The following is a 72,089-nucleotide window of genomic DNA, read 5'->3' as shown; positions in this document are numbered from 1 at the left end:
GCGGTCATTTTGTTGTATACATTTTGTGTATAAACAAACTGTATTGATGCTGTGGTCAGAGGCACTTCCGATTTACGATGTATGCTGAAACTGGAAGTGTCAGCAAAGTTTGTTTTACTATTTAACGAGCGGATTCCATAGTGGTGCTATATAGTTAATCAGATTATGTTATATAGCTGAATCCTATTATTTTAAACCAGGAAAGTTAAAAAAATTCTAAAAAATTCTTGATGATGTGAGCCGCAAAAAAGTATATATATATATAAAAATCCTTTTGTAGATAAATATATAAGTTGTAAGACAAGTATTTGGCGCAAATCAAAGATATTTGGTTCCCACTAGAAAAAGAGTCTATAAAATTACATATAGTAGTGAGTGCAGGGAATGCACTACTTTGTCAAGTCCAAAAAAGGAAAAATAAAATGTTCTTTAGTTCGTGAGGAGAGGGGGGGGAGGAAAGAAATGGAGAGGGGGGATGGATCCGCATGGAGGGCTGCCACCTTAAAAGAGCTGAAACTTAAGCTCCTGGATTGCTGCAGATAAAGGAGAAAAAAGAGAGAGAGGGGCGCCTCTGGGTGCAGATTTTTCAAAAGGTTTTATTTTCAGTGTAAAAACATAAAATTTTGCACTCACATTTAGTAGGCAAAAGGTAGGCATTTAAACACAGAGGGTCATCAGGTGTATCTGATTATGGGACGTCAGCCAGTGATCCGGTCCACATCTGTCATCTAGTTGTTCCTGTTCCTCTCACATAAGGTCCACTACAGGTGTTTTTTAAGAAGCAGCCGGCTTATGGTGGACACGAGATGTGCGGTCTTCAGAAGGAGGCTTGGGAAGCAGAGATGACCAGGGTGCGGTGCTGTGACGTCAGAGGGTATGCGACGCTCAAGAAACGCGTCGCATACCCTCTGACGTCACAGCACCGCGCCCTGGTCATCTCTGCTTCCCAAGCCTCCTTCTGAAGACCGCACATCTCGTGTCCACCATAAGCCGGCTGCTTCTTAAAAAACACCTGTAATGGACCTTATGTGAGAGGAACAGGAACAACTAGATGACAGATGTGGACCGGATCACTGGCTGACGTCCCATAATCAGATACACCTGATGACCCTCTGTGTTTAAATGCCTACCTTTTGCCTACTAAATGTGAGTGCAAAATTTTATGTTTTTACACTGAAAATAAAACCTTTTGAAAAATCTGCACCCAGAGGCGCCCCTCTCTCTCTTTTTTCTCCTTTATCTGCAAATATATAAGTTGGCTTAAATATAGCCCATCCATGCATATAGAAAAAACACGCACATACATGGACTAAAAGGGAGATTAAAATAATTATTATATATAAAAAAATAATAAAAATATATATTAGCCCAGCAATTACAATCGAGAGTACAGTTTCAAAATAATCATATCTAAACGTTCAATATATAAAAATATTATTATAAAAAACTGTAAAAGAATTATAAAAAAATTAAAAAATTATTTGAGGATATTTATATTATATTAATGATTATATGGGAAGGGTGATTATAAAAATTAAAAGGATAATTTGGAATATTAACAGACTCCGGAAGAGAGGTTTCGGCAGGAGGAGGCATAAGTACATATGTATACGCAGGTAAAAAGGTATGGAAGGCATTTTTTAGAAAATATACAAAGTATTAAAAATCATTTATAAAACAGTTAAGATCAAATTCTATATTTAACCCTTGAGGGGTGAGTGTGTCGAGGGTGAAGATCCATTTGGACTCCATTTGGCTGAGGGTCCTGACCTTGTGTCCCCCTCGCCAATGTTTTTTATACGGCTCAATGCCCCAAAATTTTAAATGTGTGGGGTCTTTTTTGTGGTGTGTTGCGAAGTGTTTAGAAACACTGTGCTTATCAAAGCCTTTTATAATGTTTTGTATGTGTTCCTTAATCCTTATTCGCAATGTTCTTTTTGTACGTCCGATATATTGCAGGCCGCAGCTGCATTCCAGTGCATATACTGCACCTTCTGTGTTGCAGCAAATGAAATCGCTAATCTCGTATGAATTTCCGGTACTGGTAGATGTGAATTTAAATATTTTTTCAAATGTTTTTTGTCCTGGTTTTTTTGTTTTATTACAAGCAAAGCAGCGTTTACATGGGTAAAAGCCCTTCCCTGTAAAAAACGAGAAACCAATGGTAGGAGGATCAGGTACATTTCTCACTATTTTGTCTCTTAGGGTCGGGGCACGTTTGTAGATAAATTTAGGTACTGGAGGAAGGATAGGTTTCAAATATGTATCATTTAGTAGGATATGCCAATGTTTTTTAATAATGCTCTCTACTTTTTTATATTGGGCATTATATGCACTGGAATGCAGCTGCGGCCTGCAATATATCGGACGTACAAAAAGAACATTGCGAATAAGGATTAAGGAACACATACAAAACATTATAAAAGGCTTTGATAAGCACAGTGTTTCTAAACACTTCGCAACACACCACAAAAAAGACCCCACACATTTAAAATTTTGGGGCATCGAGCCGTATAAAAAACATTGGCGAGGGGGACACAAGGTCAGGACCCTCAGCCAAATGGAGTCCAAATGGATCTTCACCCTCGACACACTCACCCCTCAAGGGTTAAATATAGAATTTGATCTTAACTGTTTTATAAATGATTTTTAATACTTTGTATATTTTCTAAAAAATGCCTTCCATACCTTTTTACCTGCGTATACATATGTACTTATGCCTCCTCCTGCCGAAACCTCTCTTCCGGAGTCTGTTAATATTCCAAATTATCCTTTTAATTTTTATAATCACCCTTCCCATATAATCATTAATATAATATAAATATCCTCAAATAATTTTTAATTTTTTTTATAATTCTTTTTTTTATAATAATATTTTTATATATTGAACGTTTAGATATGATTATTTTGAAACTGTACTCTCGATTGTAATTGCTGGGCTAATATATATTTTTATTATTTTTTTATATATAATAATTCTTTTAATCTCCCTTTTAGTCCATGTATCTGCGTGTTTTTTCTATATGCATGGATGGGCTATATTTAAGCCAACTTATATATTTATCTACAAAAGGATTTTTATATATATATATATACTTTTTTGCGGCTCACATCATCAAAAATTTTTTAGAATTTTTTTAACTTTCCCGGTTTAAAATAATAGGATTCAGCTATATAACATAATCTGATTTACTATATAGCACCACTATGGAATCCGCTCGTTAAATAGTAAAACAAACTTTGCTGACACTTCCAGTTTCAGCATACATCGTAAATCGGAAGTGCCTCTGACCACAGCATCAATACAGTTTGTTTATACACAAAATGTATACAACAAAATGGCCGCCAGTGTAGTCCATGCAATGAACTACAAAGAAATGGCCGCTATATTAGTTCACATATGGTCCACAAAAAAATGGCTTCCCCATTGTTTTAATTATAATCCACAAGAAAATGGCCGCGGAACAATACAATTGCCTGAGCCTATTTAAATAAACTTCATTGCCCAGAAGCCTCATCCCAGTCGAAGTCACGTGGCGTGACGTAACGCGTAGGATACCAGAGGCAATAGAGACACCGGAACAGACGGATAGGTACGAGCGCGGCGCTCGTTTTTACAATGCACTATTGATACCATAAAATGTGAGTTTTTTACCTGTTTTACCTAAATAAACATCAATGCTGTTTGCAACATACTACACTATGGTAGGCTCTTTTATCTTCTTTCTAACACACTGAGTACCTGCCTGAGTGAGTCAAGTTACTGATGTGGAAAGCGGAAAGGCAAAGAAAGGACCCCCCCCTTCCCCCCCATCCTCCTGGCTTCATCCCATAGGAACGCCTAGGAAAAGGGCCCATCCGGAGGGATCCATTCCTTCAAATTTCACTACATGCTGTATACCTTAGAGCAGTAAGGTAACCATTCATTTTAGCCACAGATGTCAGAGACACTGAAGACCTCTAGCATATTACTTAAAGGCACAGCACTACCGAATATTAAGATAGCAGCACAAAGTGTCCTTGTGAAACACTTTCACACTTCCACTACCTGTTGCACTTTGGACCAAGAAATAAACGTCCGACAATTTGCACTAAGAGACTTTATTCTAAGATTGTTTTTTTTTTTTTTTTTTTATATATATATTTTTTCCATTTTTTTATATATATATTTTCTCCGATTTTATTTCTATTTTTATATTTTACCTTGCTTATTGATCTCTTCTTGAAAAGCACTGTATGAATTATTTATATATTTCGCACAATTATCACAGATCACTCAATCGCTGATCTATTTTTTGTATATTTTGCACATATTGGATATATATTCCATACATAATTTTAAGATTCCCTGCACTTTTGATATTTTAATGGTGAATACTTTAATGATGAATATTTATGTCCTTTTTTAATGCATTTACGTATTTATGCAATTCTTTATTTGCACCTTATGCCTGTAATATATGTCTTTCTATCTAGTATCACTAGTTGATAATAGGATTACATGTAACTCTATACAAGGAGCGCAACACCACACTTAATAACTTTGTTTATTTACACATTTGGACACGAGTTTGGTCCCTACGGTGTACGCAGCACCTTTTTTCTATATATTTATATTTTTTTAATATACTGTCATCTATTTCCGTGTAAGCGCAGGAGTACTCACTTTACATTCTATATAACAGTGATTGCTGTATAAATGACAATGGTCCCAAAAATGTGTCAAAAATGTCCGATGTGTCCGCCATAATGTCGCAGTCACAATAAAAATCACTGATCGCCGCCATTACTAGTAAAAAAAAAAAATTATTAATAAAAATGCCATAAAACTATCCCCTATTTTGTAAACGCTATAACTTTTGCGCAAACCAATCAATAATCGCTTATTGCTATTTTTTTACCAAAAATATGTAGAAGAATACGTATCGGCCTAAACTGAGGGAAAAAAATGTTTTTTTTTATATATATTTTTGGGGATATTTATTATAACAAAAAGTAAAAAATAATGCGTTTTTTTCAAAATTGTCGCTCTATTTTTGTTTATAGCGCAAAAAATAAAAACCGCATGGGGTGATCAAATACCACCAAAAGAAAGCTCTATTTGTGGAAAAAAAAAGGACGTCAATTTTGTTTGGGAGCCACTTTGCACGACTGCGCAATTGTCAGTTAAAGTGACGCAGTGTCGAAACGCAAAAAGTGGTCTGGTCTTTGACCAGCAAAATGGTCCGGTCTGTAAGTGGTTAAAAGAAAATTACAATATCTATACCTTAATAGTTAGTTGGTTAGTTAGTTATTCTATCGAATTTCCCGATTTTGGATTTTCTGATTTTTGAATTCAAAAATTTTTACATTTTCGGATTTTCAAATTTAGGAATTCATGAATTTCGGATTTTCAAATCTTCACATATTCGATACAATTTCGATAATAACGACCCGAAAAACCAAAAAAAAAAAAAAACGAATGAAATGAAAAAAACTATTTTTTTTAGCAGTGCACATGTCTAACAACTTTGTTTACAAAAATACTAATTTTCTTTCCTCTGTTTCCAAAAATGTGTGTCAAAAAAAGGAAATCTTCAAAAGACTTACTGTACCTCTTAAAAATACCTTGTGTTTGCTCTCCAGAAATCGAAGAAATTTTGCAGTTGTTTCTGCTTTCTCAGTGCTCCTGGGCCACCAGAAATGTAATAGGTAATTGATAGATTATACTGTAAGCAAAATGTATGCCCCTTGAAAGCATGAAGGGACTATTTGAATTTTGGTCCCTTCAGTGACTAGGCTGCAGAAAATTCTCACATATGTAATATAAGCTTTACTGAAATAATGCAAGCTAATAGTTCAACATAAAATGCAGTCTTTTCCTAACACCCTTAGTTCCTAACTAATATTATTATTATTATATAGGATTTATATATAGCGCAGACAGTTTACGCAGCGCTTTAACTATAGGTTTGTATGCTGCCCCAGCACACCTGCTTAGGAAAGAGTCCATGGCTGGTATCTTCTGGGAGGACTGCAAGTCCCAGAAATCCGCCTACATGTGGAAGGCACCAGGACACATGTTTGTAGCAGCTTTGCTGGTATGAGGAATATAAATGCTCTCCCACATCTTGCTGGCTGTCTGTGTCTTTCCTTTCCATGCAGCAGGCTGTTTGTTGGGGGTCTACAGGGCTCAGCAGTCCCAGCCATGTTAGCAGGATTCTCCAATTAGGACAGTCAGGATGAGAAGGTAGCTGAAGCAGGGATGAGCAGAGCCCCTATAGCAGTGATGGCGAACCTTGGCACCCCAGATGTTTTGGAACTACATTTCCCATGATGCTCCACTACACTGCAGAGTGCCAGAGCATCATGGGAAATGTAGTTCCAAAACATCTGGGGTGCCAAGGTTCGCCATCACTGCCCTATAGGCATGTGGTGTGCTGGTAGATCAGGTTACATAGCAGCTGTCAGCCTGCCCTCACTCCCATGTGGCTGGGACTTGTCCAGGCATCATTCCCTTCTGCTTTTATATGCACAGGAAAAGGGGCAGAGCCCAGCAGAAGCCCACCATTGTAAAAAAAAAAAAAAAAAAAAAAAAAAAAAAGACATAAGTTAACTCTTTCCCTCCCTGCTGGGCAGCAGCTAACTAGCAGTTTCTGCATAAGTAACAATGCAGTGCAGACAGGGCTAAAATAATCACAGGCACCTTGTCAGTACCAACTTACAAACAGTAGAAGAAGGGAAATCTTCATGTATTTATAAAAATATCATTTGTCTCTTAGAATAAATGCCACTTCCTGCTCTTCTAATCGATTGCTCTGTGCTGGCATAGCTAAAAATCAACATTTCTTCCACTGCAGTTTTCAATGCTGGTAAAGCTGAGTGACCACCACGCACCTTATTACTAGTGTCCTCACATAGACTTGTATTGCAAAGGAAGAGGGAGTTGTTCACAGACCAGGTTTTTTCTGAGTACTGAGTACACTGGACAGAACTCTGGTACCTATTGGAGTGTACAGTTATATTTGGACACCCTGTACAACTACTGTATATCAAGAATGTGAAGGTACAGCTGATATAATGTTTTTCTAGCTGAGTCTCTATTCCTATAACTTCAATTGGGATTCATGGCTACTTTTTTACATTTAGACAGCTAACAAAAACGACAGTATCTGCATTTGATCACGTAGTTTAGGATCCTGTAATAAATCTCATTTAAAAAGTCCACTTTTTTTTGTTACTTACTGTATTTCCATTGTTAAATTAGCCTTTGTAGAATGTGTGAAATGTAAGGAACACAACACAATGACTGTACAGTACCCGGCGATTCTTCCTTTGTTTGTGTGCCAGAACAAAAGTCATTAGATTGAGTTAACCTCTGTTCCTGAGGTCTAGGGAGGTGTAAGAAAACAGGATAACAAGTTTTCCACTTGTATAAACTGATAGAAATAAAACAATTTCATCCATAGAACAAGTCTGGACACTGATGTAACAAAAACATCCCTGTCCCTGTCACAATTCTCTGTAGTGATGAAAGGAGTCTTTAAATACATTCAACTATTCAGATCACCTTCAATTGGCTAAATAGACAAAGCTATAACATGTGTTATTTGTCATAATAGATGTTATTTTCAGCCATGTGATTGGCATGTTCAGCTTTGATTATTTCTAACTGCTGAAAATAATGATCAATATACAGTATATTTTAATTAAAGCATGCAGTATATAAAACTTAAAGTGATTGTAAAGGTTGTTTTTTTTGTTAATAACAAACATGTCCTACTCACCTGCTCTGTGCAAGGGCTTTGCACAGAGCAGCCATGATCCTCCTTTTCTGGGGCCCCCCAGCGGCGCTCCTGACCCCTCCCCTTTTATCAAGTGCCGCTTTCCATGGGGGCACTCATGCGGGTGGGCTCCCGAGTCCTTGACACAAACAGCAAGACTCATTTCCACCCCTGGCTCACATGTCACTCCTATCAATCTATCCAATGAGAACCTGAGACAGCCACTGGAGCTGCTGGGCTCGTCCTCGACGCTGGAACGATCGGGCTCAGGTAAGATAAAAGGGGGCTCTGGGGGGGGGGGTGCTGCAGAACAAAAGGTTTTTCACCGTAAAGCATAGAATGCATTAAGGTGAAAAAGCCAGAGACTTTACAACTCCTTTAAATTGTAACTTCACCCAAAAGAGGAAGCTCTGCTTGTTTTCCCCCTTTCTGTTTTCATGCTCTGCCACATTTGGCACTTCGTTTTTATTTGGGGTGTGGTGGGTACCTGGTTTTGACAGGTACCAGTTCCCACATCCACCCGGATCCCCGCAGCAATCTGAACAGACGTTCAACCCCTCCCCTCTTCGCTTGCAGCCTTCTGGGACACATCTCAGGTCCCAGAAGACTGTGGGATAGGTCACAAAGCACAGCATGGTTTGCGCATATGCATTGAGAAATTGGCTGTGAAGTCTCAGACATTTGTCCGTGGAAAATTTTAAAACCTGCTATCCGACATTTGTTCACGGAAAATCCGACAACAATTGCCCGATGGAGCATACAAACGGTCAGATTTTCCACCAACAGCCTGTCATCACACAATTCCCGTCGGAAAATCCGATCGTGTGTATGAGGCCTAAGTGTGTTGAGATCTGAGCACTTCTGGATTCAGAGCTGCAAAATCCTTACCCCTTTCTGATAGAGAGAGGTGAATGGCAATAACAGTGCTAGATTTGTACCACATCCAAAGTTATTTAGAGCAAAAAAACATGGTTATTTCCCCTTTTAAATTGACTTTTTAGGCAACATGTATTTAATGGTATCAAACAAAAAAGTGTATTTTAAAATAGATCAAATTCATTCAAGTTAAAAATAATAGAATCAATACAAACATAAAATAATGACTCGCTGAACACAGTCAGCAAATATCACCATATGAATCATAAATGATAAGACCTCCTTACACCCAGCGCGTTTCAGAGTTCATTCTTCACGGGTGCGACAATAAGGAAGGTTTGATCTGAAGCATAAGATATACAGTCAGTACAGACTTATACATAATATTATATATATATATATATATATATATATATATATATATATATAGACATATAGAGATATATATATATATATATATATATATATACATATATATATATATATATATATATATACATATATATATATATAGATAGATCAATAATTTTACTTACATATTGGTGAAAATAGTTTTTTTTTGTCCCCTCATAAAATGTCATTGATCAAACATTAAAATCAGAAACCAGTATTGCCTAAGATAGGTATGCCGATGGGGCCCTCAGCTCAGGAGGAAAAGATTTGGGCAGGAAAAGCAGCAAGATGTATTGTATTAGTCACCACCATTTAGGGTGATTTTCTTCAAAAGGTTAATGCATTTTATTTTAGAGTTCTCTGGGATGCCTCAGGGACCAGGCCAAGACCCCCGAACACACTGGAGCCCAACGTGGATGTACACTCCCACATCCAGCATACACTGCTGAGTGTGAGAGTGTGCCTGGATCTGCCTTTTAAACCAGCCGCCAGTCAATCAGCTGATGCTCATAAGAGCAAACAGCTGATAGAGAGAACGGGCGGTCGGGACGTCCTAACAGGGCTCCCTGAGCCGAGGATGCGTGGTGTCACACCCCCCCCCCCCCCGCGCGCACATGCTCACGTCGGGGCGACGGCACGCACACTCGACCCACCGACACAGGAACTTCTGGATTCAGAGCTGCAAAATCCTTACCTCTTTCTGATAGTAGCAAACAAAAAAAATGCTAAAGACAAAAATATGGTAAATCATAATAAAATATTTCATATATAAGAAAAATGAACTTAAACCCATGAATAAAAACACAAAAATGGGTGAAACCAATATAGTGAAAATATATGTAAATATCTTTGTATAAAAAATATGTTACGCATAAAAAAAAAAAATAGAACAGCATTTTTGTCCAATTCTCTGCTTATTATAAACCATATATTCAGGGAATTTAAAGAAAATAAATAACTAAATGGTGGACCTATATTTGCTAAAAGAAAACATTTTGTTTTATTGAAACATAAAAATATTATGAAATCACTTGAATTACCATTATTGACACTTGAAAATATGTGACTCTATCTAGTAATATACATTTTTGGAATTATATCTGAAAGACACCACTTTGACTATAACATGGTCATTTTAAAAATACACTAGATTACATCATTATAATTTCTGGGAAAAATGGTATTGTATAAACAGTATACCATTGTCTACCTTGTTCCCTGAACAGGCTTTTTTTAAGGTTCCATTATTACATCTTATGTAAAGAATTCTAATTTTACTAGATACAAAAGGCAAGTAAACATTGTTTACTGGCATGCACATCTTTTTCTTGCAATCTGCCTTAATGTCTCCCTCTGATGGAGTCAATTTTGTTCTCTAATGACTAGGGCAATACCAGGAAGCCCTAAAAGTGGTACATTCTCTGACAAATGCTTTATTTGTTACTATTTTTTACCAGAGGTTGCAAAAGATGGTAGGACAAATCCCCAAAAATCACATAAACGAGTTCTTGCTGGAAAAAATATTTTAAGCAACAGACAGCATGGATTCATGAAAGACAGAAGTTGTTAAACAAACCAGAATTATTTTTATGAGAAGGTAAGTAAAACCTTGGATAGAGGGGTGGCTATGAATGTGGTATATTTGAGCGGACTAATACGGCGTATTAAGTCCGCCGTACTATCTGCCCTACTTTTGAAATGAACGGACTCGCCCACACACGCGGAGGAAAGTCTGCTCATTTCGAGCGCGCCTCCAGGTAGGCGGGGCCCGCGAAAGAGACGTCGCTGGCCCCGCCGCCTGGTATGGACTTAAAGGGGAACCCCAACGCCGAAAAAAATCGGCGTGGGGGTCCCCCCCAAGTCCACAAAAGACCCTTGTCCGAGCACGCTACCCGGCCGGCCAGGAAAGTGGGTGCGAGCGAGCGCCCCCCCTCCTGAGCCGTACCAGGCCGCATGCCCTCAACATGGGGGGTGCCTTGGGGAAGGGGGGGCCGCGCGGCCCCCAACCCCAAAGCACCTTGTCCCCATGTTGATGAGGACAAGGGCCTCTTCCCGACAACCCTGGCCGTTGGTTGTCGGGGTCTGCGGGCAGGGGGCTTATCGGAATCCGGGAGCCCCTTTAATAAGGGGGCCCCCGGATACCGGCCCCCCACCCTATGTGAATGAGTATGGGGTACAATGTACCCCTACCCATTCACCTGTAAAATAAAAGTACAAAAAAAACACAATGCACGAGATAAAATACTTTATTGCACAGCTCCGGGGGTCTTCCGTCTTCGGGGGTCTTCTCGCTGGACTCCTCCGCTATCTTCTTGTAGCTCTTTTGCTAGCGGAGGAGTCCGGCTTTCTTCCTCGCCGCCGGCCTCTTCTTCCGACTTCGGGGGTCTTGTCCCCCTCTTCGGTTCTTCTGCCGGGCCACCGCGCCTTCTTATAGCTCTTTTACAGGGGTGGCCCGGTCTTCTGTCGCCGCTGTCGCCGCCGCCGCTGCCGCCTTCCGTTCTTCTTCTTCTTCTTCTTCTTCTTCTCCAGAAGATGTTGACTCGACGATCTCTCCGGCCGCAATGCCAGGGACGCTGCGCTGCCACTTATATAGGGACAAGGGGCGGTGTCACATGGCTTTATGTCACATGGGTTGGTGTCACATGGTGACCCCGCCTCCTTACGATGTCACAGTCCCCATGTGACATCAACCCATGTGACCAACCCATGTGACATAAAGCCATGTGACACCGCCCCTTGTCCCTATATAAGTGGCAGCGCAGCGCGTCCCTGGCATTGCGGTCAGAGAGATCGTCGAGTCAACATCTCCTGGAGAAGAAGAAGAAGAAGAAGAAGAACGGAAGGCGGCGGCGGCGGCGACAGAAGACCGGGCCACCGCCTGTAAAAGAGCTATAAGAAGGCGTGGTGGCCCGGCAGAAGAACCGAAGAGGGGGACAAGACCCCCAAAGTCAGAAGAAGAGGCCGACGGCGAGGAAGAAAGCCGGACTCCTCCGCTAGCAAAAGAGCTACAAGAAGATAGCGGAGGAGTCCGGCGAGAAGACCCCCGGAGCTGTGCAATAAAGTATTTTATCTTGTGTGTTGTGTTTTTTTTGTACTTTTATTTTACAGGTGAATGGGTAGGGATACATTGTACCCCATACTCATTCACATAGGGTGGGGGGCCGGTATCCGGGGGCCCCCTTATTAAAGGGGGCTCCCGGAATCCGATAAGCCCCCCGCCCGCAGACCCCGAAAACCAACGGCCAGGGTTGTCAGGAAGAGGCCCTTGTCCTCATCAACATGGGGACAAGGTGCTTTGGGGTGGGGGGCCGTGCGGTCCCCCCTTCCCCAAGGCAACCCCCATGTTGAGGGCACGCGGCCTGGTACGGCTCAGGAGGGGGGGCGCTCGCTCGCCCCCCTTTCCTGGCCGGCCGGGTAGCGTGCTCGGACAAGGGTCTGTTGTGGACTTGGGGGGGACCCCCACGCCGATTTTTTGCGGTGTTGGGGTTCCCCTTTAAGTCCATACCAGGTGGCGGGGCCAGCGACGTCTCATTCGCGGGCCCCGCCTACCTGGAGACCCGCTCGAAATTAGCAAACTTTTCTCCGGGCGGGAAAAGTCAGCTCATTTCAAAAGTACTGGCATACACACGGCCGGATTGTCCGCCGAAATGCGAGTCCGGCGGGAAGATTGGTGTGCAACACGGCATTCTAAGTCCGCCGTACTTTCGGGTCAAAAAAGTATGCCGGAGGCTACATACGGGGGGATTGTTTGGCGGACTTGAGTTTGCCGGACTTTTCCACCGGATTGTTTGATCGTGTGTACGCGGCATTACTTTTTAATATCTTTATAAATGATATTGGGTCTGGGATTAAAAGTACCATTTCTGTCTTTGCAGATGACACCAAGCTATGCAGTGGAATAACGTCCTCACAGGATGTCTCCAACTTACAAGATGACCTCAGTGCACTAATTGGGCAACTAAGTGGCAAATGAGGTTTAACCACTTGGCGTCCGTGCTATTGCCGAATGACGGCCACAGCTTGGACCTGAATTTCTGGGAGGCCTTTGCACGCTTTCTGCGCGTGCCCTGTAGGGTGCGCACTGTGATCACCGAGTCTCTGAGACTCAGGTGATCACAGATTTAAGTAAGGGGCCGATCCTGGCCCCTTACCATGTGATCAGCTGTCAGCCAATTAGAAATCAAATGTGCAGCTAACAAAATATGCTTAACTTGGATACATCTATACAAAAGTGTATAATAAGATTTCCATAGAACATTAGGACAAACCAATACTATATCCCATTGTGTTATGATTCCCAGAATGGGAAAGAAAAATATATATATATCAGAAACAACCACAAATGTTACAACAGTAAGACTCAGGTAACATCTCTTTTTAGTAGAACTATGTCAGTTAATCAGGGGTCTATGCCCATATGTCCTTTCACAAATGGTGAAGTTGTTATCATTTCTGTTATTGAATAGTACTTCAGTGATTTCGCATAGCTATCATAGTTGCTTAACCGGTTCCCGACCAGCGCACGCCGATGTACGTCGGCAGAATGGCACGGGCAGGAATATTGGCATACAGGTACGTCCAATCTTTAATGCCACCCTGCCATCGCGAGTGTGCCGCCGCTGGCGCGCTCGCGTGCTGGTCGGGACCCCCGTGAGTCTCGTGGGTCCTGTGGACTCGATCGCTGCGGGCATACCCGCGATCATCTCACGGGGTGGCTGAACGAGGAAATGCCATTGTAAACAGCATTTCCCCGCTCTGCCTAGCAACTAGTGACGCTGATCTCTGCTCCATGTGATTGGAGCAGAGATCAGTGTTCACTAAATTAAAGCCCAGCCCCCAACAGTTAGTAACACACCCCTAGGAACACTTAACCCCTACACTGCCACCCACTGGTTAACCTTCACTGCCAGTGTCATTTACACAGGAATCACTGCATTTATATAGCAGTGATTGCTGTATAAATGACAATGGTCCCAAAAATGTCCGATGTGTCCGCCAAAATGTCACAGTCTCAATAAAAATCGCTGATCGCCGCCATTACTAGTAAAAGAAAAATATTAATAAAAATGCCATAAAACTATCCCCTATTTTATAAACGCTATAACTTTTGCGCAAACCAATCAATAATCGCTTATTGCAATTTTTTTACCAAAAATATGTAGAATACGTATCGGCCTATACTGAGGGAAAAAAAAATTTTTTATAGATTTTTGGGGATATTTATTATAACAAAAAGTAAAAAAAATTTGTTTTTTTTCAAAATTGTCGCTCTATTTTTGTTTATAGCGGAAAAAATAAAAAAACGCAGGGGTGATCAAATACCACCAAAAGAAAGCTCTATTTGTGGGAAAAAAGGACGTCAATTTTGTTTGGGAGCCACGTCGCACGACCGCACAATTGACAGTTAAAGCAACACAGTGCTGAATCGCAGTGGTCTGGTTTTTGACCAGCAAGATGGTCCGGGGCTGAAGTGGTTAAAGAGCAGAGTAGAAACAAAGTAGGAAACTAGTAAAGAGAGAGAGAAAAAGAGTCAGTATTACTCTGTTTAATAGGTACTTCTGGAAGAAAAGTACCATGTCCCTTTTAACTGCTGATCTAGAAGTTCTTCAGATCCTCATATGTTTTGGCGTAGCGAAACACAATCCACGTGGACCAGGTATTATGAAACTTCTTGACTTTCTCGGTAGATTGGGCTAGTGTCTCCTCCATTGCATAGGTTTCAGAAATTCTATCTAGCCACTCATTCACAGTCGGAGTTCGGGAGGAGCGCCAGTGAATCGGTACCAGTGCTTTAGCAGCATTAAGTAAATGTTTAGTCAGTGAATTCTTGTATCTTTTGAATGGGAATCTAGCCTACTCCTGGTATCTGTTATTTGTACAATTAGTTCCTTAACTTTGTCCCAGAAAGGAGTCAGCAAAGGGCAACTCCACCATATATGTGTAAGGTTACCCACGTCCCTCCGGAAACCTCCAGCAAGCTTCGGGCATCTGGGGGCACCACCTATGCAATTTATCAGCTGTGAGATACCATTTTGTTAGCAATTTGTATGCAGTTTCCTGCATTTTTGTACTAATTGAGCACTTATGGGCCAGTACACAAGCGCTCCTCCATTGAGACTCTGTAATGTTCATCTGAAGTTCACACGACCACTTCTTTCTAAAACCATCTTCTTTTATGTGTTCTGAATTTTGTAGCCATTTGTAGGAGACTGAGGTAGCCCTATTGGGACGTTCGCCAGACACACAAACTGATTCTAGGTCTGTTGGCTGCCTATTAAAGTTTGTTTTTGTGTGTTGAGTTATTGGTATAACTTCTGATTTGAAAGTAGGACCACAGTGGAAGGTGTGTAATTCCACAGTCTTTTTTAAGGGTATTAAGGTCTTTCATTTGTCCATTAGAGAAGCAATCTCTTTCTAACAGTTATTGTTATTTTGAAGTAGCACAGTTACAGTTATTTTGAAGTAGCACGTTCCCCAGGCCTGGGATAAAATCAGGATTGTCTCTCAAAGGTGTCAGAGGGCTAAATGGTGTGGTTAATTTGGAACATTTAGCTATTGTGTGGAAGGCGGTCAGAGTTGTCTCTGTCAATAAGTTTAAGTCAGACTTTCCTCTGTAACTATTCCGTGGGATCCATGGGGAAAAGTGCAGCGGAATAGGGTTTAGTTCAGCTTCTAACACTACCCAGTCTTATGATTCCCCGTGGCAATGCCAATCTATCACCCTTGTCAGGTGGGATGCTAGGTGGTAGTTACTAAAATCAGGCAGGCCCATTCCCCCAAGTTCCTTTGGTTTAGACAGAAGAGCAAACTTAATTCTTTTCCTTTTTTACGATTCCAGAGGAATTTCAGCATTATAGAGTGTCGTTTTTATTGACAAAGGCATTGTATGTAGGAACTGGTGATGCCCTGAATAGAGCCGAAAAATATCCTGATTGCCAGGATTTAAGATCCTTTTCTATGGCCTGCAGCAGTGGAGGAAAGTTTTGCTTGAACGTTTCAGTCAATGTGGGTGTCAACCAGATTCCCAGGTATCTGAGCGCCACTGTTTCCCATTTAAATGGGCAGTTCCCTTTAGTTCTTAGGTGGTCATCAAGTTTGAAATATATTCACAATTTGTGAATGTTTTAAGTAAGTTGGGTATAGTGGTATGTGAGTGAGTCAGGAAAAATAGCAGGTTGTCTGCATAGGCTGCGACTTTGAACTTCCTGTCCATGATTTTAAATCCACTGATTTATCCATCTTTATTAATCAGTCTAATAAACGGTTCTAGTGATAAAATGAATTACAGGGGAAATAGAGGGCACCCCTGTCTTGTTCCGTTGGAGATAATTATTTTCTCTGATAAGGATCCGTTGACCTTTAGTTTGGCTGTAGGATTCTGATAGATAGCTGAAATCCATGACATCATTCGAGATCCCAACCCAACATGAGCACATGTCGCTAACATGAAGTCCCATGCCACCCGATCTAAGGCCTTTTCCGCGTCTGTGGACAAGAGAAGGCCTTCGATCTTTCCAGCACAGGCCACCTGTGTCAGTAGGAGGGACTTAAAGATGTTATCCTTGGCCTCTCTCCCTGGCATGAAGCCCACCTGCTCTGGTCTAATCAAGTCAGATAAAAGAGGACTCTTTTTTTCAAAAAAAAATCAAAAATTTTTGTCAGAATTTTTAGATCTAGATTCAGGAGTGAGATTGGCCTGTAACTAGAGCAAATAGTGGGGTCTTTGTTAGGCTTGTGCATGACCATTATGTAGGCCGCTAAGAAGTCGGGCGTGACCTGTCTTTGTTTGGACAGGGAGTTCAGAGCCTTCATGAGTTGATCAGTTCTTCATGAGTGGATCAGTTAGGGTGTTCATAAAAGTCTTGTAGTATATGGCATTATAGCCATCTGGGCCTGGGCTCTTCCCTGGTTTCAGGTCTTTAATGGCCTGCTTAATTTCCAAACCATAATCTGTTCTTCTAGAGGGGTCAGGTCAGAGTCTTTTAGAGTGGGGAGTCCGCTATCTCTTAAGAAGTCTTTAATTATGAGTGTCCTAGCTCCATTTAACCACTTCCCGACCGCCGCACGACGATGTACGTCGACAGAATGGCACGGGCAGGCATATTGGCGTACATGTACGTCCCTGCCTTCCCGCGGGTCGGGGGCCCGATCGGGCCCCCGCCCGGTGCCCGCGGCGGTCGGTATTCGTTCGGGAGCGATCCCGGACGAGGGGACGGCCATTCATTCATGGCCACCCCCTCGCGATCGCTCCCGACGAATGAAAATGCTCCGTGACATCACTTCCTCTCCTGTAATGTAAACACAGGAGAGGAAGTGATGTAATCTCTCCTCCGTGTCGGTATTTTTCGTTCCGACACCGAGGAGAGAGGATCGGTGAGTTGCACCAACACGACACTACACAGTAGAACATGCCAGGCACACTCACACCCCCCCGATCACCCCCCCCAATTACCCCTGCCCCCCAGTCACAGTGACACCAATGTCATTTTTTTTTTTTTTTTGCATTGGTGTCATTTGTGACTGTAATAACTGTTAGGGCAGTTAGGGTTAGCCCCCTTTAGTTCTAATGTACCCCCCTAACCCCCCCAATAAAGGTTTAACCCCGTGATCACCCCCCGTCGCCAGTGTCACTAAGGCTGGGTTCACATTGCAGCGGTTTATGAGAACGAATGTGATTCGCACCGCACTGCAGTGCAAATCACATCCGATCTCTGTGCGATTCAAGTTCAGCCATTCGCCGCACCCGCCGCACCCGCCGCACCCGCCGCAAATTCGCACGGGACCCTTTTTTTGGTCCGCAGCAGAATCGGATCGCATGGGTGTTCACACCATGCGATCCGAGTTTGCAGATCGCACTGCGATATGCGAACTGATCTGGGGGTGTCATTAACATTTCACTGACACTCCCAGCAGTTCGCATAGGGCAGTGTGAACTGCCGCCGGGAGGCATGCGATGCGGGAACCCGCCGCGGATTCGTGGCGTTCCCGCATCACTCCAGTGTGAACCCAGCCTAATAAGCAATCATTTTTCTGATCACTGTATTAGTGTCACAGGTGACGCTAGTTAGGCAGGTAGGTATTTAGGTTCGCCGCAGCTTTTTATAGCGCCAGGGACCCCCATATACTACCGCATAAAGCCCCCTGATTGCCCCCTAGTTAACCCTTTCACCAGTGATCACCATATAACTGTTACAGGTGACGCTGGTTGGTTAGTTATTTTTTTATAGTTTCAGGGCACCCACCATTTATTACCTAATAAAGGTTTAACCCCCTGATCACCCAGCGGGTGTCATTTGTGACTGTAATAACTGTTAGGGCAGTTAGGGTTAGCCCCCTTTAGTTCTAAGGTACCCCCCTAACCCCCCCAATAAAGGTTTAACCCTGTGATCACCCCCCGTCGCCAGTGTCACTAAGGCTGGGTTCACATTGCAGCGGTTTATGAGAACGGATGTGATTCGCACCGCACTGCAGTGCAAATCACATCCGATCTCTGTGCGATTCGAGTTCTATCTGTATGGCTGAATTCGTGTCGCACCCGCCGCAAACTCGCACGGGACCCTTTTTTTGGTCCGCAGCAGAATCGGATCGCATGGGTGTTCACACCATGCGATCCGAGTTTGCAGATCGCACTGCGATATGTGAACTGATCTGGGGGTGTCATTAACATTTCACTGACCCTCCCAGCAGTTCGCATAGGGCAGTGTGAACTGCCGCCGGGAGGCATGCGATGCGGGAACCCGCCGCGCATTCGTGGCGTTCCCACATCGCTCCAGTGTGAACCCAGCCTAATAAGCGATCATTTTTCTGATCGCTGTATTAGTGTCACAGGTGACGCTAGTTAGGCAGGTAGGTATTTAGGTTCGCCGCAGCTTTTTATAGCACCAGGGACCCCCATATACTACCGCATAAAGCCCCCTGATTGCCCCCTAGTTAACCCTTTCACCAGTGATCACCATATAACTGTTACAGGTGACGCTGGTTGGTTAGTTATTTTTTTATAGTTTCAGGGCACCCGCCATTTATTACCTAGTCTCACTAGTGTACCCCTAAATTTAGGGGTGTCTACTTTCCAAAATGGGGTCATTTGGGGGGGGTTTGTGCCATCTTGGCATTTTATGGCCTTCAAAACTGTAACGCCCTTAGAAAGCCTGAAGGTGGTGCTTGGTTTTCGAGGCCCTGTACGCGGCTAGGCTCCCAAAAAGTCCCACATATGTGGTATCCCCGTACTCAGGAGAAGCAGCAGAATTTATTTTGGGGTGTCATTTCACATATGCCCATGGCATGCGTGAGCAATATATCATTTAGTGACAACTTTGTGAAAAAAAAAAAAAAAGTTTGTAATATTCCCGCAACTTGTGGCAAAATATAAAATATTCCATGGACTCAACATGCCTCTCAGCAAATAGCTTGGGGTGTCTACTTTCTAAAATGGGGTCATTTGTGGGGGTTTTGTGCCATCTTGGCATTTTATGGCCTTCAAAACTGTAATAGGTAGTGAGGAGTGAAGTCAAATATTTACGCCCTTAGAAAACCTGAAGGCGGTTCTTGGATTTCGGGGCCCCGTACGCGGCTAGGCTACCAAAAATCCCACACATGTGGTATCCCCGTACTCAGGAGAAGCAGAAGAATTTATTTTGGGGTGTCATTTCACATATGCCCATAGCATGTGTGAGCAATATATCATTTAGTGACAACTTTGTGAAAAAAAAATAAAAAAAAATTAAAGTTTGTAATTTTTCCGCAACTTGTGGCAAAATATAAAATATTCCATGGACTCAACATGCCTCTCAGAAAATAGCTTGGGGTGTCTACTTTCTAAAATGGGGTCATTTGTGGGGGTTTTGTGCCATCTTGGCATTTTATGGCCTTCAAAACTGTAATAGGTAGTGAGAAGTGAAATCAAAAATTTACGCCCTTAGAAAGCCTGAAGGCGGTGCTTGGTTTTCGGGGCCCCGTACGCGGCTAGGCTCCCAAAAAGTCCCACATATGTGGTATCCCCGTACTCAGGAGAAGCAGCAGAATTTATTTTGGGGTGTCATTTCACATATGCCTATAGCATGCGTGAGCAATATATCATTTAGTGACAACTTTGTGTAAAAAAAAAAATAATAATTTTTTTTTGTCATTATTCAATCGCTTGAGGCAAAAAAATAAAATATTCAATGGGCTCAACATGCCACTTATCAATTTCCTTAGGGGGTCTACTTTCCAAAATGGGGTCATTTGGGGGGGGGTTTGTACTGCCCTGCCATTTTAGCACCTCAAGAAATGAGATAGGCAGTCGTAAACTAAAAGCTGCGTAAATTCCAGAAAACGTACCTTAGTTTGTAGATGTGACAACTTTTGCGCAAACCAATAAATATACAATTATTGACTTTTTTTTACCAAAGACATGTGGCTGAATACATTTTGGCCTAAATGTATGACTAAAATTGAGTTTATTGGATTTTTCTAATAACAAAAAGTAGAAAATATCATTTTTTTTCAAAATCTGCGGTCTTTTTACGTTTATATCGCAAAAAATAAAAATCGCAGAGGCAATCAAATACCATCAAAAGAAAGCTCTATTTGTGGGAAGAAAAGGACGCAAATTTTGTTTGGGTACAACATTGCATGACCGCGCAATTACCAGTTAAAGCAGCGCAGTGCCAAATTGTAAAAAGACCTCTGGTCATTTACCAGCAAAATGGTCCGGTCTGAAAGTGGTTAAACCTGGTGGTTTGTGCTGCATTGGGAGATTATATAGTTTAGTATAATACTTGTAGAAATGGGAGGCAATAGCTTCAGTAGGTACATCCAATGTGCCATTCGGGTTTCTTTATGCCCGCAATATGGGGATTCAGATTAGGATCCCTCAGAGCCCTGGCCAGCCATCTGCCTGACTTATCTCCCGCCTCATAATATATTTTCTTTTTGAAAAGTAGAAGCCTTTTAATTTTGGTTGTCAGTAAATGCTGTAGTGCTTTCCTAGCGTCTAATAATAATTTGTCTGACTGCTCGCTTAGAGAGTGTTTGTGTAAGGATTCCAATCTGAATATTTTTTTCTGATAGGTATTTAAAATCATTTTCTTGTTCTTTTTTATGTTGAGGACCCAACTTAATCAGCTTGCCTCTAATGGAGCATTTATGCGCTTCCCAGAGCACCAAGGGGTCCACACCCGGTGTGTCATTAAGTAAGAAAAATTCCGTAAGAGCGCCCTCAATTTTGGGTAGTAGTGAGGGGTCAGTCAGAAGCGATGAGTTCAGTCTCCAAGTATTAAATTTGGGTCTGGGTGTAAGTAAGTCCATGGACAAGGCTATTGGAAATTGATTGACGATTAGAGAAGCCAAAATTGTAATACAATCGGTCCCGTTGGGAAGTGAAAAGGTAATCAATGTGGGAATACTTGTTGTGGGATATTGAATGAAATGTGTATCCCTATCGTCTGGATGAAGGAGTCACCATGAATCTACCATGAATCTTCCAGTTGTAGAGAATGTAGAAGATTTTTGATTCTTTAGAATTTTGTATGTGACACACGATTTGCCCGACAAGGTGTCTGTTAATGGGTTTAGAGGGATATTAAAATCTCCACCCAGGATAAGACAACCTGAGACGAAGTCTTGCAGCTCTCAGACAATTTTTTTACAGAATTGTATATTTTTCTTGTTGGGAAAATATACATTTGCTAATGTAATAAGCGAACCAGCATATGTACCTTTCAAAAAAATAAAATGTCCTTCTGGGTCTGTCATACAGTCTGTGATAGTGAGCGGTGCTTCTTTGCTCAGAACTACCGAGACTCACTTTGTCTTGGCTGTATCGTTTGTGGCATGAAAGGCAGTGGTGATATACAGTGGTGTGAAAAAGGGTTTGCCCCCTTCCTCATTTCCTGTTCCTTTGCATGTTTGTCACACTTAAGTGTTTCGGAACATCAAACCAATTTAAACAATAGTCAAGGACAACACAAGTAAACACAAAATGCAATTTGTAAATGAAGGTGTTTATTATTAAAGGTGAAAAAAAATCCAAACCATCATGGCCCTGTGTGAAAAAGTGATTGCCCCCCTTGTTAAAACATACTATAACTGTGGTTGTCCACACCTGAGTTCAATTTCTCTAGCCACACCCAGGCCTGATTATTGCCTCACCTGTTCACAATCAAGGCATCACTTAAATAGGAGCTGCTTGACACAGTAAGGTCCACCAGAAGATCCTTAAAAGCTACACATCATGCCGAGACCCAAAGAAATTCAAGAACAATTGAGAAAGAAAGTAATTGAGATCTATCAGTCTGGAAAGGGTTATAAAGCCATTTCCAAAGCTTTGGGAATCCAGCGAACCACAGTGAGAGCCATTATCCACAAATGGCAAAGACATGGAACAGTGGTGAACCTTCCCAGGAGTGGCCGGCCGCCCAAAATTACCCCAAGAGCGCAGCTACGACTCATCCAAGAGGTCACAAAAGACCCCACAACAACGTCCAAGGAACTGCAGGCCTCACTTGCCTCAGTTAAGGTCAGCGTTCATGCCTCCACCATCAGGAAAAGACTGGGCAAAAATGGCCTGCATGGCAGAGTTCCAAGGAGAAAACCACTGCTGAGCAAAAAGAACATCAAAGCTCGTCTCAATTTCTCCACAACACATCTTGATGATCCCCAAGACTTTTGGGACAACATTCTGTGGACCGATGAGACAAAAGTGGAACTCTTTGGAAGGTGTGTGTCCAAGTATATCTGGCGTAGAAGGAACACTGCATTTCATAAAAAGAACATTATACCAACAGTAAAATATGGTGGTGGTAGTGTGATGGTCTGGGGCTGTTTTTCTGCTTCAGGACCTGGAAGACTTGCCGTGATAAAAGGAACTATGAATTCTGCTGTCTACCAAGAGATCCTGAAGGAGAATGTCCGACCATCTGTTCGTGTACTCAAGCTGAAACGAACTTGGGTTCTGCAGCAGGACAATGATCCTAAACACACCAGCAAGTCCACCACCGAATGGCTGAAGAAAAACAAAATGAAGACTTTGGAGTGGCCTAGCCAAAGTCCTGACCTGAATCCTATTGAGATGTTGTGGTATGACCTTAAAAAGGCCGTTCATGCTCGAAAACCCTCTAATGTAACTGAATTAGGACAATTCTGCAAAGATGAGTGGGCCAAAATTCCTCCAGGACGCTGTAAAAGCCTCATTGCACGTTATCGCAAACGCTTGGTTGCAGTTGTTGCTGCTAAGGGTGGCCCAACCAGTTATTAGGTTTAGGGGGCAATCACTTTTTCACACAGGGCCATGATGGTTTGGATTTTTTTTAACTTTAATAATAAACACCTTCATTTACAAATTGCATTTTGTGTTTACTTGTGTTGTCCTTGACTATTGTTTAAATTGGTTTGATGTTCCGAAACACTTAAGTGTGACAAACATGCAAAGGAACAGGAAATGAGGAAGGGGGCAAACACTTTTTCACACCACTGTATGCATTTGTCAGTTTGGGTGTTTGACGAGTTTTAAAATGTGTCTCCTGTAAGAAAACAAAATGCGGCTTACCATTCTTTAGTTCCCTCAGTAGGGTGGACCTCTTTTCTGGGATATTCACGTTGTACAAGCTCACCATTGGCAAACACCCCAATGATGAGTATGCCATCTGAGGAGAAGACAATCCCTGCCTAAAGCTGTACGAGAGAATATCGGAGAGCTCTAGAATGATATGAGAACAAAAATAAAAAGTAAAAGTTGTTAGAGGAGTTATATGATGTTGTCTTTATTATGTAATAACTGCCAACAAGTAGAAAGAGATAGAGTAAGTGGATTAGACTAGAAAAGAGAGAAGTAGAGTGAACAGATAACAATCTGTGTAGTATTGTGAAGATACAGTTATTATAACCTTGGTAACTGAGCCCAGCTACCAAAGAAACAGTGCAGCTTTGCTTGAGGCCAAGTAATTCACCTAAACTCAAGAGCACTTTGTGAGGACGTAGGTTGGTTATCACAGCAATGGACACATTTCCAGAACTAGGTCATGGACTACACTAAGGAGTAATTATAAAATAACCAAGTTCAGCTGGGCTAGATAGGGGGAGAGAAACAAATAGACATGTGCATTCGTTTTCGTCCGAATGCATTTTCGTTTGAAATTCGGGTATTTTCTTTGTGGAGCACAATTTTATTTATCGTTAAACAAACGATAACAAACATGCAGAATCCGAAAATCGAAAGATCCAACATAAACAAATGCTTTATTTTTGTTTTCGTTGTGACAACAGTTCGCTATAGATAGGAGATTCGACATGCCGCTGACAATAGCAATCTGTGTCCATCGAACCTGTGGTCGAATGTGCCTAACCTTAGTTCTATTAGTCCAAGATTATTCTACTTAGAGAGAAAAGATTCAACATAGAGAGAAAAGATTCGACATTATAGAGACAATAGCAAAAAAGGTTGAATGTGCCTAACCTAACTCTATTAGTCCAAGATTATTCGTCATAGAGAGAAAAGATTTGTCATGAAGATTCGACGAAGCAGTCACTGGGAGTGGATATTTATGGTCAAATGCTCCGCCCATAGGCTATAGAAAAATTCTAATGTTGGTTGGCTAGTAATAATAATTAATAAACATACTTATTACTAGTGTCATACAACAGTCGAATTCTACTATAGCTTATAGGCGAAACATTAGACCGGAAATGTACGATTGTGGCGTCGTACAGTTAAGCTGCTCCGTCGAATCTTCTTAGAACATTCGACAGACACTATAATCCTTCAAAGACAGATTTGACCTTAATTATTTCGGATTTTTGGACAAATGCATTTTTTAATGAAACAAAATAAATAAAAATGAATTTGGGGAGCAATTAAATCAATTTATTTTTGGAACGAAAACAAAATTCCAAAACAAAATATTTCAGTGTGCACATGTCTAGAAACAAACAGCCTATAGCTATATATAATAAAAAATAAATTGTCATGTGAACTAAATCAACCCTGTGGTAGAGTCATAGTAATTATTTATATAAACTTTAAGTTCACGGTCCTTCCTTTATGAAAGTACAGTTCGCCTTTATAGAGGCATCACTCCCGACTTCAATATCAGACTGGTGTCTTTAGCAGTATTTGGCCGTATACCAAAACTATTTTCTTGTCCCCATTGTCCCTACATGTAGATGGTCCCATATCAGGGAGGTGTCATGACTGCTAAGGGTTAAATAGTCTGTATCAGCTATATTGCTCCATGCTAATGCAGCTGGATCAGCCCATAATAGTATTTAAAAAATATTCAGGAGACTATAAATCATGCTGCTTCATCTAAGTGTATGAACAACCATGGTGAAAAATAGAACAATAATAAAAAAGAGGAACTTTCAATATGTCCGCAGGAGGACAAACAAACTATGTGATGGTTGAATAAGCTTAAGGGAAATGAATTGCTGCATCTTTAACCCTCATCTTGTACTCCAGAAGGCACCAGTCTTGGTTTGGGTGTTCCCATATTTGAATGTCCCCCTCTGTTGTTTTTCATTCGCTTAGAGAAGTGCATCTCTGGCATGGAAAGTGGCAATCTCGGTGGGCTTCTGCCACCCATTGGGAATGCAAACTCTTGGTACCATTCTGGAAGTGCAATCAGATCTATATGAAGAGCTTTGCAGAAATCTGGGAGATCCATTGGGGTGCACAGAATGTGTTGCTTTCCCCCCTGGGTAACAACCAGAGCAAAGGGGAAGCACCATGTATATCCTATTTCTTTTTCTCTTAGCACATCCGGCAAAGGGCTCTATGATTATAATCGTGTAATCTGTGATAAATTCTGAAAGAGCATGATGGATTCCCCATTGAAAATGATACGCTCATTCCTTTTGGCCCTATGCATTATGTCTTCTTTGAGGGGGAAGCTGTGGAGACATCAGATGATGTCTCGGGGGGGGGGGGGGGCAGTGTCTGGGCCTCTGGCCCTGAGAGCTCTGTGGGCTCACACAAAGTCTATTTCTGTGTCTTCCTGTCTCTCCAGCAGACTATTAAACAGCCTCTATAATGCTGGGATGATTTGTTAATCCTCCACAGACTCAAGGATTCCCCTCACCCTGATAATATTCCGCCTCCCCCTATTGTCCAAATCTTCTAAGTGCCTTTTCATCTCTATGAAGTGAGATTAATGTGCCACTGCAACTTTCTCCAGCTTTTGAATTCTCTGTCTCTATGCTTCCCTGATGTCTCCACCGCTGCAAGCTTCTCTGTGAGAAGCCAGACATATCGTCATAGTTATGGGGCTATGATGAGTGTGAGTGACCCCTACCTGTATCTTCAGCTGTAGACTGGGATCTCGAGTGTGGTGTCTGTTGTAGTCTTCTGCCCATTTCAGACTCCATCTGATCAGCGTATCAGGCTGTAGGCCACTTTTCTCCACAGGGCTGTGCTGCCATCTCCGCTTCTCACCAGGCCACACCCCCATTTTCACCTTTTTTATGTTTTGTTGCATCTCAGTGCTGTTGATCTTATTTGCAGCCACTTCCTGTCTACATGCATTTACTACAATGATGGCCACTTGACATTTCTCAGAGTAGGTTCCATGGTGGCTATAACAGGGCAGTATGCTTGAAATAAGCAGGATGTGTCTGAATAAAGACCTTCACGACAGAATCCTCAATTATCGTAAGGAGTGGCATTTTTATTACTTATATGCAGATTGACTGCATTACAATAATACACACAGATTGGTCGTTTGGCCTAAATACAAACAGTACCTCCTAACTTTTTGAAATGGTATCAATGGACACCTATTAGCAAAAGTATTTAGGCACAGGACACACACCGTCTGCCATGCCCTCTTAAAGGAGAATTATACAAAAAAAAGATTAAAGGGGTTGTAAACCCTCAAGGTTTTTCACCTTAAGGGTTTCTATCCCTTAAGGTGAAAAACCTCCTGTGATGCAATAGCCCCCCAGATCCCCCCTTTACTTACCTTAACCCAATCTTTCCAGTGATCGGAAGGAGCAGAGCCGCTTCAGCCGCTGTCTCAGGTCCTAATTGGATAGATTGATAGCAGTGCAGCCATTGGCTCCAGCTTCTGTCAATCAAATTCAAGGGGGAGGGCCAAGTCCTGCTGTCTGTGTCAATGGAAACGAGAAAAGGAGGCGCCAGGAGCACCGCTGAGGGACCCCAGAAGAGGGTGATCGGTGCCACTCTGCGCAAAACCAACTGCACAGAGAAGGTAAGTATGCCATGTTTGTTTTCTTTGTTTTGTTTTGTTTTTTAAAGGAACCTTTACATATCCTTTAAACCCACAAGTACTTTTTTTTACCACTACTATTCCTTTATATTGGCATTTGACATTTACAAATGCAGCAATTTAGAAATTGGATGAAAGGTTTAGCACTGGGAAACACTTTCTGAAAGATAAATAGTGCATTTTTATACAACTATATAGATCAGACCAAAATGAGGGACACATGAGCAGGAAAGAGGGACATTGTTCCAAATCAGGGACAGTCCCTCTAAATCAGGGACAGTTGGGAGCTATGCTAAACATATAACAACGTTATATCTTTTTAATATCTGGACCAAAGTTCAAAATAATAGATTCAAACCCACAACGCTTTGCACTCATGAATATCAGTAATTATGGAGAATAAAAGTATCTAAACTAAAAATGGCCAAGTTCAATTTCAAGGCATACATCCTAGAAGAAAGTAGTGAATTACTTACAAAGGCAAATAAGCAGAAAATATAAACGACTGAAACTAGGACAGCCATCTATAGTCACTGAGAATGAGACCTTTTTGCATACAGCAGTCATTGTGCATTGCTGCCTTTATACTGACAGCATTTCTTTCAATACATACATATATTAACTCTGCACCCAGCACAAAATGCAGACAAGCTGGGAAGTATGAAATGTTTCTGTCCTTTCCAATACAGCAAGGTCAACAAACACCAACTTTCTGCTAGACATGAGAAATGAGCAGTTAAATAACAGAAAAAGGTTAATCACTGGACTTAGCAAGCTGTTCTCAAAAACACCTAAATGTATTCTGCTTAGGTGAAGAGCAGATTTAAAATGCAACTCTGGTATAAAGAACTTTGCACTGCTGTTGGAAGATTTATATATGGAAGCGTGTTTCCATAGTTTTCCCATATATCACGGACTTGATTGACACTTTCTGCCCTGTAAATCTGTAGATTTGTGCTCCATTTTTGTAATGTGCGCCTAACCAGGGCTAATTGATATTTAAAAAAAAAAAAAAGTGTCATTCCATTCTCATCTAATCAGCTTATTCTTCAATAATATAAGTCCAACATAGACTTGAGTTTTTGCTAGTAAATTAAATCATCCACCAGATTCGTATATACTATTTTACCAAAAGTATTGGTACACCTGCCTTTACACACACATAAACGTTAATGACATCCCAGTCTTGATTCATTGAGTTTAATATTGAGCTGACCCCCCCTTTGCACCTATAACAGTTTTAACTCTTCTGGGAAGGCTGTCCACAAGGTGTGTCTATGGGAATGTTTGACCATTCTTCCAGAAGCACATTTGTGAGGTCGGGCACTGATGTGGAGGAGAAGGCCTGGCTCGCAGTCTCCGCTATAATACATCCCAAAGGTGTTCTATCGGGTTGAGGTCAGGATGCGGTGCAGGCTAGTCAAGTTCCTCCACCCCAAACTCACTCATCCAAATTATATAATCTGCTATCATACGAGAAACATTTTTGTCCCTTCACATAATTTTGCATGAGTCATGATTGGCTCGGAAGCTGTGCACTAGTGATGAGATTATGGTACGATCATTTCAAAAGCGGTATTTATCATCCAATTTTCTGATCATGTGTACTAGGCTTGAAGGTTAAGTTCACCTTTTAAGAAAAAAAAAATAAATGTCTTTTTTTTGGAAGGTAAGATAATGTGCATTTATTATTTTTTTGTTTCTGGAGTCTCTTAAGCATTGCATCAGCGATCAGCAGATCTCTGGTGCCATGCAGGTCTCCTGCAGACCTGTCAGTGTATCTGTGTGCCCGTACATTGTTCAGGCAAGCAGATACATTCTGACAGAAAGACTCAATGAACTACCACAGCGCTCCCCAGCACCGTAGTAGTTCATTGAAAACTGCAAGCTGACACCTGTAAAGGCTGTCGAGACTTGTAATTTTCCATTCACAGAAGACTGTGAATGAGTGACGTGGCCGGCTGGGCAGGGCTTGACTGCATTTTTTTAATTGTGATGGCTAATTGGGAGAGAAAATCCCCCACTAGCTGTCACATTGGGGGATCAAGGGGGTGTGGGGGCATGTTAAACCCAGTGATGATGGCATTTTGTAATATTTGTGAATGGACTGATGCAACGTTGAAATACAAGCACGTGTGATCACAGTTTGTGGCATTTTACTTAGCACTGTGTTGATTTATGGGCACAAGGAGAGCACCCATTTTGCATGGAGCACTTTATTTGTACTTAGGCTATTTGTATATGTTTTAAACATTTTATATAGAGCTGTTTCCTTTTTATACAGTATATAGTGTGACAAATTTCAAATAATTATGGATGAAGTCATGTATTTTAAAGAATTTTTAAAGATTCCAGTTGGGCGAACGGTTTAACGGGAGCATGAGTTCAGGCCGAGCACTGGCTGGTTACCCGTTCGATGAACACACCAATTATCGGGGAATTCAACAGTTTGTACAGCCCGCTGAACCACCACAATGCACTGCGCCGCCGCATAGTGCATTGGAAGCTCTGATTGGCTGAAGCAATGAAAGCTTTCCCAATCAGCGCACATAGCACTGTCAGAGCCATAATGAGACATTATGATGATGACTCTATCTAATCATGGCTCATTGCTTAGCCCCACCCCATGCTATAAAAAATATTCTTCCCATAGCGACCATTCGCAGTGTGATATGGGCGTGGAGAGAGATAGAACAGGGCTCTATTGAGAACTACTAGTGAGTTAGTGTGCTACAGTGGGGATCGAACGTTTGGGCACCCCAGATAAAAATGTGTATTAATGTACATAACAAAGCCAAGGAAAGATGGAAAAATCTACAAATGGCATCAAATTACAGATTAGACATTCTTATAATATGTCAAAAAAAGTTAGATTTTATTTCCATCATTTAAACTTTCAAAATTACTGAAAAAAAATGGCGTCTGCAAAAGTTTGGGCACCCTGCAGAATTTATAGCATGCACTGCCCCCTTTGCAAAGCTGAGACCTGGCAGTGTCATGGATTGTTTTCAATCACCATCTGGGAAGACCAGGTGATGTCAATCTCAAAGGTTTTAAATGGCCAGACTCATCTGACCTTGCCCCAACAATCAGCACCATGGGTTCTTCTAAGCAGTTGTCTAGAAAACTGAAACTGAAAATAGTTGACGCTCACAAAGCTGGAGAAGGCTATAAGAAGATAGCAAAGCGTTTTCAGATGTCAATATCCTCTGTTCAGAATGTAATTAAGAAATGGCAGCCATCAGAAACAGTGGAAGTTAAAGCAAGATCTGGAAGACCAAGAAAAATATCAGACAGAACAGCTTGCAGGATTGTGAGAAAAGCAATTCAAAACCCATGTTTGACTGCACGATCCCTCCAGAAAGACACTGGAGTTGTGGTACACTATTCCACTATAAAGAGATACTTGTACAAATATGATCTTCATGGAAGAGTCATCAGAAGAAATCCTCTTCTATGTCCTCTCCACAAAAATCAGTGTTTGAACTTTGCAAATGAACATATTGACAAGCCTGAGGCATTTTGGAAACAAGTTCTGTGGACCGATGAGGTTAAAATAGAACTTTTTGTCTGGAATGAGCAAAGGTACGTTTGGAGAAGAAAGGGCACAGAATTGAATGAAAAGAACCTCTGTCCAACTGTTAAGCATGGGGGTGGATCAATCATGCTTTGGGGTTGTATTGCAGCCAGTGGCACAGGGAACATTTCACGAGTAGAAGGAAAAATTGATTCAATAAAATTATTGGATGGTAACTTGATGCCATCTGTGAAAAAGCTGAAGTTAAAGAGAGGATGGCTTCTACAAATGGATAATGATCCTAAACACACCTCAAAATCCATGGGGGATTACATCAAGAGGCGTAAACTGAAGGTTTTGCCATGACCTTCACAATCTCATGACCTCAACATTATTGAAAATCTATGGATAGACCTTAAAAGAGCAGTGTGAGACAGACAGCCCAGAAATCTCAAAGAACTGGAACACTTTTTTAAGGAAGAATGGGCAAAGATACCTAAAACAAGAATTGAAAGACTCTTGGCTGGCTACAAAAAGCGTTTACAAGCTATGATACTTGCCAAAGGGGGCAGTACAAGATATTAACTCTGCAGGGTGCCCAAACTTTTGCAGACGCCATTTTTTTATTTTCTGTCATTTTGAAAGTGTAAATGATGGAAATAAAATCTACATTTTTTTGACATATTATAAGAATGTCTAATTTGTAATTTGATGCCATTTGGAGATTTTTCCATCTTTCCTTGGCTACGTTATGCACATTAATACATATTTTTACCTGGGGTGCCCAAACTTTCGATCCCCACTGTATAGTGTACTATTGTTATACTATTGTCAGTGTAGAGTGTCAGTTTAGTGTGAAACTAGTGATAATGCAGTGTGAGTGTAGTGGGATCGCTCATCTTTACTTTAGTGTCACATTAGTGTGAATCTGGTGAAAGTACAGTGTGAGAGAATTGAGATTGTTCCTTTTTACTTTAGTGTCATTTTATTTTGTCTGGGCAGGTTTCATGCAGTACATTTCAGTGTGCTACTTCACGTTTACTGCAGTATATTGCAGTGCATTACTGCACATTTAACGCAGTATATTGCAGTGTGTTACTGCATGTTTAACGCAGTATATTGCAGTGAGTTACTGCATGTTTAATGCAGTGTTTTGCTGCAAATTTAAAGCAGTACATTTCAGTGCATTACTGAACGTTTAACGCAGTATATTGCAGCGTATTGGTGCATGTTTAAGGCAGTATATCCCAGTGCATTCGTGCACATTTACCACAATACATTTCAGTGTGTTACTGCAGTTTAATGCAGTATATTTCAGTGCGGTATTGTATGTTTAACACCGTATATTTCAGTGCATTATGTTTTAGTGCATTAGTGTATGTTTACCGCATTAAATTGCAGTGCATTACTGCACGTTTAACGCAGTACATTTCAGTGCATTGTTGCACATTTAAAGAAGTATATTTAGATAAGTTATTACAGGTTTACCACAGTATATTGCAGTGTGTTAGTGCACGTTTAATACAGTATATTTCAGTGCGTTTTTGCATCGGTGTCCACAGGCAAAGATGGACGTGGTCTGTCCTCAGGCAGGGCATCATTTCCTCTGTTTAATGATGTTTCCCATGGTTTCCAGCCACAATATGCAGAGGAGGAGGTGGTGGACTGGCTTACTAAACCATCCTCATCCTCCATCACCCAAGCAGAGACTAGTGTGCAGTCCACCACAGCTGCCAGAGTGGCTTATTCTGCCTCCTTGTTAACAGCTACTCATGCCATAGCCCCAACATCAGTCATGGAGGAGTCAACTGAAATAATTAACACAGCGTCAACCACTTGCTCATTGACAATGCACAACCATTACTTGATTCAGATCCTGGTTCTGAAGTTGAGGAAAGTAGGAACATGAGCCTACAAAGAGGGGAGAACACTGGTAAACAACAAAATTGTCAGTCATGTTCTCCCATCCATAGTGTATTGCCGGGTTGGCTCCAGCGATGATGAGGATGGAGGGGATAATGATGATGAGGTCACTGAAGTGACTTAGGTGTCAGATAGAGCAGAGGAGGAAAGTAAGGGTGAGGCACAACCCCAATGAGGCAGCCATCATGGAAGAGTAAAGAGAAGCCACCCTATTCCACCAGATTGTGGAGCTGTTATCTCCCTGCCCACTTCCCACAGCTCAGTTGTCTGGGCCTTTTTTAGCACATGTGCAGCCACTGTTTCAATTTGCAAACTTTGCCTCAAGCAGATCAAGCATGGCAAAAACCCCAGCCATTTGGGTACCACATGCTTGACAAGGCATTTAACCTCCCACCACTCAGCTATTTGGCAAGAGCACCTGAAAGCCACACAAGGGATGCAATTTTGCTCCTCCTCAACTTTGCAGTCTACCCCCGATATACCTCATGCCCTCTCAGCAGCCTCCACTGAAAGGGATGCTGGTATAGCAAAGGGTGTCACAGGTCCTTGCATCAAGTCTGCCAGTAGTACACCACCAGCTGTAGAGTTTAGCAGACACATTTCTCTGCCCCATCTGCTGCAGAAAAAAAAAAATAATACATTTACTGCCACCCACATGCCCAGCATCTAAATTCAAGCTTGTCAAAGCTGCTAGCTTTACAACTCCTATCTTTTCATCTGGTGGAGTCTGCCCCCTTCCATGATTTTGCAGAATGTGCTGTACCACAACGGCAGGTTCCCAGTCGCTATTTCATTTCGAGTCAAGCCATTCCAGCTTTGTATCAACACGTGGAGTGAAGTCACATGACGATACGCGTGGGAAGGAAGTGCTTGTGGATACAGGAAGCCACGTCTGAGAGACGAAAAGGAACATTTTAAACTGCTATCTGGCGTTTTTAAACTGATTTGTTTGTGAGTACCTTTCCATTTGTTTGAGTTTTGTAATAAAAGTGTATACATACTTCACCATTTGGAGCCCTCCTGTTTCCTTCTCTGTGAGATCCTGCCTTAATGTGGGGAGAAGTCCTCCTAGCTTGGAACTAAGGGTACACCGCTGTCACCATCTGAGACCTTGGTCTCTTTATGCTGTTTGCCTTACAGCAGTAAGGTAAGGGGCCACCCTATATGTTAACTGCAGGACACTGAAGAGACACCACAGTGTGCACAGTTTACGTTGTATTGCACCTGCTACTACGAGAAGCACTTTACGGATTTTTTTGCCACTTTTTTATTTTTGTTTGCAGTTTGAGAGACTTCTACATTTGTTTGCACTGAATGTTTCACTATTTCATTTTGCTTTATACACACTTTGTGTAATACTTTATTTATTTGCATTCATCACTTTATGGGTATATGCGATTTCTTTTCTATTTATGCGATTTTATGTGTTTCTATTTACACCGAGTAAGAAAATCTATTTATTGGTATTCATCACTATCACTGTGTGATTTTATACTTTATTTATTTGCATTTATCACTTTATGGGTTTATGCGATTTCTTTTCTATTTATGCAATTTTATGTGTTTCTATTTACACCGAGTAAGAAAATCTATTTATTGGTATTCATCACTATCACTGGGTGATTTTATGCGATTTTTACTTTGGTCTATGCGATTTTATATATGTGGTTTCTATTTCTTTACATATATATATATATATATATATATATATATATATATATATATATATATATATATATATATATATATATATATATATTCGTTTGGAATGCTTTGTTGCACTAGTCACTTTGATCACTGATCACGATTTATCACGGGAATCAGAATTTATGCACAGATAATTTATGTTTTTATTGGTTAGCATTTCATGGATTAATATTATTTAGTTTAAGGGAGCGCAACACCATTTATTTGATTTGTTGCTATATGTTTCAGTGGTAGGGCTTATACCTCTGTCGGTGTTTGGCTACAACCCTAATTGAGGCTTAATAGATTTTTGATAGCGCAGGGATACTTTTGTCTATTACTTTAGCTTATATAATACACACTACCGCCCTCACACTTGTGTATCACCACTGTGCTTACACTAAAAAACAAAACAGAAAAAAACAAAAAACTTGCTGCTACTCTCAATAAATAATAATGTGCAAAAATCCTACCAAGCAGTGTAGAATGAGAGGTGCCAAATACTCAGTGAATATGCTAATAATACTCAATCTCAACTCAAATGTATCCAATAAAGTATACACATAACATAAATAACATTGATTGTTACCACTTTAAACTATAATAGTAACACCCTGTAAAGTGAATAGTTGCAATAAATTCTATGAATGAATGAATAAATAAATAAATAAAGTGTCCAGTTTTTAAACACAAAAAGTCCAACGTTCATTAGATAGTAACCAGTGAATCAATTATAATTATAATTCATAAAGACTTCCAGGAACACTCCTCCACAACACCGTCGTGACTGCGACTTCAATCCCCTCACATACACTCACCAGCTGACTATGCCTCACACTGCCGTGTTTGGCTATAGACGCTTAAAACCTCTTTTCACAGGGATAAAGAGTGACAGATCTTCAGGTGTCAGTCAGAAACAAATACACAGCTCCTGATCAATCCTCTTTACACACAGCTGTTTATGCCTCACACTACCATGTTTGGCTATAAATGCTTAAACCCTCTTTTTTCACAGGGATGAAGAGTGACAGATCTTCAGGTGTCAGTCAGAGGCAAATGCACAGCTCCCGATTAATCCACTTTACACACTCCATATGTAAATGAAAAAAAAACACAGCCTCAGATAGTGTAAAACCTTCACACACTTTAATCTCATAAAATTTCACTGCATTGCACTCATATGTGGAATATCAAAGGCACACCATAAACAAATTGCACAGCACTCCAAGACCAAAGTAGCTTGATAATGGATGGCCACGTCAGACTTAGGTCTTAGGAGAGAGCAAGATAGCAGCTGTAAGGCTCACTACTCCTTGTCCCAGCCCCCCATCAGTAGATACTCGGTGTATGTTGGTCAGCGTTCCGTGTCTACCTCAATGATCGCTTTGTAGCCACGCCTGACATGTTTTGTTATAGAATTTACGTAATCATGGGATTGGCTACCCACCAGAGCGATCCCTCTTTATCCCATAACCTCACCCCCAGGGCGGAGAGAACACATCCCACACAAGTGCATTTCCTGTGTCCCTGTCCCATCAATACACCAGCCCTTCAGATGCAGATCCAGTGTTATTAAGTGCATAAGCAATGTAGCAATACTTAATATAGGAACATACTAAAGCTATAAACTCCCAGGCTGTGTTTTTTTAATTTACATGTGGAGTGTGTAAAGAGGATTAATCGGGAGCTGTGCATTTGCCTCTGACTGACACCTGAAGATCTGTCACTCTTCATCCCTGTGAAAAGAGGGCTTAAGCATTTATAGCAAACACGGCAGTGTGAGACATAATCAGCTGGTGAGTGTGTGTGAGGGGATTGAAGTCACAGTCACAACGGTGTGGTGGAGTGGAGGAGTGTTCCTGGAAGTCTTTATAAATTATAATTGATTCACTGGTCACTATCTAATGAACGTTGGATTTTTTGTGTTTAAAAACTGGACACTTTATTTATTTATTCATTCATTCATAGAATTTATTGCAAACTATTCACTTCACAGGGTGTTGCTATTATAGTTTAAAGTGGTAACAATCAATGTTATTTATATTATGTGTATACTTTATTGGATACATTTGAGTTGAGATTGTGTATTATTAGCATATTCAGTATTTAGTGCCACTCATTCTACACTGCTTGGTAGGATTTTTGCAAAAGAAAGGCAATGTTGTGGCATTATTGGGCAAGGCAGTGAGCTGCAAGGTCCACGTTACTGCTGCCACATTGGCACAAACACCCTGTCCACCATTAAACAGGTGCAGCATTTCTTAAGCAGGTACCCAGGGTTGGAATATCTGCTAACGCAGGCCAGAAAAGTCTGTACCCATTTCAGGCGGTCATACACAGCCAGTGCTCTGTTGGCTGAAATTCGTCAGCTGCCCGTAAACGACCTGATTTGTGACATGCCCACCAGGTGAAACAGCGGCTGCACATGCAGCAGAGGGCCATCAATGAGTATCTGTGTGAGTATGGCAAAAAGACAGGCTCAGGCCAATGGCTGCCGATAAAGCTCAAAGCCCATTTTTTCTGCACCTGTTACTTCTATCCAAAGTCTACAAAAGAGACACCAGAATTTATCCAAAAAACCTCATCATACAGACTGGCCATTGTTAACAAAATAAAGAAAGTTTGCAGGGAAAATGTCTTTGCTTTTGGCTTTATACAGTACATGTCATCATTGCTGCAGCAGGTTCTATACACAGAAGAGCTGCACGATTAATCATCAAGAATCGTTACCGCGATTCTTTCCCCATTGCTATGCAAAGAATTCTCTCTGCTCTTCTGAAGCCACAACCATCAAAAGAAAGGAAGAAAAAATCTGGGCAGTCTGCCAAGAAACACAACATTATTTATCAGTTGAACTAAGTCTAAACATTGTAACAATTTGTCAATGGAATACACTTTGTGTGTAAGTGAGGAAAGTTTAACCACTTAAACACTAAACCTTTTTCTGACATTTGTTGGTTTCAAGTTAAAATATTTTTTTTTGCTAGAAAATGACTTAGAACCCCCAAACATTATATATATATATATATATATTTTTTTAGAGAATAAAATGGTGGTTGTTGCAATATTTTATGTCACATTGTATTTGCGCAGCGGTCTTTCAAGTGCAATTTTTGGGGGAAAAAATTACTTTAATAAATTTAACCACTTAAGCCCCAGACCAATTTGCAGCCAAAGGACCAGGCCCCTTTTTGCAATTCGGCACTGCGTCGCATGGAACTGACAATTGCACGGTCGTGCGACGTGGCTCCCAAACAAAATTGGCATCCTTTTTTTCCCACAAATAGAGCTTTCTTTTGGTGGTATTTGATCACCTGAGCGGTTTTTATTTTTTGTGCTATAAACAAAAATAGAGCGACAATTTTGAAAAAAAATGCAATATTTTTAACTTTTTGCTATAATAAATATCCCCCAAAAAAATATAAAAAAAGTTTTTTTCCTCAGTTTAGGCCAATACATATTCTTCTACATATTTTTGGTAAAAAAAAATCACAATTAGCGATTATTGATTGGTTTGCACGAAAATTTATAGCGTTTACAAAATAGGGGATAGTTTTATAACATTTTTATTAATATTTTTTTTTTTTAACTAGTAATGTCAGCGATCAGCAATTTTTATTGTGACTGCGACATTATGGCGGACACATCGGACATTTTTGACACATTTTTGGGACCATTGTCATTTATACAGCAATCAGTGCTATTTAAATGCACTGATTCCTGTGTAAATGTCACTGGCAGTGAAGGAGTGTGTGTGTGTTTTTTTTAACTGTAGGGGGCGTGGCTTGGCATCTGACGTCACTGATTGTCTTTCCCTATAAGAGGGAACAGACGATCAGTGACAGGCTCAGTAAGAAGCACGAGGAGAGGTTTGTTTACACTTACCTCTCCTCGTTCTTCAGCTCTGTGACCCTATCGCAGGACACCAGCGGAGATCGGGTCCGTTGGTCCTGCGTCCACGGTCACATAACTCAGGACCAGGGTCACGAGCTCGCCGCAGGTGGCGCGCTCGCGACCCACAGCTGGGCACTTAAAGAGCAACGTACCTGTACGTGCTTGTGCCCAGCAGTGCCATTCTGCCGACTTAAAGCGGTTGTATACCCGCTAATGTTTTGTTTTTTGCCACCTGCAAAGGAAAAGGCATAATGAGCTAGTATGCACTGCATACTAGCTAATTATGAAATACTTACCTTAGAACGAGGCCCCGACATCTGGCCTGATCCACGCTAAGGGAGCTGACATACTCCCTCAGCGGTTTTTCCAAGTATCGCGGCTCCGGCGCTGTGAGTGGCCGGAGCCGCGAGATTGTCACTCCCGCGCATGCCGAGAATCCCCTTGTGCACATGCGCCGCTGCAGTCAGCAGCGCATACCGAGGGGAATATCCCTGTACGGTTTAGGAGATTTTTTTTTACCTACAGGTAAGCCTTATTATAGGCTTTCCTGTAGGTAAAAGTAAAATGACTATACAACCACTTTAAATGTGCAGGAGGCGGTCCTTAAGTGGTTAAAAGAAATATAAAAAGCTAACCAGTAAAGTTAGCCCAATTTTTTTGTATAATGTGAAAGATTTTATGTTGCAAGAATCGTGAGAGAATCGTGATCTTTGTTTTTCTAAGTAAAAAAATTGTGATTCTCATTTTGGCCAGAATCGTGCAGCTCTAATACACAGTACAGATGTGCCACTTTACGAGCAGACTAAGGGCAGCCCCCACCCCTACCCGGCACTATATTTAAAGGATTATTTTATTTTTATTGGTATTTCTCATTTTTATAGTTTCATTTAAAGCATCAGTAAATTACTGCTGATTTAATTATATTAAAAGTTTTACAAACGTTGTTTATTGCTATATTTCCCCCAGGGCAGTACCTGGACTCCCATACCCTTTGTATACCCAATTACTTGCATAAAATCCTTCAAAATTAGCACTTTTGATTTTTCCAGTTCTGGTCCTATAGACTTCAATGGGGTTCATTATTTGGTTCTGAACTTTTGTGATGTTCGAAAGTTCTGCCGCAAACCGAACTGGGAGTCATTCGCCTCATGCCTATTCAAGATCCTACAAGACACTCAAAGCCTGATTCATTAAGGTAACGGAACTAAGGAGGGATAAACTGATGTGGCATGCTAAGATTATGGGATCATATCTGTGTGAAGATTTAGGCGCACACAGTGATCCAGAGGATCCCTAAGCCTACCTAACTTGCGTTGCGGTACACTGATTTTTGCTGCGTATGGCATTGTCTCAGTTTATAATGAATTTTAAACTTTTGAATAATAGTACACCCTATTTTGGTATTAAGGTGCACTAAGTGGTATAGATGTCAAAATTTTACTTGAAATTAAAAATAAAAATGTTTAATTGCATATCCCTGCCTTACGGTATTATGCAGTCAAAAAATATGGGTATTTATCAATGGAATCTCCAGAACAAGTATATGGAATTGCATACCATATTTAGTGCTTGAGCTTCTGGAGTTGATTAACTAAAGCCAAATGGGCTGTTTACTTTGAAACAAAAATTTCCCTCAGGGCTTAGTGAATGAGATGTATCTCTGCTGACTAATATCATCCAATCATGTGCAAGCAATAATGCATTTTCTTTATTTTCCTTGCACATGATTGGGCATTCTTTGCAAAGGAAAACTTTACCACATTCGCTAAGCTCTGGGGAAAATTCCCTTGCAAATTGAACAGGTGATTTGGCTTTAGTAAATCAGCCCCACAGTATGTTTGCACAAACATGCATGCATGCACAGTTCAGTATTCCCTAGGTTATGGTACACTGAAGCAATTTAAAAATGAGGAACTTGTTTCCTCAATGCTCTTTACCAAAGCAATGTATACTTAATGCTGTTTAATGTGTGCATGGTATGTACATTGAAAAACGACAGCGGTAATATAGACCCAAGCGCTTTAGAAAAAAAAGTACTCTTTAATTGTAGGAATACCAGCTTATAGTACATTGCAGCCTATGTGCACATAACGTTCTAGCACCCGGAGAACCCATTACATGATAGTGTATTCTCCTAAGTTGATTTTGTAATTGGTAAGCATGATTCATTTAGAAATTGAATGGGCTGAACTACTTGTAACATGTTGTGATAGAGAGTTAATTTTTCGAATACTTGTTAAACTCATGATGTCGACATTTACAGTATGCATTTGGATTAAGCAACTGTGTCTTTCATATTTATTTATTAACAGCATTCCTGGATATATTCAAGTTTTTGCACCCAGGTTCTGCCTTTTACTTATGGCATGCTGGTCCTCAGTAACTATAAAAATTGTGAAAACCTTGCACCAGAAAAACTAGTGTAAAGTGCTGAAAACCTATTGAGTAATTCTGAAAAAAAATGAAAAAACGAAAGCTGCTAATCCCCGTGCTAGGTTAAAAAAAATCCTAGAGTGAATGTGATATTTAGAGTGAGGGGTGCTAATTGACCATATGAATACCACTGTGCTTGCAAGTCCTGAATAAACATTGAAGATAATATATATTTAGGACTTGCAAGCACTCAGGACTGCACTTTTTATCAAGCACTGTATATACATATAATTGTATATCAAATCACGTTGTGTGATTTGGGTGATTTAATGTCAGTTTTGTTAATAACTATGCAATATTTTTTGGTTTAGGTATCATATTTATCTATGCCCAGTGGTATTCATATGGTCAATTAGCGCCCCTCACTCTAAATATCCCATTGCCCTCAGTAACACTGAGCTAAAAACGTTCACGTGTTCTTAATAAATACAGCTGCAGCAGAGCAAACAGAGTACAAAGTATCCACTGGGTGATACAATCATTTACCAACTCAGTCACCAAATACCTTTAAAGAGGCCTAAATATGCCTACAGCAGTCTCCCAAACATTTCTGTCATGGCCAAATCTCATATCCTGGCAGTGCCAAATGTTGCTTGTCTCAGTCTATCTTCTGCTTAAGGGTGAGGTTTAGTTGCATGTTCTGACATCACCTGGAAGTGTCAGAAATGTTCTTGTTAGAACAGCCTGGCAGTTGGTTGTGATATGAAGGTTTAGGAGGCTATTTCAGAAATGTAAAAATAAAATTTTATGATTAAAGAAAAATATCTCTCTATATATATTTTTTCCTAGAGCTCTTCCCTTTGTATTCCCCCAAAAGAAGACCCTAAATTCTATGGTCGAAATGTGTCAGTGTTGGGGAGCATAGTATGATTATACCCTCTGTTTTAGACACACTACATTTATTCATATGTACTCACTGCTTGTATTTTCATGTGCATGTTTTAAGCTCATGTTTTAATACATTAAATGTCTTTATTGTATTTCGTATAACTTTTTACTAAAATAAATACTTTTTTGATATAGAGAGATATTTTTCTTTAATCCTGTGTTTTGCTGGCATTAAAATCCCATGGGGAAACTTCCCATTTTCTATATATATCCAGGGTGAGCAGCACCTTCTATCTCATTAATAGCAATGCCATTCCCCTTCTTGCAGAAATGTAATACCTTCATACATTTGGCACAGTTTGCCCCCCCCCCCCCTTCTTCCCAGTGATAAATTCTCTGTAAATCATTTTATGTGTATAGAGGAAGCACCTTGATCCACACCATATACTATGCATATGCCTGGTCCCTTGTCAAAAATGTAGTCTTGCCTCTTGAAAAAATAAGTCTTACCTGCTTGTCTATATAGAACATCTCTACTGCTCACTAGTTTTTGCTGTAGACTGTTAAAAGGTTAGGGGAGAGGAGATGGAGCATGTGTTATCTTTGAGTCAGGATAGGAAGTTAAAACCCATTTATGACCCCAAAGATATCTTTACAATGCAAGCATAGATTACACTGCAAACTAAAGTAAATAAGCACTTTATCTTATAAACCCTTAAACTACAATCCTATGAAAAACCACCAATGATTGGGCTCCTGGAATATAATGCACATAAAGCGTCATATCTGGATAACTTTGGCAGTCTTTACTGAAAGGTGGGAGGTCACCCAGGGCACACGGCTTATCCATTGTCCACTAGTTTAGGACAATAACTTTACTATGTGATGGTAGTACAGTTGGATAAGGTTTAGTTTACAATTGTGGTCAGAGAATAGTAAAAATATGTGGTTGAGTCGCGTTTTTACCATTCGTCACCATTCACCTCTTTTAACTTTGTACAGTGGCAGGGGGAGTTGTACACATGCCACAGCATTTTGCGCCACGGCCGTGGCAAAAATTATTCCCCCTGTTGCATTCGGAGGGCAGCACCATTGTGGAACTAGATCCATTTAAGTGAATAAGGCTGCTCCACAACTGCCCCAGAACACAGTTGCAGTGCAGTCTTGCAGCCTTTTTAGAGTTAAAACAAATGGTTAGGAGGTAACATTTTGCCTCCAAGCCACGTGTCAACTGTCCTCTGAAAAATGATCCACCATGGATTGCTTCTCAAAGGGGAGTCAATGGCTGCCACACATGTAAACAAGCTCTAAAAAATATGGGCAACATTGTAGATAATAATAACAAAAATAAAAAAATAAAATAAAATGTGTGTTTTCTTTTCATATGATATTCTCACACCTTTTCTAAGTGATGTTTAAGTTATTAATGCATGGCTAAAGTAAATATTAGACCTTCTGTGAAACTGAGTCAAAGCACTGATGAAAGTAAATTTTTCAATCTTCAGTGTCTTAGACTTTATAAACAGCAAGGTCAACGAAGGACATTTTAATAGGATGTTGAAGAAAATCACTTATGATGAGATTTCAGGCAGCATAACATGCAAAGTTGATCTACAGTCTGGCAAAAGGGCTCTCAAAACCTGCTTATCATTCTGTTCCTCAGCTGCTTCATTAATACTTTCAAAAAATTTCCTGCATGTTTTCCTGTGTTCTCAAGTACCACATTAATTTGATTGTAAGGGAGATCTATCCAGCTGAGAATGAGTTAATAGGAGAATGATGTTTGCCTGTCTTCATAATCTCGGGAAATTACATTTTTTTTTCTTCCTTATATACCAAATCCAGGAAAAAAAAATTTAATGGATGTGTTTTTTTATTTTTTTATTATATTATTGGGGTGTTAGAAACGTTGGCCAGCTCACTGCTTTTCATGACCTGACAGGGAAGGTCAAAGAAAGCCAACCAGTTACTAAATAGGCTAAAAAATAATAGTTTATCCCCGCACACGTTTAATTAATAAAATCCTAGATGCACACTGTGAAGAAAATCCAGCACATAAACATAAAGGTAATGAAACTTGCAGGTATTCTAAAGAGCATACATAATTCAATTCAGGATTTATTCACCACTGTTTTGGTGGAGCAAAGCTCACCTTTATCATGGCAAATGACTCAAATGCCACACAGCCTTCAATACACCACCAAATGTAACCACACCACCAGTTAGTGACGTCAACACCAACATTAACACTTTAAATCAAAACATCACTTCATATTGTACAAAAAGACATTGGTGTACTAATGAGTGTATTAGAAAGCAACAGATATACAAAACCAACCATTAGAGCAGTCTGATGCAACACTGGAAAAAAAAAATTGCACATATACTTATGTTATAACAGAGCATAGTAAATCAAAGCATTGCTGCATCTTATATAAAAACATTAGCACATGTTCCAAGTGCCGGAAGTTCGGCGTCCTCTAGGCGTACTTATACCGGCTGCTTGGTTGTACATCTCCGACAATTGGAGGGCTCGGTCTGACGCTCGCGGCTGCCGAGCCGGGCTGGCGTGGCAGGCAGCTGTGGACGCTTCCCTTGCCCTTCTCCGTATCCGCTGCTTGGCGTTGGGGGTAGGTCTGTGGCGGCGCCCTCTGCATGGGTTCTCTTCCCTGAGCAGGTTCCCATACCCAGGTCTTATCTCTCTTCTGCAGTCTTTTTGTTACACTCCCCTTAAATACACACATTATGTGTTTTTTTTTTTGTGTTTTTTTTTACCCTCACTCACGTATTCTCATGCACTCATACATTTGTAGTTCTTTAATTCAAGAACCATTCTCCCCTTTTGCACTTTTTCTATTTTCACCCACTTGATCCCATTTTTGTAATTTTCATCACCCAAGTCTTTCCATTTCATACCCTTCATCATTCCTTTTTCATCAAACCTTTTCTTCCACCCTTATTTTTATTTTCATTTTCATTTTTATTTTTATTCTTTTCCCCCTTTTCTTTTCTCAACATCACATATTCTCCTCACATTCACTTGTCATACTTTGACTCTTTGATTGTTTTACTTTTAGATGTCCCTTTAGCATCCATCACTCCATCTTCAACACTGAACTTGTGTCTCATCCTACACTTGGACCTGCTTGGGTTGCCATTCGTGCGTTTGGGTGTCGCTTTGACCCTGCCCCCTCAACGCCCTCAACCCCGGTCTGTGGCATCCTTGGCTGGCCTGACTACCGGTGTCCCGCACCACCTCTGCGCAGGTATATATGCAAGTTTATGTATCAAGTGTACATGTGGGTTTCTCCACATTGTATATTTGTCCAGCTCTTTCCCTAGACATTTCCAAATATGGCGGTTCTCTCTATTCATAGGTTACCTTCATGGTTTTGCTCCTGATGAGTGATAAAAAGATCCCTACTTTTGTTTTCATTTATTCTTAGGTGACACTTTAGAGTGCCACATATCCATAGATAACTGGTATTCATTTTATGTGAAGATTCTCATGTATGTACTATTAAGTCCTTGCTGGAATGTATATTTTGATGAAATTCTAAATATTAATTTATGATTATGTATAATAATATGTGCAATATATGACTATTCGAACTTATTAAAACCTGGTTTTTATCTAATTGGATTTTCTTGTTTCCGTGTGCCTCATTTATAGTCCCGCTCGTTGCTCCCCTTTTTTTTCTATAATTGAACCCGGGATGGAGGAGGGGTTTTGAACGGCTCCTACATATACCTCATTTAAAGTCCCAAACACTGTTGCAGAGCCAGTGATATGACTGCACGGGTGTTCTTCTGTCTCCCGCTGTCAGGGGAGCTTTCTTCCCACTTACTACCGCCAATGTAAGGGGCATTTTCCTAATAACCTCCAATGTACTAATGTTACTAGGGGTTCTCTGAGACCATAAAATGATTTCAAAAGCTTATTCAGCGAGTTTAGAATGGTATTAGGTAGAATTAACCCAATATCATTAACAACTTCCATACAGGGCATTTTGACACCCCACCCAGGCCAATTTTCAGCTTTCAGTGCTGTCACAATTTGAATGAGAATTGTGCAGTCATGCAACGTTGTACCCAAATTAATTTTGATAATTTTTTTACCCACAAATAGAGCTTTCTTTTGGTGGTATTTGATCACCTCTGCGTTTTTTTAATTTTTTGCGCTATAAACAAAAAAAGAGCGACACATTTTGAAAACAAAACCACAATATTTATTACTTTTTGCTATAATAAATATCACAATTTAAAAAAAATATATTTTTTTCTCCTCAGTTTAGGCCGATATGTATTCTTCTACATATCTTTGGTAAAAAAAAATAAGCGTATATTGATTGGATTGCGCAAAAGTTATAGTGTCTACAAAATAGGGGATAGAATTATGGCATTTTTATTATTTTTTCTTTACTAGTCGGCCATCTGCAATTTTTATTGTGACTGCTATATTGCAGCGGACATATCAGACACTTTTGACACTATTTTGGGACCAGTGACATTTATACAGCGATCCGTGCTATAAAATGCATTGATTACTGTAGAAATGTCACTGGCAGGGAAGCGGTTAACGCTAGGGGGTGATCAAAGGGTTAACTGTGTGTCCTAGGAGTGATTCTAACTGTAGGGGGAGGGGACTCACAAGGGGAGGAGACTGATCAGTGTTCCTCTGTAATGGGAACACACAGATCGGTCTCCTCACCTGACAGGATGTGGATCTGTGTGTCTACACACACAGATCCATGGTGCTGCTCGGTTAATTGGCAATCGCGGGTGCCCGGTGGACATCGCAGCCGCCAGACATGCGCATCGGGTGATCACCTCAACACTAATTAGTGTCACTGTCAGTCACTGCCCTTGCTTTGCTCCTCCAGCACTTTTTGAAGAATCAGGCTGGAAAGAGGGTGAATGCAGCTGGTTCCTAGCACTCAGGCATGCTCTGGATCCTTCCTGAACTTGCTGTGCCCTGTCAGCCGATAACAGGCAATAGTCTGGGTCACAGGAAAACATTAGTAAATGCACCCGTGTGACCCAGAAGTATGTCCAAAACAGGATTTGTCCATTTGTTTGCTACAGGGCGGACGCACTGGGCAGGATCATGTACTGTATATATATATATATATATATAAATATATATATATATATATATATATATATATATATATATATATATATATATATGATCCTGCACTTCCGGGTATCAGGTGCAAGTGCACGCTGCCAGAGGCTCGCTCCAGCAGTGATACTATACAGCAGGAGCTGATCAGTGGGTCCTGAAGACCCGATATTCGCCAGCACCTGCTCATCATTCAGGACACAGCCAGAATGGTGATTAGCCTATGTAAACAAGGCAGATCGCAGTTCTGTCAGAAGGGAAGGCATTAATCCTTTGTCTCTGCAAACAGGCACATGGATCCATGCCTTCCCCTAGTACAAGCACCTCCCCACTACAGTAAAATACCACCTAGGTACAAAGTTAACCCTTGATCGCCCTGATGTTAATCCCTTTTCAAGCCAATGTCATCAATACAGTGACAGTGCATATTTTTAGCACTGATTGTTGTATTAGTGTCACTGGTCCCTAAAAAAGCATCAGTAAGTGTCCAATTTGTCCGCCACAATACCGCAGTCCTGCTATAAATCGCTGATCACAGTCATTACTAGTAAAAAATAAGAATAAATAAACATTCTATAAATAAATCCTATAGGTTGTAGACGCTATATCTTTTGTGCAAACCAAACAATATACGCTTATTGGGATTTTTTTTTACCCAAAAACATGTAGCAGAATACATATTGGTGTAAATTGATGAAAACATTTGATTTTTGAATTTCTTTATTTGATATGTTTTCTAGCAGAAAGTAAATAATATTGTTGTTTTTTTTTTTTTTTTTTTAAACTGTTGGTCGTTTTTGTTTATAGCACAAACAACAAAAAGCACAGAGGTGATCAAACAGCAGCAAAAGAAAGCTCTATTTGTGGGATAAAAGAGGGCAAAAATTGTATTTGGGTACAGTGTCACACGATTGTCAGATCTGGGTACAGTGTAGCACAATTGTCAGTTAAAGTAACACAGAGCCGTATCACAAAAAAACAGCCTGGTCAGGAAGGGGGGGGGGGGGGGTAAATCTTCTGAAGCTGAAGTGGTTAAAGGAGTTCTATGGTCACAGTATATGCTTTCATTTTATAACACCAGTATTGTGATATCAATATAAACACGGTTTATTTTTACCAATCCAATATAAGTTTACTTGAAAAACCTCCTTTCCTGTTGTGAGTTCTGCCGGTCTGCTGGCCATCTCTTATTACAACTTCCTGGATTCCATGCATGCTTTGTGGTGTCTCCTCTGTGCGTTTGGTTAATTTTGATCTGTAAGGACTACATGTTCCATGATACGTCGCTGTCTGCAAGCAGTGAAGATGTGTTGTTTACTTCGGTGGCCCTTTATTCCAGATATTATTCAGCTTTTTTTATATGTTATGTATGCTCTGTGTATATAACAAATTGCCAACAACAAATGTGATTCAGGCTAGGAAATGTAATTATGCAGAAGAAGTCTGCAATGTGAAGGCTATGGATTTGAGGGTATTAGGGCAGGACTTTGACAAAAAAAAAAAAAAAACAATCAAGAATGTCCTGTTACAACTCTCTATGATGCAAAATGCTCTAAAATAACAATAGAGGCTAATAGTAATAAACAAATCATAACAAATTACTTTGTATAACATAGACCAATATGAACTGGAGGTCAGTATTGAGGCTGAAGCTGCTTTTTTGGTCTTGCTTGTAGAATAACCTTTTTTTTTCGCTGGTTCAATACCCCATTAGCAGAATAGCAAAACAGTTTTGACACATGAAGTTAGGCAGAATATATTTGGTGCTGAAGCTTTTGAGCGATATAAGGTATGTGTGGGTTTTCAGACTCCAGGCTAATGCTCTGTACACACAGTCGGACTTTCCAATGGAAAATGTGAGATCGGATTGTGTTATCGGAAAATCCAATCATGTGTGAGCTTCATCAGACTTTTTCCGTCTGAATTTCTGACACACAAAGTTTAAGAGCTGGATCTAAAATTTTCCGACAACAAAATCCGATTGTTTAAATTCTGATCGTGTGTAGACAATTCCGATGGACAAAGTGTCACGCATGTTCAGAATAAATTACGAGACAAAAGCTATTGGCTACTGGCCTCTTTGTAGGCCTGTCGTATGTGTTGTACGTCACCTATTTCTGAACGATCGAATTTTCCGACAACTTTGTGCGACCATGTGTATGCAAGACAAGTTTGGGCCAAAATCTGTCGGAAAAAATCTGATGGATTTTGTCGTCGGAATGTCTGACCCTGTGTTCAGGGCATTAGTGTTAAGGATTAGAGTGAAGATTTCATTTTAGTGAAAGTTAAAGTCAGTTGGGGGTTATGGATTAAAGGGGTTGTAAAGGCAAAAGTTTTTTTTTTTAACATTTTTTATCTGGGGGAATCTAGAATGGAAAAGGACCCCGGGGTCCTAGTAGATCATAGGCTCGGTAATGGCATGCATTGCCAGGCTGCTGCAAGCAAACCAAACTGAATTTTGGCATGCATTAAAAAGGGGATTAACTCCAGAGATAAAACAATAATTCATCCGCTCTACAAGACTCTGGTCCAGCCGCACCTGGAGTATGCTGTCCAGTTCTGGGCACCAGTCCTCAGGAAGGATGCGCTGGAACTGGAGAGAGTCCAGAGAAGGGCAATAAAACAAATAAAGGGTCTGCAGGACATTAGTTATGAGGAAAGGTTACGAGCACTGAACTTGTTCTCTCTGGAGAAGAAACGCTTGAGAAAGGAGATTATTTCAATGTGCAAATATTGTACTGGTGACCCCACAATAGGGATAAATCTTTTCCGCGTTAGGGAATTTAATAAGACACGTGGCCCTTCACAACAATTTGAAGAAAAGCAGTTTAACCTTAAACTGTGTAGAGGGTTATTTACTATTCCTTTTTAGCCTGGCCTACTATGTAACTATGTAACAGTTTGAATATTTATGCAGCTTGAGCCAAACCCTTGGGGAAGGTGCCCAGATGATGGCTGGGAGAGGCTATAACTAGTCTGGAGCCTGGGAGAACAGTGTTCTTCCCCAGGTGGAGAGGTTCCCAGCCAAAAGAGCTGCTGCCCTTCCTGGAAGTTTAGCTGAATAGCCCTCTAGTTTCATCTAAGCCTCAGCTGTGCATAGCTGGGGGGGGGGGGGGGCTATTCTGCTTTTCCCAGAGAGCTAAAAAAGAGGTTTCATCCAGGATCCAGTCTGAAGGCTCGCTGAGGAGATTATCTGTCTGAGTCTGAAGGGAGATATTCAAGTCCCAATGGCACAGACCTGAGAGGGTATCCAAGTGAATGCTGCTGCTGTTAACCTAGTAACTAGAATTAAGGCTTGCCAGGCCTAGAAAAATGCTTATGGTGTATCAGTGCTGTCCACTGCATGTCCTACTGATCCAGGGACTTTAAAAAGGGATTGTAGCTTCAAAGAGTGTCCTCACATTCATGTATAGTGTTCTGGAGTATCCTTAAGCCTATCCAAGTTTCTCTGCAATAACCTTGAAATAAGTAACCCCTGAACTGTTTATTTGAACCAAAGGAGTTAATGTTGCTTTTTGCCTGGCTACCGCTATACATAGGGGAAAAAAAACTGGGACACATCAGCTGATCTGGTGGTGGTAGCACTACAATTATAAAATGCATTTGTTGTCAGTACATATACCACATTCGATTCTGTGCTGCACCACTTGATTTACCATTCTTCAATGAAATCCCCATTTCAGAATGTAAACCCCAAGGGGTGTTCATTTGATTCTCCCTCCCAATATATGCTGGAGGTCTCCAGAAGGCAGAGGGAAGCAGTCAAACTTGCAACTTAAAGCTGGGGAAGAGCCCAGAGCAGACTAAAGCAATCACATGCTGTTCTGTTGATTATACCAGAGGCACAAGAACTAAATGTGCCTAATACTTGCTAGCATCCTATCTAGGAGGTTGCTACTGTACAAACCTTTGGCAAACAAGTGAATGGGCAGCAAAAGCTCACTCTTTTTCAGTATACATACACCCCTAGTTCTTTAAAGTTCTTTTCAACCAAAACTAAAACTAAAACCTTCATAAGAATTCATAGAACAAAGCTTACCTGCTGCACAGTTAAATGTTTCAGCCAGGCATTGCGCCAGTCCTCACTCTTATTCTTCTGTATAATGGTGATTTTGGAACATAGCTGCTGGTAATACTAGAACACAGTCACCAATCAAATTTAAAGCTAACTTGGAAATATGTGATTGGTAATGCAGTAAAGGGAAAGAAAGAGACAGAGAGAGAAAGAAAACAACACAAACACAAACAGGAAGTACCTTCTTACCGCCATCCCAAAGACTCTTCATAGATGTGTGTGTGTGCGCATGCCAATTCTGCATATGATAACACAAGGCTCAAATTAGGGTAATTTGTGTGATTTTACTTTAGTACAATTGCTGTACTAATACATTGCAAGTAGGGATGAGCCAAATACCCCCCCCCCCCCCTCCGGTTTGGTTTGCGGCAGAACTTGCAAATGGACCGAAAGTTTGCGTGAACATTCAAACACTGTTAAAGTCTATGGGACCCAAACGTGAAAAATCAAAAGTGCTAATTTTAAAGGCTAATATGCAAGTTATTGTCCTAAAAAGTGTTTGGGGACCTGGGTCCTGTCCCGGGGGACATGTATCAATGCAAAAAAAGTTTTAAAAACTGATGTTTTTCTGGAGCAGTGATTTTAATAATGCTTAAAGTGAAAAAATAAAAGTGAAATATTCCTATAAATATCGTACTTGGGCGGTGACAATAGTTTGCCTGTAAAGTGGCGTTACATTTCTAAAGGAATAAAAGTAATTTAAAGCTCCCCAGGCCCTATATACTTTGAACAGCAGTATACAGGCGGTGCAAACAAGACAGGGACTATAGGTTTGTTCTTAAGTATAATCTGTTTGTAATTTGGAACGGATACATTTTGTAAGTGTAGCTCTAGCCAAAAAAATCAATTTTTAAGCTTTTTGGATAACATAGGGAAGGGTTATCACCCCTGTAACATTTATTTTGCTGTCTATGCCCCTGCTCAGAAGATTTCCCATCACTTTCTGTCCCAATGACAATTGGATTTAGAAAATTTTGGGTTATTAGGGAAACGAGGATTGGTGATAAAGCATCAGTGGCAACACCTTTTTCCCATATTAACTCTTACAGGAGAGAATTTCCCTTCCTAGGGGTAGATTGCCTTTCACTTCCTGCTGTCTCCCTCTGTTTGTAAGTAGGAATCATTTGTAAGTTGGATGTTTGAAAGTAGAGGACCACCTTTATATACTATACGGCCTGCCCTATATACTCTTGCCAAATCAGCAGAGGAAGAGGCCATAGAGGAAGAAGAAGAAGAGGGGGTGGAGGAGAGAGGTGTGGCAGAATCACCACTACTAGCATTTTGGAGGCATGGTGGCAGAACAAATGCCAACAATACTGCACCCTCTCCTGCATCCTTCCCAGCTGCCAGCAGAGTTACCCAGTGCGCCGTGAAAGAAAGGTAATGTCCCTGTCAATGCCTGCTGGACCTTGAGTCAGCAGTAATATGTAACTTAACGCTGACCGCCCTGTCCAATGAGGCCAAGACATTACCTTCCACATGCTGGATGAGAGCCTGAATGTCCTTCCGTGAAAAGAAGTGGCATCTGGGAACCTGCCACTGAGGTTCCGCACATTCCACAAATTCACAAAACGGGGCAGAGTCTACCAGCTGAAAAGGCAGCAGTTGGAGTGCTAGCAATTTAGCCAATCTAGCATTCAGCCATTGAGCATATGGATGGCTGGGACCAAATTTCTTTCTACAGTTTAGCAACCGGGGTAGGGAAATTTGCCTGTTATAATCGGATGTTGGTGTAGCGATAGCAGATTGCCCACAAGTACTTGGCACACCTAATTCTACACCTTCACTCCTCTCTGTGCAGTTTCTGAGAAGACTGAAGGTATAGTGGGGTTGGAGATCCCATCTGATGAGGAGCACCTTGTTCTTTAGTGTGGGTCTTTTATGTACTGTTGCCAACGGACTGCATGGGAGGTCGACATATGTCTGGTCAAGCATGTGGTGCCCAAGAGGCTGCTGTTTTGGCCACGCTTGATACGGTTCAGACATACGTTTCAAACAGCAACGGTGTGATCTGCTGCACACGTATCAAAAAAGGCCCACACCAAAGAACTTTTCAAAATACGCACGGAGTCAGCAGCGCCCTGCACATGTAGAGCTCTGTGGCATGAGGCAGTCGGGTGGCTGCCCTTAAGCTGGCCCCTGGAGGGAATCCTGCCTCGTTGGAGATGTGCTTCCTGCTCCTCCTCCTACTCCTCTCTTCTATCAGGCACCCATGAAGAGTCAGTGACCTCATCATCCCCTCCCTCCTCATCACTGGAGCAAACCTGGCAGTATGCTGCAACTGGGGGAACATGACTGCCAGTTTATTGTCTTTCTTTGGCACCCCCTCTCTCTGGGCTCACTTTACTGTTTTCCTCAACCTGGGTACCATCATCGGAGCCTTCAAAACACTGCGCATCCTCTTGCAGCATGTACCCAACAGCTGCATTGGCAGGCAAACTACTCTGAGTCTGGGTGACAGAGGATGAGGAGGATGAGGACAGCTTAGTTATCCACTCTACCAACTCTTCTACATGTTGTGGATCAACGCGGCCAGCTGTCGAAAAAAAGGACAAGCATGCCCCACAGCCACATGCTGAGGATTCACGTGTCCACGACCAGCACTGTTGGATGTAGACACAGAGCATGCTTGCCCTCTTTTAGTGGCCTGTGAGCGTCTGCCTCTCCTTGGTGGCCTTCCAGACATGCTGTAAATTTTAGTAGCAAACCAACGCCTGAAGTTTACTAGAAAGAGTACACCAGGAATGGCCTGCAGTCATATGTATATATATATATATATACGTATACATGAGACTGACTGTATATATATATATTACATACACTGCAGCTAACTGAATAATCTGCCTGCCTGAAGTATATTAGAAAGAGTAAACAAGGAACGGACTGCAGTGAGATATAGCTAAACTGCAGGTCCTAGTGCATGCTTGGCCAATCATCAGACAACAATGCATTGCTCTCCCACAGTGCATTATGGGCTGTTACGTGCCACTTGAATTTGGCGCAAGCGGCCTATAATGTTAGTTTTTCAATGAACGGACAAACAGCCAATGTTCGACCCGAACAGAAAGCGCATCCCTAATTGCAAGGTCAATGAATCCTTTAGGCTACATGGACAAGGATGTAAATATATGGTGTATGGCCATAACATTTGCCTGTATTTACAGTGTTCTCAAGCCTCAGCTGCTGATGTATTTCTGTCCATTATACCATATTACAAAATGCACTAGGGGAGATTTACTAAAACTGGTGCACACCAGGGGGATGCTTTACTAAAACTAGAGAGTTCAAAATCTGGTGCAGCTCTGCAGAGAAACCAATCAGCTTCCAGGTTTTATTGTCAAAGTTTTAGGCCCCTTTCACATGTAGGTGATCCGCTCAGCAGACTCCGCCAGCTCAGAGGAAGCTGCTCACTGTGGAGGGACGGACCTGTCAGAGCCCCATTGTTCTCTATGGGAGACTGGAAAAAAACGGATCCGCCTGTCCGTTCTCATCTGGTCCCATCTGATCCACTGGATGGATTGTGAACGTATCGCCATCCATCTGTTTTTAGGGGATTTTGTCGGATCGCATGGCAGGTGGGTGTCAGTGGACACATCTCTGTTGACATCCGCATGCCCATACAAGTCAGTGGGTGGCTGGATTGGATCCGCCTGAAAAATGGATAGACGGATCCAAGTGGGCCCATTGTGTGTGAAAGGCTAATTGAACAAGCTTAAAGCTGTTCTCCACCCTAAAGTGGAAGTTCCGCTCATGTGATCCCTCCCCCCCTCCGGTGCCACAATCGGCACCTTTCAGGGGGGAGGGGGTGCAGCTACCTGGATAATCCAGGTATCTGCACCCACTTCCGGGACAGACCGCCGCAGATGCCCCACCCCCCACCTCCGTTGTGTTCTGGGAAACACACTGTTCCCAGGACACAGCGGGGACCAGTAGAGACACGCAACGAGACTCGCGCATGTGCAGTAGGAGCTTCACTTCCTGATTCCCTGACAGAGGATGGTGGCGGGGGCAGAAGAGAGACGAGCGATCGCTCGTCATTTGCCGCCGACATAGCTGGACCCTGGGACAGGAAAGTGTGAATTTATTAAAAGTCAGCAGCTGCAATATTTGTAGCTGCTGGCTTTTAATATTTTTTTTAAAGGTGCAGAACCGCTTTAAGTTAGAAAATGATTGGCTACCATGCACAGCTGCACCAGAATATAAATGCTTTAGTTTTAGTAAATCCACCCCAGAGTCTGATGCAGCTGAGCATTAGACTTGTGCACAACAGAAAATTTTGTTTAGTTTCGGTTCGTTGTCATTCGTAAAGTACATCATTTCGTTCTGTTTTATTCGTTATGTTACGTTAATACGTTTTCGAATAATTCGGTATTATTCGTAGAGTGTCAAATTCATTCGTTCGTATTCCTTGAAATTCGCTATTTATGTATGTATAGACATTCGTGATAATGATTCGTAGTTTGGAAAGTCGTTTGTTTATTGAATCTTTTAACACACACAATGACAACGTCTCTTCTCCTCGGCTCAAATACAATACAACACCCTTCTAACTCAGTTCTCAGGAATGCACTTTGCCAGTAATCCAACCTCCGACACAAAATTAATTAGCTGATTGGACTATAAGATTTACTTTGAGCTGACCTTTTGTTTCATTAGATCTTTAAAGAATTACCAAATTCATTTGAATTCATTCGAATTCATTCATTCGTTACATTTCTTTCGTATTCGTTGTTATTCGTTATTTTTTTATTCGGACATCCGAATGTCCGAAAGATGCAAAATTCAGCAGAATTTCGATTCGTTAGGAAACGAATTGCACAAGCCTACTGAGCATAGTAACCAAGCAGTTTTTAGGTTTCAGGCCGGGTTCACATTGTTCCAACATGAAAGTGTGGCAACTTTGACGCAGTTTTAACGCAAAGTTGAAGCAACTTTAGTGAATGCCTGTGTGATCTTCCTGTAATGTCAGATCCAAATCACATCTATTGAGATGATGATTTGACTTGGATGCATCTTCCATTCAATTCTACTGGCTGAAATCGGAGAGAATCCGGAACAAAGTAGTGCAGGAACCCTTTCCAAGTCAGATCAGTTAAAAAGACACTCATAGAGAAACATTGATTTTTACATGTCGTGTGACATGTGCTCTCAAATTTGGAGAGGATGTCACACCAGTGTGAACCGGACCTTATTTTCAAAGCCTAAGGGCTCATGCATACAGGACGTTTACAGAGCTACAGCAGTGCTAAAAACGCCCGCTTTTCGCGTTTAACCACATTTTTACATTATCGTTATTGTACGTTTTTCCGCTTTTTTTGCATTAACGTCTTTTCATTAAAAACACTCCATATAATGTGAAAATGCCTAAAAATGTCAAACATGGTTAAACCCTGGCTTGGCAGGTTTAGCTGCATTTTTTGGCATTTTTAGTTTTTACAGCTCATTTTTACTGCTCCTGGAAGCACAGGCTGTCGTATTTTTCTACTGCCTCTAAACGCTTATGGCTTCAAATTCCTCTGACAGTTTATATGTGCATGAACACATAGGCTAACATGGAAGGGCTTTTAGAGACAGTTAAAAAAACATCAAACACCCCTAACATAAGCTGTAAAAATGTCCTGTGTACATAAGCCCTAATTGAAAAAGCTAAAGTTAGAAGCTGATTGGTTACTATGCACAGCTGCAACAGATTTTGTGTGCACTCGTTTTAGTACATCTCTGTGTGCCGGTAATCTCATGTAAGCGCTGATGCTTGCGATTACATGCGCATGTAGGTCACATTCAGGAGAATATGTCCATGCACATGCATGCATGTAATATGGACAGCTGCAGCTGGGGATCCCAGGCGCTGTAAATACAGACATATTTTTTGATGAATGACTATATTTATGACTGTGTACATGTAGCCTAAAAGAGAACAAATATGTAAACATTAACCCCATATGTGTTTTTCTGTTCCTTATTTTGTTAGCAATATTTCATTTTGCTATGCATCCATTACATTTTCCTATGCATCATATACTGTGAAAATATTAAATCATTTACAAAAGTAAAAAAAAAAAGAAAAGTGAGTTTTCCCCTTTTAATTGGATAAAGACAGTAGCGCCATCTCCGATATGTCATGTATAATGATTTTTCTGTCCCACCAAAAAAAGGAAGTCACACTGTACCCTCCACTGGTTTTTCCACTGACATATTTCAATCTCACGAATGCTGATGGTTATTTTCCAATTCTTTTGGTACGTTTAGTTTGACTTGTTCTCTAATTCTCAGAGGCTTATAAATATATGTATATTTTTAAACCAAAAGTGTGAAGCACCTAATTAATGAATCTGCCTTTGAACAGATGGTATGTTTTATTCATTGTGTACTTTTTTTTTTTATATTCTGCCCCCGTTCTGTGTAAGAACTAGTTGAAATCTTTTTAATTAAACCCTTTTGAGTCTTAGTCGATGGGGTTAGTTTTTTAATGAGATGGAGAAGGGGTCACTTCACGATCATTACCTGCATAGGGTGATTTCAGTGATGTAATGAGACAGAACAATGAGAAAGCAACACTGGAAATGTGTGAAACAAGACAAACTGGTGAAGAGGAGGGTGAGATGTGAACAGATGGAACAAGGGGGGAAAAAAAGCCAATGCTCAAAAAGAGATTGTTTCGTTGAGAAACTGTTGTGTGTGAGTGCATGTGTGTCCTCTTAGTTATCCCCTTCTGTCTTGAATCTTTTGCTATTTATGCCTCTATGTGTATGCCTTGTGTGTTAAAAGTCTATAAGCCTGCATTTTGCATCTAATTAAATTAAACATTTTCAACTTCCTTGTTGTGTACCAGTCACTGAAAGCTAATATCCTGACTAAATTAGACCCAAATATTACTACCATTGCATCCCTACAAAAAAAAATCACAAAATATGTGCTATGGGATGTTATATTTAGTGACGACAGAGATGAAGATGCAGCAATTAAAAACAGTGTTTTCAAAGATTTCCAATAGCTATGTGAATGGTATTAGCCTTAGACATAAAGTAAGGTATACCGTGGTTATGGGGGATACATATATATATATATATATATATATATATATATATATATATATATATATATATATATATATATACTATATATTACTAATAAGGTGACTTCTGAAGGCAATTGGTTCCATTAGATTTTAGTTAGGGGTATCAGAGTAAAGGGGGCTGAATACAAATGTACTCCACACTTTTAGATATTTATTTGTAAAAAAATTTGGAAAACCATTTATTTTCTTCCTTTCATTTCACAATTATGTGCCACTTTGTGTTGGTTTATCACATAAAATCCAAATAAAATACATTTATGTTTTTGGTTCTAACCTGACAAAATGTGGAACATTAAAAGTATTCACACCCCTTAAAATGTTCCGCATTTTGACATGTTAGAACCAAAAACATACATGTATTTTATTTGGATTTTATTTGATAAACCAACACAAAGTGGCACATAATATTATATATATATATATATATATATATATATATATATATATATATATAAATATAACTATATATAACTATATATTAATCATATTTCAGGTCACTATATACAAGTGCATCTATCCCTATAAGCCTTGACCTCTTTGCTTTGTCCCTTTGACATCAAAAACTTCTATATGACTGTCAGCATGTGTTTCCTTTGTAGATCTATTTGATCACCATTCATAGATATCTATATATGCCAATTCATTTGGTGTGCGGCATACATTGGTCCTAGTGGTGCTTCCTATTTCTATCTTCAAAAGGGATTATTAGGTCTATCCACTTTCACCATCATAACACCGAAAAATACTGAGGAGCCCTAGTCCCTATGTCCGCCCCCCTCCCCCTTACTGACACAAGTGACTATGCGCCATATTGCTTGTGAGTGGGTAAAGGGATATTATATGTAAACAATTTTGAGAAAAGGATTTTTGTCAGAGAAATGGCAGAAGCCAGACTTGCCAGTATCAGCACATTCCTATGCGCTCCGGTGCATACGGTTGCATGATACAGTAGGCCGGAGCATACGCGTCATAGCTTGCACAATGTGAGATCCCCCGGCTGGCCGATAAAAGGCAGTTCATCCCCTTGGTTTGTCTTTCAGCTTCCAGTGTTCCTGTTCCAGGTTCTGTTTACCTGTGTTTGCCTGTTGTGATCTGGATTGATCCTGACCTCCTCTGATCTTCTCCAGTATTTTGACCCCGGCCTGCTAAAAGGACTTCTCTACTACCTGAGCTCTGTGTATGATTGAGGCTTGCTTGAAGGACTTCTCTACTGCCTGAACTCTGTGTTTGACCATTGGCTTGCTTAAAGGACTTTTCTACCACCTGATCTCTGTATATGACCCCAGCTTGCCTAAAAGACTTCTCTACTGCCTGATCTCTGTGTTTGACCCTCGGCCTCCTCCCCAAGACTCTGCTCCCAGATCTATGGCTTTAGACCCTCAGCCGGGCTTCCCATCCCAGTTCAGTGCTAAGTCCTCCCCTGCATGGTTCATCCATCCTACAGGAGATCTCCACGCAAGCCTCTTCTACTTGCTGGTGGCCCGTACCTCTCTGTGCCCTATACCCTCTGTACCACCTTCAGGGGTAGAGTGTGCTGAGCTGCAAGGGGAGCCACTCTCACCATCTTGGCCTTGATGAATACCTGACAATTTCTTTGTATGTATAATACATGTATATGATTTTATTATTATTATTATATTCAGCAGCATATGATACTCTGTATGTTGGTCCTGAGGAAGCTATGCAATTAGTGAAACACGCTGACCAGCACATGAAATACACACACCTCCATCCTTTGAATTTAAAGCATGGTTAATAATAAGAGGTATATGTATAGTGGTCCCAAGTGGGACAAACATATATTATTATGACAATATTGTTTTTAATGAATTACTCGTTCTATGTGATTTTAAGAAAAAATTTTGTACAATAAAGTTTTGATATTTTTTTTTATATATAATTTTGACTCTGTCTCATGTGGGTGCCAGTAAAGTCCATTAGCAGCAAGACTGGTTCTTGCAAATTATACTTGTGCTTGACAATGAGGATGTAGCACAGGTAGAGGTCTCTTATTTGTTCTATAAATAATAAATCAGTAAACTGGTCAAAAAGCATAGCAACTCAAGCTGAATTTCTGGTGAAATAAAATATATTTTCTTGTTAAGTGTTTACAAGCTAAAGTAGTATTAAACCCCTTAACAATAATTTATTATATTTCAGCTTACCAAATTTTAGTTGTAATGTCTATATTTGTTTTCTTTTTTAGGCTTTATTTCCTAGATTTTTATCTATTGATCCAGTCAGTATGTCTGTTGTTTTTCAAGAGAATAAACTGTCCTGCAGTTAGAAGGTTGAGACAAGCCATTTAACACCCACAGGGATGCTCACAACGGTCAGCTTTTGCTTATTTCTGTAAAAAAATGTATCTCAATTTAAAAAAAAAAAAAACCTGCTTTGACTGCTTATGTAGCTGCAGTGTGAGCTGGATTCTGGCTTCATTTTGGTAGTGCATTTCAATCTGCTAGTACATGTAATACTCTTCTTCCCCCCAGACTGACAATGTTGCTGTCCAAATATGTCCACTGTGCTCTTTCAACCAAAGTGAGGGGGCACTCAAATACAGGAGGTGTGTTCCTTGTCAGATCACCAGTTGAACATAGGAGGAAAGAAGCCTAGAAAAAACAGCAGCAAGTCCCCAGTCACACCAGTGAGACTCATCATGTGATTTGATTAAATTTTTGGTTTTGGGTTTAATATAGCTTAAGCAATGTGTAAGTGTAACATATATGGGTGTTTATTAAATTTCACAGAGATCACAGTTACTCCCTTGTAATCTCTCTACTAAAAGACAGAGCCATTATATTTCAGGCATTATATCTGCCCAAACTTTTCATGCTGTTTCACTAAAAGTTAAACAATAAAAATGAAAAATGTCCTTTACATATAGTCCCTGGGGGGACCTCTTAGGCCGCGTACACACGGGCGGATTGTCTGCCCAACTAAGTTCGTCAGACAATCCGACAGACAGTCCATCCAACTTTTGAATGAACGGACTTGACCACACACGATGAACAGACAGTCCGCCGAAAGCTTGCGCGATGACGTGTACGGCACGTACGACGGGACTAGAAATTCGACGTCCAATACACTGCAATGCAACCTTCGGCGTGTAAATCCTTTCTGAGCATGCGCCATACTTAGTCCGTCCAACTTGCCTACACACAAGCGGACTGTCCGCTGAAACCAAGTTTGGACGGACAAAATTACGGAAATTCCGAAAGACTTAGGCCGCGTACACACGGGCGGATTGTCTGGCCAACTAAGTTGGTCAGACAATCCGACAGACAGTCTGTCCAAACTTTTGAATGAACGGACTTGCCCACACACGGCACTTTTTGAGCGGACTAATACGGCGGACTAAGTCCGCCATACAATCCGCTCTACTTTTGAAATGAACGGACTCGCCCACACACGCGGAGAAAAGTCCGCTCATTTCGAGTGCGTCTCCAGGTAGGCGGGGCCCATGAAGGAGACGTCGCTGGCCCCGCCGCCTGGAATGGACTTAAAGGGGAAAACCAACGCCGAAAAAAATCGGCGTGGGGGTGCCCCCCAAGTCCACAACAGACCCTTGTCCGAGCACGCTACCTGGCCGGCCAGGAAAGGAGGGCGAGCGAGCGCCCCCCCCCCCCCCTCCTGAGCCGTACCAGGCCGCGTGCCCTCAACATGGGGGGTGCCTTGGGGAAGGGGGGGCCGCGCAGCCCCCCCACCCCAAAGCACCTTGTCCCCATGTTGATGAGGACAAGGGCCTCTTCCCGACAACCCTGGCCGTTGGTTGTCGGGGTCTGCGGGCGGGGGGCTTATCGGAATCCGGGAGCCCCCTTTAATAAGGGGGCCCCCGGATACCGGCCCCCACCCTATGTGAATGAGTATGGGGTACAATGTACCCCTACCCATTCACCTGTAAAATAAAAGTACCAAAAAAAAACACAACACACGAGATAAAATATTTTATTGCACAGCTCCGGGGGTCTTCCGTCTTCGGGGGTCTTCTCGCCAGACTCCTCCGCTATCTTCTTGTAGCTCTTTTGCTAGCGGAGGAGTCCGGCTTTCTTCCTCCCCGCCGCCGGCCTCTTCTCCCGACTTCGGGGGTCTTGTCCCCCTCTTCGGTCTTTTGTCGCCGCTGTCGCCGCCGCCTTCCGTTCTTCTTCTTCTTCTTCTTCTTCTTCTTCTCCAGGAGATGTTGCCTCGGCGATATCTCCGGCCGGAATGCCAGAGCCGCGCTGCGCGGCCACATATATAGTGACAATGGGGCGGTGTCACATGGTATATGTCACATGGGTTGGTGTCACATGGTGACCCCGCCCCCTTACGATGTCATAGTCCCCATGTGACATCAACCCATGTGTCCAACCCCTGTGACATATACCATGTGACACCACCCCATTGTCACTATATAAGTGGCCGCGCAGCGCGGCCCTGGCATTCCGGCCGGAGAGATCGCCGAGGCAACATCTCCTGGAGAAGAAGAAGAAGAAGAATAAGAACGGAAGGCGGCGGCGGCGACAGCGGCGACAGAAGACCGGGCCACCACCTGTAAAAGAGCTATAAGAAGGCGCGGTGGCCCAGCAGAAGAACCGAAGAGGGGGACAAGACCCCCGAAGTCGGGAGAAGAGGCCGGCGGCGGGCAGGAAGAAAGCCGGACTCCTCCGCTAGCAAAAGAGCTACAAGAAGATAGCGGAGGAGTCCGGCGAGAAGACCCCCGAAGACGGAAGACCCCCGGAGCTGTGCAATAAAATATTTTATCTCATGTGTTGTGTTTTTTTTGGTACTTTTATTTTACAGGTGAATGGGTAGGGGTGCATTGTACCCCATACTCATTCACATAGGGTGGGAGGCCGGTATCCGGGGGCCCGGCCCCTTATTAAAGGGGGCTCCCGGATTCCGATAAGCCCCCCGCCCGCAGACCCCGACAACCAACGGCCAGGGTTGTCGGGAAGAGGCCCTTGTCCTCATCAACATGGGGACAAGGTGCTTTGGGGTGGGGGGCCGCGTGGCCCCCCCTTCCCCAAGGCACCCCCCATGTTGAGGGCACGCGGCCTGGTACGGCTCAGGAGGGGGGGCGCTCGCTCGCCCCCCTTTCCTGGCCGGCCGTGTAGCGTGCTCGGACAAGGGTCTGTTGTGGACTTGGGGGGCACCCCCAAGCCGATTTTTTTCGGCGTTGAGGTTCCCCTTTAAGTCCATACCAGGCGGCAGGGCCCGCGAGGTCTCCATCGCGTGCTCCGCCTACCTGGATACCCGCTCGAAATTAGCAGACTTTTCTCCGGGCGGGAAAAGTCCGCTCATTTCGAAAGTACAGCGGACTGGCACACACACGGGCGGACTGTCCGCTCAAACCAAGTTTGGACGGACAATCTTACGGAAATTCCGTAAGACTTTGTTCGTCAGACTGTCCGCTGAAAAAGTCAGCTGAAGCCCACACACGAGCGGACTGTCCGCTCAAATGTGTTTCGGCGGACTAAGTTGGGCAGACAGTCCGCCCGTGTGTACGCGGCCTAAGTCCGCCAGACTGTCCGCTGAAAAAGTCAGCTGAAGCCCACACACGAGCGGATTGTCCGCTGAAACACGTTTCAGCGGACTAAGTTGGGCAGACAATCCGCCCGTATGTACGCGGCCTTAGTCTGCCTGTAAAGTGGCACATCTGTAACATGTATAGAACCCGCTGCAGCAAATATGACATTTCTAAAGAAAAAAAAAATTGTCAAATCATATTTAAATTGACTCATGGTTGAAATTGCTATTTAAACAAAAATGAAGAAAAAAATGAATTTGACCCCCCCCCCCCCCCAGTCCATACCAGCCTGTTCGGGTCTTGCATGGATTTTAAGGGGAATGAGGTCCGCCCAACATTCATACTAGACCCTTATCCGAGCATGCAGCATCCAGGAAAGGAGGGGATGAGCGAGAGCCCCCCCCCCCACTCCCGAACCATAACAGGCCACATGTCCTCAACATGGGGGGGTGCTTAAAGGCAGGGGCCCCAAAGCATCTTGTCCCCATGTTGATAGCATGTGGCCTGGTCACTTTTGGGGCCACCCAGATCCCACCCCCATCTGAATGAGTAGAGGTACATCGTACCCCTAATCATTCATCAAAAAAACACTAGACATATTTTTGACAAGTCCTTTATTAAAAAAATAATAATAATGTGGGGGTCTGTGGGCAGGGGGCTCATCTGAATCTGAAAGCCCCCTTTAACAAGGGGCACCCCATATCCCAGACGCTTCCATGTGAATGAGTAGGGGTACTCATTCACCAAAAAAAAAGTAAAAAATAAACAAAAACACTAGACAAGTTTTTGACAAGTCTTTCATTAAAAAAAGAAAACCAATGTCCCCTCAAAAAAGCTCTCCTCCTGACGAAGGCTGACCACCAAATGCCTCCTCCACCGGGTTCAGGGGTAAGGGGTGGGGACACCTGGTAATGTCACTGGGTGGCCACACCCCCTGTGTCATCACCAACCCAACATGCACCAATCAGTGACATCACAAGGGGCAGGGTCACCAGGTGACATCACCAGTAGGCTCCACCCCTTACCTATTTAAGAACTGTCACCCTACAGAGTAGGCATTCAGCGGCCAGCCTTCATCACGGGCGGTGCTTTTTTTTGGGTCCGGCGGAGCATCCGACGGCATCATTGACAGTGGATCTACATTGGAGGGACATTGTTTTTTTTGTTTTTTTTCAATAAAGGACTTGCCAAAAACTTGTCTAGTGTTTTTATTTATTTTTGACACTTTTTTTAGTCAATGAGTAGGGGTTCAAGGTGCATCTACTCGTTCCCCAATTCGGGGGCGGTATCTGGGGTCCCCCTTGTTAAAGGGGGCTTCCATATTCCAATAAGCCCCCTGCCCGCAGATCCCCACAACCACCGCCCAGGGTTGTTGGGAAGAGGCCCTTGATATTTTATGACGGATTCACACTATGAGGCTCATCCTTTTGTATGTATGTGGATGCACCGCTGCTGAAGAATTCTAACCATCCCTGAGAGGAGAACAGCGTTGGAAGGCTTACAGTCTTTGGGATTAAAAGGATATCCTGGCATGGGGGACATCACCTTCTGGATTGGAATATTATGCCTGTTACCCCTGCAGAGGTGAGGCGCTCCGGTGAGTCTAATCACAAGAGGGGAAAGTGAATGAAGGAGGGGAGCACTGAAGAGTCACCTTTATTTTTGCCCCTTTTTGCACAGATTTTCACTTATTGACTGTGGCCACTTTGTTTATTTTTTTTGGACACTGTAGTATTTTGGACATTTACTTATTATTTATATATTTTCGCATATTACCACTGTTATCATTAGTAGTATTATTATCATTTTTGCTGCTACAAGAGTATACACCTTCATACACAGATATAGATTTTTTTACATATACATTTGTTTATATTTTTCCATGCATGTATTTTTTGTGGAACTTTTTGAGATCATATCTATTTTCTTGCAATTGATCACTTTGCACTGATCATTTTGCATAGACATTTTCATTTTTATTTTTTACCTGATATGCACATTGCACTTTATATTGCACTTTAAACTCATTGCTGTATTCACTATATACACATCTTTTTAGTGGTGTTTAGTTTACATACATATTTCCCCGGTGCATATGTACTTATGCACCCACTACGTATTCGAACAGCGCCATTATCCCTTTCCAGGGTGATTTATATTAGGAAGAGCCCTTGCCCCCAAAGCCCCCTGCCCCAAAGATGTGTTTTTGCTAAATTAGCTGGGCCTGGATGTTCTTCTTCATAAGAAAAGGCTTCTGTCTTGTCACTCTACCCCATAGCCCAGACATGAAGAATGCGGGAGACTGTTGTTACATGTTCCACACAGCTAGTACTTGCTGTGTGGAAACCACAGCAGCTCCTTTAATGTTGCCGTAGGCCTCTTAGCAGCTTCTCTGACTAGTTTTCTTCTGGTCTTTTCATCAATTTTGGAGGGACGTCCAGTTCTTGATAATGTCACTACTGTGCCATATTTTTTCCACTTGATGATGACTGTCTTCACTGTGTTCCATGGTATATCTAATGACTTGGAAATTCTTTTTTTTACCCTTCTCCTGACTGGTTCCTTTTTAACAATGAGATCCCTCTGATGCTTTGGAAGCTCTCTGTGGACCATGGCTTTTGCTGTAGGATGCGACTAAGAAAATGTCAGGAAAAACTTCCTGGAACAGCTAAACTTTATTTAGGTTTAATCAGAGGCACTTTAAACGATGAGACGTGTACTGACTCCTATTTAACAGGAGTTTGAATGTGATTGCTTAATTCGGAACACAGCTACCAGTTATAAGAGGGTGTGCAACCACATTATTTTAGTTTTTAGTTTTCCTATCCCCGCCTAAAAGATTTTGGTTTGTAGTTCGATTGAGTTGTACAGTTTATAGGTTACATTAAAGGTGGAAACAGTTCTAAAATGATTTATCTTTGTCTCATTTTTTTTCATATTGCAGAAACCTGACATATTAACAGGGGTGTGTAGACTTATATCAACTGTAAAAGGGAACCTGCTAGTGGCCACACAAGGGGGCTTTTTACAGTAACCCATTCCTACAAGTTTGTCTATCCTAACTCTGCTCACAGGTGGGGTCTATCTTTCTTTTGGTTGTGTAATCTAATCTCTCTGCTAGAAGGTCTGTTTTACCACAGATGATGTTTTCTTCTCCTCCAAGTATCTACTTCTATTGTTTAATACTGGCTTAAGAACATGTAAAACAAAAGATCTACTGTATATGTAATATTGTGAATATACCTGATTAGAAAGAAAAACAAAATAGATTTTTTCAACACTAAACACAGCATATAAAGAGAATGTCTACAAAAAAACATTATACATTGCAACAGTACATTATACTATAATAGTATAATTTTCACTTGAATATGTGCATTGCAGTGTGTGTTATTTTCTAATGTTCAGAAAATATTCCGTGAACCAACCGCTCTCCCAGTCTAAGTCTTTGACCATGCCCAGAGCTACGACCCATAATGGTTATTGCCCATTCTCATTAAGCTGAACATTCTGAAAACTTCAGTTGCAAAAATAAATTGCTGATTCAAGTAGGTTGCATTCCAGTCCTTTTATTTTCTAAACTTCCCTATGCTTACATGTGTCTGGCCCTAGAATCACTGGCTGTGCTCTATTTTATTTTTTATTTTTTTTGTTCACAGAGGTCACTGTAATAAATCTCTGAAGATTTGCCGCTTTGCAGCTTTTATGAAGTGGAATCCCATGAAAGTAAAATGAGCTTTGGAATGCCAGTTTTGAACTTATTTCCTTTTTATCTTTCTTAAACAGTATTTTTCAGGAAGTACGAAGCTTTACCAACTGGATATGGGCCACCTCTTTCTACCTATTGGAACTGATGTGGTGTTCAACTTCAAAAAACATTTTTATATGACCTGTAAAATTATTTACTTACAGTGTAATATTTTAATAGAGAATTTATGGCATACTCTCAAGTAATGCTTTCACTTGCAGCTGTCAAGTAAAATGGAAAACTCTACTACGGAAAAAAGTCTTACTAGTAATATTTACTTCCTGACAGTAAAATGATTGGTTGATATAACATCCACCTTTGTTTTCTTTTTGTGCTTTTTTGCTCAAACTGTATTTTTATTATAGGTTTTCAATACCATGAAGCAACATACAACAGTACAATGCATGGTTTCATAAAAGAACATTTCCAGACATATATATTTTTTGATCCATTATGGCCATGCAATGTTGCTTTCCAAAAAAATGAAAACTCTTCCTTTTTGGAGAAGTTACCTAAGCTCAAAAAAATGCATATTCTTTGCTAAGCTAAAGCAGTTATTTAGTTGAGTACTTAATTTATAGGAGGATAAGGCAAACATCAGTTATTTCATACACAGAGAATTGGAAGGCTGTAGTTATGGTTCTGCTTCAGCTAAATGTTTTTCTTTATTTAATGTTTTGGTTTGCAATAGAGTGAATAAGAGTCTAAACTTCTGTTGAATTTGTAAGACTGTCCCCATTGTAGAGATTTATCCTCACTTCCTGCCCCAGAGGAACCAAGATAAAACATGAGATGGGTGTCACTGGAACAGGAAGACAAACAGAACAATAGATGACAGATGTTCTAGCCCCATACCCACTCCTACTGCTAAATACATGTGCTTTTGTTGCTGTCTATGTCTCAGTGAAATATACCATAGGTGCTGTAGGTGTTAACCAATAATATCACCAAGGAAGACACACATTTTTTTAATGTGATAGTTCATTAAAAATAAAAGCTATTATTGTATAATGTATCATTACGTCCTTTTACTTTGCAAGGGAGTTTTTACTTTGCAAGGGAATTTTCAATTAACTTAGGTGAGCTCATAAGGTGGAGCTCTGTTAACTTCCAATATCCAATCATGTGTAAACTAAAAATGTTGTTTTTTTATCTCATTTCCTTGCACATGATTGGGTATTCTTTGCAAAGTCAATTTTCTCCACCTTTAGGCAAGAAATGATTGGTAAGGTGGGTAAGTCTAGAAGCAGCATGCATGATAGACTGAGAAGAAGATAGGCTGTGTACAGGAATGCCCATCAAAGTTGTAGTGAGTTGTAATAGTTGAGGCAAGATATAACCAGGGAGTGAATAAGCAGCTTGTGTGGGGCATAAAAGAGAGGTCAGACTCAAGTATTATACCTAGCACCCTGGCATGAATGGAGGGACTGATTTTTGATGGGGTTAGCTGAGGGATAGATACATAGATTTGGGTGTTATCAGGACGTGGTGGTGCAATGGTTTCTTACATGGAGGAGGTTTTCAGATAGAGGATATCTTATTGTGAATGTCATCAATCCTGTATTTGAAATGACTGGCAAACTCCTGAACCCTAAACGCATCAGTGAGATGAGACAGTGAGGACAGTGTAGACTTTTAAAGGAAGGAGTTTAGCTTTATACTACAGTTGTTCCAGAGCAGAGCAATGTCTCTTGGGGCATCTGATGTCAAGACTGTAACAGACAGGGCCTAATTCTACATGTGGTGATGGGAACAAGTGTTCATGAAGGAGAAGTGTGAGCTGCTGTAAACAGGGATGGCATAGCCAGGGTAGTATAGGGGTGAGATTTTGTTGTAGATGTAATCAGTAGCAGAAGAGAGAGTACAGGGAGAGCATGAAAATGATAAAGCTGTGATCATAGAGAGGAAAAGGAATATTGGAAAGGTTGAAAGAAGGACATAGGCGAGAATACAATGTCAATTGTGTTGCCATCAGAATGGGTAGAAGTGTGCATCAATTGCCTTAGGTGGAAAGAAGAGACAAGTTTAAGATGTTGACAGGTTGCTGGACTGTTAACATTGACTCTAGCTTGAAGGTCACTGGAGAATGATAGTGGGTATTTAAGAGGAGAAAGTGGCACTGGTCCAGGAGGACAATAAGTCACAGCAGTCCTCACAGAGACTAAAAAAATAAATAAAAAATTATGAATACAGTGAGCTTCAAAAAGAGGATGGACAGAGATGGGGTGTAGGATTAACTTTTTAAGGCCACCATGGGAGAGGACAACTGAAGAGGCAGATTCCTGAAACCAGTTTCCAATAGACATGTGCATTCGTTTCCGTCCGAATGCATTTTTGTCCGAATTTCAGGTATTTTCGTTATCGTTTTAACAAACGATAACGAAAGTGCCGAATCTGAAAAACAAAAGATCCGACATAAACAAATGCTTTATTTTAATTTTTTGTTGTGACAACAGTTCGATATAGATAGGAGCTTCGACATGATGCTGACAATAACAATCTGTGTCTATTGAACCTGTGGTCGAATGTGCCTAACCTTAACTCTATTAGTCCAGGATTATTCTACATAGAGAGAAAAGATTGCTGCTGGAATTGGGTGGGGGAAGTAAAATAAAAATAACGATGATGATGAATGTTATTGGCTGATTGTAACCAAAGAGGAGGAGCAGTAAAATAGCTAGAACTAAGTGCACATGTACAGCCAACTTACTTTCACTTACGATTGCTAGCAGAGCGAGACACAGACACTGAATCATTTCAGAAGACAGTCAATCTTAGCTGGTCCATTTGTCAAAGAACCTGAATTATTTAACAATTAAGCATAAGAACAGCAGCAGAACAATAGTGAAGCAAGCTGCAGTTCAACTTCACTTTTTTAATAATAATGTGCTGCTATTGTGTTAGTGTTGTGAACTTGATAGTGATAATAGTGTTGCTAGTGTTGCAATAGCCTCAGAGGCGGCCCGTGTTGTGGAGGAGGGGAATTATTATTATTATAGATTCTATATTATAGATTGAGATTCTATATAGATTCTATATATCCTATCTTGTCACCTGTCTGATCAGTGATCACTATCACCAGTCCATTTTCTGTTTGAACTATATACATTCAACATGAACGTCAACGATTCGATAAAGCAGCGAAAAACATACAACGTCAAATCGTTGGCTTATGGTGTCTGTCGAAAGTTCTAAGAAGATTCGACGGAGCAGTTAAACTATATGGAGTCATACAGTTTAGCTGCTCCGTCAGATCTTCTTTGAACATTCGACAGATACCATAAGCCTTCAATGAGAGATTCGACCTTAATTGATTTTTGATTTTCGGACGAATGCAATTTTTAACGAAAAATTAAATAAATAAAAACGAATTTCGGGAGTAACTAAATAAATATTTCAGTGTGCACATGTCTAGTTTCCAATAACAACAAGTAGGTTGAAGAAATTGGAGATTAAAAGGTCATTGACAGGGGTTAACTTGTTACAGACAGAAGGAGGCATCCAGAGTGCACATGAGAAGGGGGAGCTGGGTCTTAGAAGGGCAATCAAATTTAGAGTGTCACTCATACATAGCAAGTACACGTTTGAGATTTTATTGCAAGATGGTTACCATAGGCAATTGCAAGGCATATGTGGTTACATTATTACAAAGCAAACACACTTTGGAGACATTATTGAAAGATGGCTACTGTGGGAGGTTGGGAAACCCTTGTTTCAGCTCCCCATGCACCTCCTATGTCTAAGTCACCCTGTGTCTCTAATAGGGGCACAGGGAGGCTGAGAAATCCAGTCTGAATCTGTACTAAGGGTGGACAAGGGGGAGAGAAGCTAGGGGAACATAGGGGACAGGGGGAGCTTTTAACCCCTGCTGCTATATCACAGTATCCATAGTTCTTATCATGGGTCCTACTAAAGGGCGGAGACATTGATGTTTTATTTATTTTTTTTTTATTTATTTTTTTTATTTTTTTTTTATTATTATTCATTTACTTTTTATTACAATTTGTTCATTATGGCCGTGTCGATTCTGGGTGTACTGCTGCTATTTATGATTCATTATTTATCTTTACATATGATATATCATTTATTGTGTTATTATATTTATTATTACTATTATTATTATTATATACTGTATGATATAAAATTATGTTCGTGAGATATTATATGAATTATATTTTATTTAATATACTGGTGATTTAATTTAATTATATGGTAAAGTACTGTATCTGCATCAAGTATTATTATATTTTTTAATTATTTACTGATTGATCTCAATTAAATATCTGATGAATTTATTGCTTTATGCCCATTATTGCCACGTCAGAACATTACTTATATTATATATCAATGTCTCAGCCAACCCTGAGTGCTGTATTTCATATAAAGTCCCCCTGTCCCCTATGTTCCCCTAGCTTCTCTCCCCCTTGTCCATGTATAGATTAGGGATGGAGACCTCTGTGCGGGATGCATAAGGTCTCATATAAAGTCCCAACTTTGTTCTCCTTGTATTTCAATGAATCTGTACTAATCAGACTCACTATACAACCACACTGGAATGTTGTATATATATAAAGGGGATTCCTCCAACAGCTCTCACTGCTAATTGGACAGTCTACCACACCCAGAGTGCAAAGGTGGGGGGATTGTCCCGAGTATTACCTGTGTTTGCAATAAACAGTTCATGTTGAGCAACCAAATGAGCATTGCCTTGTTGGGGTTGAAAGTGGTTGGAATATCTGATATCTATATTCAGACTGGGAGGCAGTGGAATGCTTCCTGCAGTCTGGGACATCCAAACCTCCACCTGGATCCAAGGTCTGGATAGCAGGAGAGGAGAGGTACATATACCAGCCGCCATGAAAGAGGAATTCGGAAGGAGGATTCGAGAGCTGCAGATACAGCACAGAGGACCAGTATCAGAGCAGGTCCTGCTGGGATAATATGATTCTATCCACTGCAACCTCTGGAAGGAATTGTTAGCCCGTGAGGAGCACCACCAGGGAAAAGTTCTGCCCTCCATCCAGGAAAGGTAGTGGTCGCA

The sequence above is a fragment of the Lithobates pipiens genome, unplaced genomic scaffold (assembly GCF_037356315.1).
Source record: "Lithobates pipiens isolate NorthernLeopardFrog02 unplaced genomic scaffold, aLitPip1_a1.2 Scaffold_8, whole genome shotgun sequence".
NCBI lineage: Eukaryota > Metazoa > Chordata > Amphibia > Anura > Ranidae > Lithobates > Lithobates pipiens.
This window is presented reverse-complemented; position numbering follows the sequence as displayed.